The 72,089-nt window shown below is 33.8% G+C and overlaps 6 protein-coding genes, 1 long non-coding RNA gene, 1 other non-coding gene and 2 pseudogenes across 9 annotated transcripts in view; 5 read left to right on the forward strand and 5 right to left on the reverse strand.

The window, feature by feature from the left end:
* Positions 1-7,492: 7,492 nt before the first annotated feature.
* LOC105777379 (probable aquaporin PIP2-5) lies at positions 7,493-9,703 on the forward strand. Its single transcript, XM_012600636.2, has 4 exons — positions 7,493-7,910; positions 8,013-8,308; positions 8,826-8,966; positions 9,220-9,703. The coding sequence occupies exons 1-4, from the start codon at positions 7,619-7,621 to the stop codon at positions 9,337-9,339; spliced, it is 849 nt and encodes a 282-aa protein (XP_012456090.1). The 5' UTR covers positions 7,493-7,618; the 3' UTR covers positions 9,340-9,703.
* A 4,712-nt stretch (positions 9,704-14,415) lies between these two features.
* LOC105775857 (uncharacterized) lies at positions 14,416-15,287 on the reverse strand. Its single transcript, XR_001127747.2, has 2 exons — positions 15,138-15,287; positions 14,416-14,780 (listed from the first exon to the last, which is right to left on the reverse strand). It is a non-coding gene; the product is annotated as an uncharacterized LOC105775857 (long non-coding RNA).
* A 2,081-nt stretch (positions 15,288-17,368) lies between these two features.
* Positions 17,369-21,304, forward strand: LOC105778668 (putative receptor-like protein kinase At3g47110). Its single transcript, XM_052622934.1, has 2 exons — positions 17,369-20,294; positions 20,789-21,304. Exon 1 carries the CDS (start codon positions 17,571-17,573, stop codon positions 19,260-19,262), a length of 1,692 nt encoding a protein of 563 aa, XP_052478894.1. The 5' UTR covers positions 17,369-17,570; the 3' UTR covers positions 19,263-20,294; positions 20,789-21,304.
* LOC128031981 (receptor kinase-like protein Xa21) lies at positions 19,994-23,518 on the forward strand. Its single transcript, XM_052622524.1, has 4 exons — positions 19,994-20,294; positions 20,789-21,171; positions 23,006-23,097; positions 23,446-23,518. The coding sequence occupies exons 1-4, from the start codon at positions 19,994-19,996 to the stop codon at positions 23,516-23,518; spliced, it is 849 nt and encodes a 282-aa protein (XP_052478484.1).
* Positions 23,519-26,427: 2,909 nt separating this feature from the next.
* LOC105785128 (uncharacterized) lies at positions 26,428-29,583 on the reverse strand (the record flags this gene model as incomplete). The annotated part of the gene is made up of 1 exon (XM_012611065.2): positions 26,428-29,583. A coding segment is annotated over exon 1 (3,141 nt), but the record flags the coding sequence as incomplete, so codon positions are not given.
* Positions 29,584-47,296: 17,713 nt separating this feature from the next.
* LOC105797049 (uncharacterized) lies at positions 47,297-48,972 on the reverse strand. The gene is made up of 3 exons (XR_008189826.1): positions 48,756-48,972; positions 48,555-48,662; positions 47,297-47,807 (listed from the first exon to the last, which is right to left on the reverse strand). It is a non-coding gene; the product is annotated as an uncharacterized LOC105797049 (transcript).
* Positions 48,973-55,929: 6,957 nt separating this feature from the next.
* Positions 55,930-56,529, reverse strand: LOC128034010 (uncharacterized). The gene has a single exon (XM_052622525.1). It carries the CDS (start codon positions 56,527-56,529, stop codon positions 55,930-55,932), a length of 600 nt encoding a protein of 199 aa, XP_052478485.1.
* A 363-nt stretch (positions 56,530-56,892) lies between these two features.
* On the forward strand, positions 56,893-57,664 carry LOC105778456 (ubiquitin-conjugating enzyme E2-17 kDa-like; annotated as a pseudogene).
* Positions 57,665-60,809: 3,145 nt separating this feature from the next.
* Positions 60,810-61,469, reverse strand: LOC128034011 (transcription factor JUNGBRUNNEN 1-like; annotated as a pseudogene).
* An 8,481-nt stretch (positions 61,470-69,950) lies between these two features.
* LOC105778455 (ubiquitin-conjugating enzyme E2 8) overlaps positions 69,951-72,089 on the forward strand; it is a 3,268-nt gene continuing 1,129 nt past the window's right edge. The window contains exons 1-5 of one of the 2 annotated variants that reach the window (XM_012602163.2): positions 69,951-70,117; positions 70,414-70,541; positions 70,818-70,922; positions 71,428-71,565; positions 71,816-71,888. In XM_012602163.2, coding sequence (XP_012457617.1) covers positions 70,048-70,117; positions 70,414-70,541; positions 70,818-70,922; positions 71,428-71,565; positions 71,816-71,888 — 514 coding nt within the window. In that variant the 5' untranslated portion in view covers positions 69,951-70,047. The remainder of the gene's footprint in view (positions 70,118-70,413; positions 70,542-70,817; positions 70,923-71,427; positions 71,566-71,815; positions 71,889-72,089) is intronic. The other variant, XM_012602164.2, reaches the window with a different exon arrangement.

Below are 72,089 nucleotides of genomic sequence, written 5' to 3' on the forward strand. Positions count from 1 at the left end.
AAACCAAATCAGAAACATATGCAGTTATTCCTACCCCCATCCGCTACACACCATCTTTGGTCATCTCAACACACTGTTAAGGGCATTCAATACCTATCCAACCCTACACACCATATAGTGTTAGTCCGACACAGTTACGAAAATATAGTCTAGCTGCCAAATCATGTTGCGACAAGCGCTAGGTTCACATTTAAGTCGTGGCTTAGCCACTGAGTCATAATATGTTACTTCCTCCTTTACATAATTCCCAACCCATGCAAATGCAAATAACAAATGCCAACAATATATGTTCAGTCATTCCAATTCAGTTCATAAGTAGGTAATAAAGACCAATCTCATCAACAATAATCACAGTACATATATATTTATATAATTCGGATATTAATTTTAGAGCATTAGATAGTACTCATAGATTCTAATTCAGAACATAACACATTGTGGAGACTAATACATGTGTCAGACGACACTTGTGGCCTCAGAGACAAGTTTTAGAGTCTATTACACTCCACATGTCCTTGTACATGCCCGTTTGCTCACCCGTGTGGATTACACGGCCTTGCACACGCCTGTGTGCTCGACCATGTGGTTCTAAATAGTATACAGTGAGTCATACTACTTGGACACACGCCCGTGTCTTTGGCCCGTGTGATATCTAAAAACGACAATGAGTCACACGACCTGGGCACACGCCTGTGTCCTTTGCCCGTGTGGTCCTCATCGTGAAATCAGTGAGTTACAAGGCCTAGACATACGCTCATGTCTCTGGCCTGTGTGAACTCTGCACTATCATGGCCACACACGACCTAGACACACGCTCGTCTCCCTTGTCTATATGGCTCCTATTTGGTGAATAGTGTGTTACATGACTTGTCACACAGCTGTGTGGCTCACACGGCCTACCACATGACTTGGCACATGGCCGTGTGGCACCGACAGTCATGTTTTCCAACATCCAAAATTCACAAAAACTCAAGTTTTTGGTATGCACCTACAATAGTTTTGGAGTAGGAACATCATAGAAGAATCCTAGAACCTAAAACGACAATCCAATAATCAATTATACAATTATTCTCAAATCATCGCTAAGATTGACATATTGCCAAAATTTATGTCAAAATTTTTGACACAACCCCAACTCAAATTTCCATAGTTACCTTGCACATAATGGAGGAAAACCAGACTAATGTGATGTAGGAGTGTCTCCCTTAAGATCTTCACCTAAAAAGGTAACCAATCAAACACTTAAACTAAGGATTCAAATAAAACGAGCAAAATCCTATTTCGCAGTGACGAAATGACGGAATGAGATAACGGCAGAACTTACACAACAGCCGTACAATTGATGAAACGAGCAACAAAAGAATTCCCGATTAACACAATATCAATTACAGAAGCAAGCAAAAAGATAAAAAAAATATAAGAAGAAGAAAAACAAAGAAAATAGGAAAAGAAACAAAAAGAAAAGAACGATAGACTTAGTTCAAAATAATTTAAGTTAACCACCAACCAGACTTCCAGCATTTAGCAAAAAAAAAAAATCCCTTATCGTAGGTTATCTTTAAAATAAAATGGTAAAACTTCTAAAGACGCAACTCAAACTCTTGACCTTGATCACATAAGCATAACATAGAACCACAAATATAAAAACTTAATTACAACAAAAAATCCACAATCAAATATTAAAATTTTGAGGCGTTACAGTCCATACCGCAGGGGCTTTGCCCCTACAACCGTAGTCCAGTTTTGTGTTTAATGGGAATCTTACCATTGTATTTATTTTTTCAACAAATGATGAGATTCGGGTCTCACAATCTCTAATAATATTAAAATTTAATATAAAAAAATAAAAAGCAGAATCAAACTATGATAGATGATAATTCAAAAATTCCAAAAAAAAACCCAACCCAACTCAACCTAACCAATACCTTTCCTAAATGAAACCATCCCCTGTGATTTTCTATTTTATTTTTATTTGAAGTTGACAAGGTTTTAATCCATATATTCACTAAAACTAAAAGTTGAACGTCTTATGTACCTAACCGTTTGCATGATTAAATAAATTGTAATTTCGTTAAGTATAAATCATGCTCATAAAACAAGGTTGGAATTTTGGGATTAATTAGTTATGTAACCCAATGTTCAATGAATCTTCATCTATTTCCATATAATGTCGAAATAGATCACAAGATTTTAATTTTTTGATAAGCCCAAAACTTAAAATAAATAAAAATAAAAATAAAAGGAGATTGAATCCAAGGTTGCAAAAAATATAAAATACAATTATTTAGAGACAACTTGATTTTTCCATTTTGAATGCATTTAGCCAACACAATCTTATTAAAAATTGCTACAATTAAATTTCAATTTTTTTAATCCGATTTTGCCAGTTAGGATTTAGGCACCGAAAATCAAAATCAAATCTTTTTTTTTAAGAAAAAAGGTGGCATGCAAGATCATGCAAACTTAGGGTTTGGGGTTTCGTTTTATGCCTCAAATAACTTGTGTTTTTTTTTCATGCACGTTAATCAATTAAAATAAGCAAACAAAGAAAGAAATGATTTCATGTTCACACACTGTCTTTGCATTTTTAATGTACATGCACGTTTATAGTTATAATGTAATTCTCTTAAATAAAACAGTGAGAGTCGGACCCTAAATAATATATAATTTTACCATTGGAACCATTTTTTTATATTGAAAATATGGAAATTACTATAGATTCAAATGTGTAAAATTATTTACTATTTTCATGCATGTTACCAAACGGTAAATTCCAAATCACCCAACAAAAACTAGAGGGATGCCATTGCTAATGCTTTGGAAGATTAAAACAAAACCCCAATTATTTATTTATATCTTGTTGGATTATAAAATAGTTAAATTTTTCAAAAATTTACTGTTGGTTTTCTCTTGCATATTCCATTGCCCCCTAGAATCCAAAGGGAAGTAAAAAAAAAAAAAAAACAGCTTGGATTCCCTTTTTTTACTTTAATTTCTAAAATAATATTTATTTATTTATTTTTGACAAAGTTAATTAAAAGACAAGATAAAATGGGTCACCTTCGGTGGGCTTCCACGTGCTTATGGAGGTTGCTTAGCTGGCTAACCGACCAATCACAATCATCCTTTCTTTCAAGTATGGGATCCACAATCTCTTTTGGGATCTTGAGAAATTATAAAGCAATTTTCCTTAAAATTATTATGTGATGCTAAAGACTCAAAATTCCCTATTTTTATTTTATCTTATAAAAGAAAATTCATTTACGTGCTAATGGGGAAAAGAAAAAAAAAGATGGGTTCCTAATTCCTATAATTTTTTTTAATAATTTTATTATAAGTTTTGATCTCATATCTATTTCTTAGACAATATTTAGAACTATTCATAATCCCTCCTCAACCCATAAATACGAGGATAATGTACTTCAGCACACTTGAACCAACGTCATCCTATATTAATAACAATACCCATATTAATCGAGCTGAAATTTAATCGCCAACTTTATATTAAATTAAGAAGGTAGGAAGATATGTTTTAAACAAAATAAGAAAGTTAATAATAAGGGCATTAGCAATTAACTTATGATTAAAGATTCTCTCAAACTCTGCCATCCAATATGGAGGTAGACTGGTAGCCACAACCATCCTTCTTCCCCTTTAATAAAATTTTTAAAGTTTTTACTAGCAAATAGTGAAGGATGATTTTTAAGGTTATTATATCCCAATGTAGTAGGGTTCTTGACATTATCAACTCTAGTATTTAGTACAACAATATTGCTTTTAAATAAAAAAATTGAGTAACTTTAGACCATGGTTTTTTTAAGAGGCTATAATTATATAATTATAAATATTCTCGTCATGATGATTGGAACCAATGCATTTAAATAATTATGATTTTAATTAAATATTATGAAATACGATTAAATTGATAAATGAAATATATTCTTATTTATAGCAAAATAAATTTAAATGACACCTATTTATTGTTTATACATAATGGATAAAACTTTTAAAATGTGGTTAAAATTATTATTTGTTAAAGAAGACAATTTTATACATGATTAATTTTATTTTATTTAAATATAAAATAATCAAAATTTAGTGATGAATAATTTAAAATATATGAAACAAGCATCAGATTCCCACACTCAAAAGATTTTAGAACCAATCATGCATTCATTTTAAGACTTCCTTTGAAGTTGTAATTTAAGTTATTTATTTTAAAAAATTTAAATACATTTATAATTTATAATTTTTTTAAATTTTTTAATTAAATGTTGTTCAATTAATTTATGATATTATTTTATCCAAAGGTTTTATAAATAGTTATCATTTAATACATAAGGAATGAGAACTAAAGTTCCACCGAATAAAGTTAACATAATTACAAGCTTCATCTAAAGTCTATTTTAAAAGTTAATATTTCATACATTAGTAATAAAATATTTTAATTCTACGAGTTTAAATATTGCCACAAGTCTCTTTATTTAATTTTTAATTTTATTATACCCTAAATTAAATATGTCACCTTACTCCTGAAATTTAAAATGATTTTTATTTTAAAATATAAAAATAAATAAATAAAATATTGATTATAATTTTAACCTGGAATTTTTAATTTCATGGACGGATAAATGAATATACTAAGTGGAGCTTGGTCGCCCACAGTAAAGCTGACAACGTTGAAGACGAGGGTTCAGGGAAACCGCTCCAAGGCTATTTTTATAGGGTAATTTACAAATATATATGGTTACATTGATTATCTTATTATTATTATTAAGGTAAATTATAAAAATAGTTATTTTTGTTTGTCTTATATTATATTTTAGTTATTTATATTTAAAATGTTACGTTTTAATCACTTATGTTATCGTTTTGTTATAAAGTAGTCACTCTGCCGTTAAGTTCCGTTATCTCCCTAACGGCAATCCTACGTGTCAGTATAAATGAGTTTTAAATGCAAACTTGAATGTTCAATTGGGATGAGAATAGTTTTTTCAGTCAAAATGGAAAAGAAAACTAAAAGAAAAATGAGATGAATGGTTTTGTTTCCAGTTTAAGGTGTAATTAATTTAAAATTATTCTCGTCCTAGTTGGATATCTAAATTGGTATTTAAAACTCATTTGAACTGCCACGTAGAGTTGTCATTAGGAAGGTAATGAAACTTAACAACAGAGCGACCACTTCATAACAAAACGATAACGTAAGTGACTAAAATATAACAATTTTAAGCATATATGACTAAAATATAATCCGGAGTAAAAAAATAACTATTTTTACAATATACCCTGTTATTAGTTTTCACTATTTCTCAGTTTTCTAAATCATAGAATAGAATAGAATAAAATAAAACAAAAAACAAAAACAGTTATTGACTAGAGACCTTAAAAAGGCTGTACATATAGTCAGGTCGTAAACGGTGCGCACCATGGCTTGTCCTTACCCTTTGCCAATTGGAAAAGCCTTCATTGGCCCTCTAATTGTGGTTCACGTGATTTTCCCCCAAACTTGTTCATTTTTTATAATCTTTTTCTAGTGGAAATATTTATGGTATATGTAAGTTATCATGCATATCTATTTTACGATTTATGAAGGTAAATATTTCGGCATTTATTAGTTATTTTTTGAAAATGTAATATGTAACGTATATTATCATTAAAATATTATATTTTAATTATTTTTCCAAATATTTTCTTCCACCCACTCATTATTTAAATCCCATAGTGGTGTTCATATTTATAGTAATGAGTAATGACAGTTGAAAGAAGAAAAAGATAGAACAAGTTGAAACTTTATTCTTATTTGGATGTTCATGTTATAGTAATGACAAATGGGAAGAAGAAAAATAAAACAAGTTGAAACTTACTCCTTATTTTATTGCCTTCTAAGGTTAAAAAGGAAAAAAAAATTAGGGTTGTTAAAACAAGAAAATGCTAAGTAGAAGAAAGGCCACCCAATGCAACAAAAAGAGAGACATGAAAAAAGGACTGACTGGGTAAAAAGCACAATTAATTTAATTATAAACACATGCTAAATATGTAATAGTGAGTAAGTTATTGTTATGAGTTAATCGAGTTAGAAAATTATAATTTTAATACGACCTCTATATTATGCTCAAATTTGATATTTGATTTTTATATTTTAATTTTGATATAATTTGATACCTCAACGTTTGTAATATCATTAGTTAATCTAAATATATTATTCTAATTAAAATGTTCACGTAAATTTAAAGAATTTTAATATGGTTAAATTTTTATTAAATTCAAGTTCATTATAATATCATTTTTCGTGACATTATTATTAACTGGATACTTCTTTTAAGTTTTAGAACATCATACCATCAAATTTAACAGAAAAATTTTAATGGAGTTAACAATTGGATCTGAATTTTAAATTCAAAAACAGAAAAAATAAAAATATGCAGACTGAATTTTAAATATATAAATAATATAAATAATATAACATCACAATTTCGTACCATCCCCTCCCATTTATATATAACCTTTTGGTAAAGTTAAAAGCAAAGGAATTTTGGTAATAATAAAAGCAAAGGAATCTCTCTCTCTCTCAAGAAAAAAAGCAAAGGGATGAAGAGAAATATTAGTAAAGATTATGAAATTCTGTCTTTTGCCTGAAAAAGAACTGAAGTGATATGAAAATCAAACCTTACACTTGTCTTTACAGAATGCTTACATCCTACTACATGCATTTCCAAGTGCCTCAATATCTACCTCTTGCATTCTGACTTCACTCACTTGCTGCCAATTACTTCCCCAACCCTTATCTTCTCCAACTCCATTTGTTCTTTTTTTCTTTCACATTTTTCTTATTTTATATATTTAGACAACTGTTTCAATCGATATTAGTTTATATATTTAAAATTGATACTAAATTATATCATATTTGAATGAAAAAAATTATGTAATAAATATATATTCATTGGTATGGTACAAATACATTTCTTTTTTTGAGTTAGTGGGTAAGTAGCCTTAAAATGAAGAACTTCAACTTTAGTCCCTTTGAAAGTTATAATTTTATATGTTAATATAAAATAAAATTATATTTTAAAATTTATAATATATAATTTTAATTTAATTTTTAAAAAATTATGAAATTATAAATTAATACAAAGATTAAATTGTATTTTAGTTTGAAAAGTTAGAAATATTAAATATTGAAAAACATTATGAAAATACACAAACCATTTTACGTTCGAAATTAAAAGATTAAATTTTAAATTTAAATGGGACTAAAATTAAAGGGCTTAAGTTTAAAGTTAATAATTGATTGGGATAGGAATTAAAAAGTAAAAATAGTGATCAAGAGGTAGAAAGGTTTAGATAAAGCAATAATAAGAAAAGATTTTTATTATTTTATTTCAGAAGTTTAAGGCATTAGGCATGGAATTTAAAAATAAAATAAATAAAAATACTTGCCCTTTAAAAAAATGAATTTCATATAAAAAATAGGGCTCATGTGTAGCAAGCACCATATATACCCTCCCTTCCTCCTCTTCCTCTGCTCATTTTTTCTCAAAAAAAACCAGACTCTGTATCTTCTCTTCCTCTCTACTATTTCCTTCTTTAAGCTAATTTATTAGTTTCTTGCTAGCTAAGCATGGCAAAGGAAGGAGAGAACAGCACTTTCCATGCCAGGGATTATGTTGACCCTCCACCAGCACCATTGATTGATGCTTCAGAGCTTAAGAAATGGTCATTTTACAGAGCATTGATAGCTGAGTTCATTGCAACTATGCTCTTCCTTTACATCACAGTCTTGACTGTGATTGGTCACAAGAGCCAAGTTGCCACCTCCCCTGACGCTTGTTCTGGTGTTGGCCTTCTTGGTATTGCTTGGGCCTTTGGTGGCATGATCTTCATCCTTGTTTACTGCACTGCTGGTATTTCTGGTATGTTATTCCGTTCATTTTCTTGGATTTTGGAGTTCATAACATACTATGATAACATTTCAATGGTTAATTGATTTAGTTTCTCTTGGCATGGTACGACAGGGGGTCATATTAACCCAGCAGTGACATTTGGGCTGTTTTTGGCTCGTAAGGTCTCATTGATCCGAGCCATTGCATACATGGTGGCTCAGTCGTTGGGAGCCATATGTGGGGTTGGGCTGGTTAAGGCATTCCAATCAGCATACTACAACAGGTATGGAGGTGGAGCCAACACTCTAGCAGATGGTTACAGCACAGGAACTGGTTTGGGTGCAGAAATTATTGGAACCTTTGTGTTGGTTTACACTGTTTTTTCTGCTACTGATCCTAAGAGGAAGGCTAGAGACTCCCATGTCCCTGTAAGTACCTTAACATTTACTCTTCTTAAAGATGGCAATTCATTTGTGGTTTCAACATAAAATCGTTACTATATTTCCACTTTTATTTGACCATCTAAATTAATGATATAATAAGTTTTTAATTACAGAAAAAATATTTGCATTTAGACCCAAAGATAATGAAGATGTGAATCTGATTTTTCTACGCTATTAACACGAGAAGGTAGTTAAAAGAAATAGTGGGATGAGCTGGCCTATCATGGCTGTGATTACCATTAAACCAAAATTTTCACTGTGTATTTTTTTTCCATGACAAAAAGGCAACGCTTTATGTCATACAAATCTTGGTCGTTTCCAGACCAACGTGAAAACCTTGTTAAAAAGCAAAAGTAAAAAACGTCATTCCTGTGCCTTCTTGTTCATCAACAACGTCTCTTTTTAACTAGTTTCCTTATTTAGTAAATTTGAGAGATTTTTAATTGAACATAATATGCATGGGAAAATAGTTAAATTAGTTTGTTAATTATGTTTAAAAAAGGTATTGGCTCCCCTCCCAATTGGATTTGCTGTATTCATGGTTCACTTGGCTACCATCCCAATCACCGGCACTGGCATCAACCCTGCTAGAAGTATTGGAGCTGCTGTTATCTTCAACAGCAAGAAAGCTTGGGATGACCATGTTAGTATACTTCTCTCCAACTTTTAAATCAGTCAAATTGGTTAAATCTTTATATTCAATTATGCATCCCTATATTCTTAAATTTGATGACTTTGCAGCCATCTCGTTAAATCTTGATGGACTAGTTACCAAGTTTATCTACCAAAATAGATTTAATTGCCCTGGTCAATGACTAAAAGTTATATTAACCATTTTTTAATTATTCATTATCTTAATTTACCCTTGACATGCTTTACTTTGATTCTTTTTTCAGTGGATTTTCTGGGTTGGTCCCATGATTGGAGCAGCCATAGCAGCATTCTACCACCAATTCATCTTGAGGGCAGGAGCTGCTAAGGCTCTTGGTTCATTCAGAAGCCAAACCCATGTTTGATTCATTTTCCTTTCCTCGATGCTTTTCTAGAAGAACCCTCCAAAAAAACACATATATAAATTGTGAAAATAATGTGGGAATTTGCTTGTTATGATTTGTGTATGTTTAACCGTCCCTTCAGAGCCCTCCCTTTTTTCTTCAAAGTTTCCCTTCGAGGAAGTTGGAAAATTTTATAGAAATTGGTTTCATGAAAATGTAGATAAACTACTCTTTGAGAAGTGGTGGGGGTGGAAGGGGCTTTTCAAGCACTTTAATTTAGCTTCTTATTTTGTACTAGTTTCAAATCATCGGCCATCTGTTTTACTTTATTATGTCACAACTGGCACTTATTATTCAAGCACTTCAATTTAGCTCTTATTTCTCATTGACAGATTCTTTTTACTATTTTTTAATTAAAAAACTAGTATTTATTAGTACAAATTTTTGGTGAGAAAAATCTTGAACACACGAACAATAACTTCAACAGAAAACAAAAAAAATAGTAGCAGGTTTTAAGGCGTGTATTAAGTCACTATCTTCAAGGTTTTATTCACCCACCTATATTCGATGGGCAAATGAGTTTCAAGGAAATAAACCTCGAGGATACAATAAAGTGATGATTATTTTGTTTGGCATTGATGAAAATAGCCCGTAACAAAAAAATCAATTTCTATAAAATAATTTTGTAGTAATTTTTTATAGAACAATCTAATAATATTAGAAAAGAGAGGAAAGATAGGAAGAATTTTAAAACTTGCTGGTATGATTTCTAAATGAAATCTTACCTCTATTTATAAAATTTTCATGTCTCTTCGTAGAGACATCGTTTAATATGTGTCTTTTCGAATAATAATATGTTTAAAAATGACATAATTATTAATCTAATATCTCTTGGTTAGACATAACTATTCAAATAATATTATTTGAATAGTTATAATTTTATCAATAATCAAAAGAAATAAGTTTTGGTTAATTACACTCTTTCATTTATAGTCACTAGAACACTATAAATATCGTTAATTTTTTTCTTTTTATAACAATAAAATAGTAGTAACATAATAGTGAAATGGTAGTAAAATAGTGAAAAAATAATAAGAAAATAACAACAAAATAATAAAAAATAGCAAGAAAATATATTTTTTTTACATATTCGGGCCGGACCAAGCTTAGATAAAAAAAAGACTTACCTAAAGCTCAATCCGTTTTCTAAACAAGCCTTATTTTTTTGTCCAAACCTATTTTTTAACTTTATACTTTTACTTAAACCCTTTCACTTTTCATGTGAGCCTTTGAGGTGTGCCACCCATAAGCAATTCTGATATTAACAAGGCATTAATATTTCCTAACAAAATTTCCGAGTTTTGTTTTCTCAAATAAAATTAAGAAACAAAAAAAATCATGAGGTTCGTACTTGAAATCAATTTGGGATTAATCTTATTTATATATAAAAGAAAACCTTATTTAGTTTAATTAAGGGATAATGCCATATTTTTAAAATGCTTAATTTGATACCCGTACTTTGAAAATGTCCTAAATGTTTAATATGATATTTAAATTATCAATTTATATCTTATTTGGTATTTGATATTTATCTTTTATAAAAAGTTTAATGTGGTACTTATATTTTGAAAATGTCAAATGTGGTATATGAGCTATCAATTTGTGTATTATTTAGTACATGTATTTTTATAAAATATTCAATGTGATACTTACCTTTTGAAAATGTTCAATGTGGTACTTGAACTATCAACTTGTGTATTATTTATGGTATCTGGAGTTAACACCAATAGTAAATATTAAACCAACCAATAAAAATTTGACATGTGAACTTTTCAAATCATCAATTGCACATGAATAATATAATATTATGTAAAAGGTAAATAAAAAATAATTAAAATCAAGTTATTCAGCCTACCATTTATCAATAAGTCAAGCAAGAGACATAAATTATACATTTTGGAAATTTTAGGGTTTTAAAACTGAAAAACTTTTGAGTGAAAATTGATTTTTAAAATTAAACTTGTTTAGGTTTAGTTATTTGTTTTTAATTTTTTGTTTTATTTATCTTTTAACTTGATTTGGAAAAACAAAATTCATATGCCATAATTCCAGTAGTTGGTTTAGTATTTACTAAGGGTGTTAACTCCAAATACCATAATAATATATAGATTGACAATTCATGTACCACATCAAATATTCCATAATGGACGTTTTATAAAAGTATTAGTACAAAATAAGACATAAATTAATAGTTCAAGTATCGCTTTGTGCATTTTTAAAGTACAAATCTGCATTGAACATTTTATGAAAATACAAGTATTAAATAACACACAAATTAATAATTTAGGTACCACATTAAATATTTTTAAAGTATAAATACCACATCAAACATTTTATAAAAATACAAGTACCAAATATTACTTTCCTTAATTTAATGATTTAGACTTGATTTTACTTAACAAAAAAATTTGATTTTCATTTTAAAGTAGAAAATAAAAATCTAAAAATGGGATGAGTTCAATACATTTATCCCATTAAAAAATTAAATTATAGTACTTTTCCAGTTTAGGTATTTAATTTTTTAATTAAAAGTGATATTTAAACTATAATTTCATTATATTTTTACCCAATCATTTGTAGGATTAAAAAAATCTGAATCAATTATATCGCAACATGCTACACAGAAAAAATTAAAAATAATTGGTTTTATATTAAATTAAATTAAACCAAAACAAACATAATTTGATCACTAAATAATTAGTTTTTGAAAACCCAGTAATAGAAACTAAATAGATTTTGATGACAGTAAATGAATTAGAAAGAAAAAAAGAAGCTAAAACCCAAACTAAAGAAGTAACTAGATGCTGTGTTTTGAAGAGGAAAAATGGTATTTAGCAAGAGAGAAAATGAGAGAAAAAAATGACAGCTAATAGTAGGGAAAAAATGATGATTTTAAGTTGAAAGTGTGGTGTGAGTTTACAAAAATTACACAAAAGCATGATTATAATCATGCTAATGGAAAATCTTGTAGATGAAATGAACTAACCATATGTTTTGAAGAAGAAAAGTGATGTTTGGCAAGAGAGAAAATGAGAAAAAAAAATGACAACCGACAGTGGTGGGGGGGGGGGGGAGGACAATGATTTTAAGTTGAAAGTATGGTGTGGGTTTACAAAAATTACACAAAAGCATGATTATAATCATGGTAATAGAAAATCTTGTAGGTGAAATGAGCCAACTATGTGTTTTGAAAAAGAAAAATGGTCTTTGGCAAGAAAAAAAATGAGAGAAAATTTTTTGTTAAATAGATGATGTCATCTATGACATCGTGCGCTTATGTGACATAACACATGGGTTACTATGTTGACCTACAGTTTGATTAACGGTCAACTCAGGTTGATAATTAAAATTAAACTGATTTCTAAAAAAATCGTAACATTAAAGGTGTCAATAAAAAAATAAGGTCAATGGCATAAAACCAATGCAGATGAAGTCACTAAATAAGAGGATGAAGATGGAGAAGGGATTTTCAATGGAAAACGGGGACAATTCTATTCATGTCATTCTCTCCCTCATAGCTTCATCTTTTCCAATTTAACCATTACACAAAACTATATTATAGGCAGACTTAATACAAGGTAAAATAAAATGTTACTCTAGCTTAATTGTGATTTTAATGATAGGAGGCACAACAACTTTCTTCTTGATGGTTCCAATATCTACATAAGAAAAACAGGTTTGGCATTCAAATATGCTTAGGGGTAATCCAACAAATTCCATTTTACCCATTTGTTATTATTAATTAATCAAGTTCATGTAGACATATATTACAATCTATTACTGGGTTTCTTAATGTTCATAATTTCCTTTTTACCAAATTCACTCCTTTAGGCATCAGCTTAAGGTCCTTTGTAGACATGATTATTTTAACCTTCCATCTTCCTCTATTAGCGATGTTAAACAAGTTGCTAATTATTGCTCACTTGTTACACTTCATGTTCTAACACAGTCATGGATCCATCCAAAGCTTTGACCATTCAAAATCCAAAGTTCCAGCCATGGGTCACCTTGAAATTTACAGTATTTTTGAAGATCCAAATATAAAATAAAACTAAAAGAAACCTAATGACAAAGCTAGAATGACAACAAGTAAATTCTAAATACAAAGAAAAAATAAATCCTATCTAAAAAGGAAAATTTTAATATGAAAACTGTAATTCTTACATTTTAAGTAAATTATGATCTGAATTTATAACGTGAATTATGAAGGAATACTCATGATGAGTAGATCAGATTTTTCTTTTCTTTCTTTCTTTTTTAAAATTATTAAATAACACCACTTTTTTTAAATAAATCATTTTCTTTGTTAATGTTGAATTGTCTCCTATTCTTATTTTAAAAATAGTTAGAGATTGACTTTAACCCACGATGTGAGTAGGGGATGAATTATAGGGATAAGAAAATTATAAGTTCAATTCAAGACTTAATTTTATTGGTTCATATAAATTTTCTATGAAAAGGGTAAGAAATGTCAAAGGTTTGTCTGTCCTTCATAGAAGAATTTGGTGATAAAATAAAATAAAATTTTATTGGTGAAAAGATTGAGGATTAAATAGATAGAATTTGTAAATATAAAGTGTTAAATTTGTTAAATTATTAGGATTAGGACCATATTGATAGACCATGTAAGTATTGAAGTCTAAATATGTTATTATACCAATTAAAAATGTCACGTCATTATTTTCGTTAACAATTTAACGGAGGGTAACCAAAACAGAATCAAATGATAATATTAGTGACTAAATTGAAAGTTGTCATAGTTGGATGGCCAAAACAAAAACACGCTAATAGTTTAGTGACTAATTATATAGTTTACCCATATAAATATGAGATATTTAATAAAATACTATAGACATATTTAAATATGAGATTTATGTAACATATATTTTATTAGTATTAAATGATATTTTATTACTAAAGTTTTTGCCTTGTAATTAAATGACATGTAGAACTATTGAAGGGCCTTATTATTCTAGTTTAACTCACCCAAATTATGGTTTAATGATAAAGCAATGGTTTATTTTAATAACAATAATATTAACATTAACATAAAAATATATATATTTTTATAATTTATTGTTTTTTAGATGTTAAAATGGCTACAATTGCCCAACTTGAATTAGGGGTGTAATAGCCTATTTTTGCTCGGGCCCGTAAAATAAACCAAATAAAATAACAGTCCAAAAATAGTCCAAATACATGGCCCAACGTGGCCCAACCCGTTTTAACCTAAACTACACAAACCCACTAAGCCTAATGCCCATCCTCCAACCCCAGCCCGATGGCCCAAATCCACCGCAACCCTAGCCTTCCTTAGCAGCATTCAGCCTCCAGTGCTGCAGCAGTAGCCTCCCACACGCACGCCTCCACGCCATGCTCCAGCTGGCGCCGTATGCCCGTACCTGTGCGGCAAACAGACAAACAAATAACAGAGGACAAACAAACACAAAAGAAGTAGAAATCGACAGCAATGAAAAAGCACGAAAATGTAAAAAAAGAGAGTAACATATTATTGTTTATTTTTGTAATCTTGGCTATATAAAGCCAATACGAGCACTGTAAACGACCCCCCTTTTTTTTGTTTACACTCACGATCAATACAAAAAAAGAAAAAAGAAAGTTTTCTTTTTTAAAGGTGATTTGAGTTTATATTGGTTTTTTTTCTTTTTCTATCGTTATTTTCTTTTTTTCCTGTTCTTGAATCTTTCTGTTGCTCCTTATTAGACATAAAGAAATGATTAAGCAAAGGAGCAAGTTACCTGACTAGAACTGCCGCGAAATCCTTGTCTGCGTCGCTGCGATCGGAGTTTGGCAAGGGATTTCAAGGCTGAAAATCGGCCGTAGTACAGAGCGGCGTTGAGAGTATTTTTTTAGCTAGGGTTTCTAGAATAAAATGGTTACTGTTTAGGGATTACTCTTAGCCTATAAGCAGAACAATAAACGTCACCGTTTGATACCGATTTAATGGTTTCAAAACGGTGTCATTTGGAGGCTAGACCCGCGCGGTGACCCGACCCGAGGGGAGGATCCGCACATTTTATTTCAATGGTTTATTTGCGCCATAGATCCTTTTGTATTTTGATTTGTTTTAATTTAACTTTTATTATTATTTTGATTTATACGCTATATTTGATTTTGGTTTCAATTGAGTCTGTGTGGAAACGACATCGTTTTGAAGATTCTAATCCATATGCCAAAGAAGATTTGCTGCTTAAATTGCTGTATTGGTCCTTTTGATATTAATTGGCTCTCATTTTGGTCATTTGCGCATTATTTTCAAATTTACCTTAAGATTTTTGTTTTAATTCAAAATTTGTCCATTGTTTTGTCTTTTTATTATTAAATAAACTAGTTTATTATCAATTGTTATTATCTTTAGTTTTTATAATAACTCTAATTTTGTTATGATTTTTATTATTTTATTATATGTTATTATCTTAAGTTTTGTATATTATTATTTAACTTCTACAAATATTTTATTTTGGACATTTATATATATATATATATTCATTTGAATTAAAAAATCACACAATAGCACTTCATGATCCTTTCATATATGTATATATATAATTTATATTAAAATTAATTTATTGTACATATGTATATAATATAATGTTATTAATTTCAAATCATAATTTTTATGCACAAATATTTTATTCCTTTTAAATTTGCTATTATATCTTACTTATTTTAACTTTTATATATTATGACTATATATATTATTATTTACATTAAGACTTTTCTTACTTATAAATCCAAACATATATCAATTTTAAAATTTATTCACCTTTATTTTCTTACAAATTTTTTCTTTAGAATTTACTTAAACATTTTATTCTTAGTTCCACTATTAAATTGTTTGAAATTTTTATATTAATTTTTTAAAAACTTTTGTTTATATATATATATATATTTTTTTTGAATCTGAATTCATTTTTATTTTGTGAATACATTTTATTTCCCTTTTAGATTAATAATTCTTGAATGTTAATGTTGATATTTACATGTGATGTAAAATTATTGTATTTATGCGTATGGTATTTGTTTATTGGTATTCATTTATTATTAGTGTTTATTAACTTATATTGTGGTTTATGAATTATCACCTCGCGCCGTGCATTGTTATTCCATCGCGCTTTATTCACTTAAAAGGTTATGTTTCATATCATTTAAATATCAAAATTATTTCATTCAAAAGTTTTCAAGATAAATCAAATGTTCGGTATTTGGAATCTTCGAAAGAATGGAGCCCTAACGTATTGGGTTTCAATTCTCCTTGTTGAGTCTAAATAATCGAGAATACCCCTTTTAATGAGGACATAAATAAAAAACCCATTCTCGGGAATTCGACAAGTTGTGTCCTAACGCATTGGATATGACATGTTATTTTCTCGAGACGAGGATCTTAAAAATAAAGGCAATGTTCGATACTTAGGAATTTTGTGAAATCGAACCCTAACTTACTGGGTTTTGATTTTCTCATTTGACCCAAATAATCGAATATCTTTCTCAAAATGCATAGGTTTTAAAAATCAAAGGATAAGCTTACTTTTGAGGGTTTGAAATGTTGCACTCTAACTTACTGAGTGTAACAATTTATTTCTTTAAAATAAACGAGCTTTATCTTCCAATTCATTTTGTTCAAAATAAAAGGATCGTATTTTAAAATCTTTTCAAAATTTCGACATTAAGACATTAAACAATCGATTCGGTATCAATTTTGGACGTTACGAGGGTGCTAACCCTTCCTCGTGAAAAGTGGGAGGTAGTGTGAGGGATTTTAGGAGAATTTTTGGGAAAATTTTAAAAATAAGGAATTAAAAGAATTACCTATATCCCTATTACTTATCAGATTTTAGCTTAGAATTCAAAGTAAAAATAATTTTCATTATGCACACATGGAGATTTTGAATACAAGATAAAAGATACCACTGAACTTACAAGCTTACTATCATCATCAATTGAGCAAAAAATAAAAATACAAAAAATATAGGGAGTTGTGAAATATTTTAAACTATAAAATAATATTTATGTAACGACTTTCCTTAAAAAAACATTTTTTTGTAAGGACTTTTTTTTTCGATTAATGAGTGAACGGCTTGACTGTTTAATTTCTTTTGTGCCTCAGATCAGTTCTCCCTTCCCATCGTTGCCAAAAGTTTTAAAAAAAGAGAAAAAAAATTGCATTAGTTATGGAGAAATTTCTCTTGAAAAACCAATGTATTATTAATCAGATTAAGTTCGTGGTTTCCATTGCTGTACTCACAGTCACCTTCCTATCAACGTCCATCCAACTTGCTTCCGCCATTGAAGGGAATGAAACCGACAGGTTAGCTTTGCTTACTTTGAAACAACATCTTGTTGGTGCCAATTCTCCCGGTCCTCTGCTTTCATGGAATGCTTCACTCCATTTTTGCTATTGGTATGGTATACGATGTGATCGGAATCGCCAGAGGGTCATCGGATTGCAACTCGGCACACTCAAAGTAGCCGCTGCCGGCACCATAACTCCCTCAATCGGAAACCTAAGTGCCCTTAGAGTGGTCAACTTATCCGATAACAGTTTGCAAGGAACTATCCCCAGGGAATTTGGGTATTTAAAGCAGCTTCGTTTGCTTGATCTAAGTAACAATGATCTACATGGAAACATCCCTATAGAGCTCAACAACTGCTCAAGCATGCAAAATATAAACTTAATCCTCAATAGCCTTACAGGGAAAATTCCTTTCGGCAGTAGCGATTATCATATGAAGAATCTCACCATGCTCACCCTTGCTGCTAATTATTTAAGCGGGGGAATTCCGTCATCTTTGGCGAATCTTTCTTCGTTGGATTTTCTGGAGCTTTCACGTAATCAATTGGAGGGAAATTTACCCAATGATTTGAGCAGATTATCCAACTTGAAAGTGCTTGTTTTCAGCAGGAATAACCTGTCTGGAACTATTCCTTCTTCGATTTACAATCTTTCATCTTTGACCTATATTGACATGGGTTCAAATCAATTATCAGGGGAGATTGCACCTGAGATAGGCTTTTTGTTTCCAAAACTTGAGATACTTTATATTGGAGGTAATCAATTCACTGGGAAAATTCCAAGATCGTTGGCGAATATCTCGAGCTTGGATCAGCTTGATATAAACTCAAATGGTTTCTGTGGACCGGTTCCTGAGAATCTGGGAAAGCTTCAGAATCTTACACTCTTGGCCATTGATTATAATCATCTTGGAAGTGGGAAAGATGGGGATTTGGATTTCGTTTCTTCTTTAACAAACTGCAGTGGATTGAAGCTTTTGGCAATCCATAATAATAGATTGGGTGGGGTTTTACCAGATTCTGTGGCGAATTTATCGACCCAGATTGAAATTCTTTTTATGGGAGAGAATCGGATTTCTGGAAACATTCAAGGAATTGGGAATCTTTTTAAACTCACTCAGCTTGATTTAGGGGGCAACTTATTAACCGGAAAGATTCCTAGTTCCATAGGAAAGCTTCAAAACCTTGTAACATTTAACCTCTCTATGAATCACTTATCTGGTCCAATCCCGTCTTCCATTGGCAATCTTTCTCAACTGTCTCTTCTTGATTTGAATGGTAACAATTTAGAGGGAAGAGTTCCATTGACACTCAAGAATTGCAAAGACATGTCTAAGCTTTATCTTTCAGGAAATGAACTCCATGGTGATCTATCAAATCAGCTGATCGGTTCTTTTGAAAAGTTGATTACTTTGAATTTGTCCCACAACTCTTTCACTGGTGTATTTCCATCTGATATCGTCAACTCCAAGGATCTTGTGGAATTATACGTTAATAACAACAATTTCATTGGCAGAATTCCTAGCCAAATTGGTGAGATTTCTGGATTGAGATTCCTACACATGCAGTGAAACCACTTTGATGGCAACATCCCTCTATCTTTTGGCTTGTTGAAAGCAATTGAAAGCTTGGATCTCTCTGCAAACAATTTGTCAAACACAATACCAAGTGAACTGCAAAAGCTTCCATTTTTGCTGAGTTTAAACCTCTCTTTCAACCAACTAGAGGGTGAAGTTCCACGGGAAGGGGTTTTCAAAAATACCAGTCAGTTCTCAATTATTGGGAACCAAAATCTTTGTGGGGGAATCCCTGAAATACAGCTTCCAAGATGCTCTGTAAATCAAGAAGCGAAGAACAAAGGAAGTGCTTTGTCAACCCAAGCCCTTCTTATTATGATCCTTAGCATCTTGATTGTCTCGATTTTGGTTGCTCTTATTGTTGTCATTTGCTGGAGAAAACGCTCAAGAAGGGAACCAATCAATCGCCCTGCGACGCCATTGTTGTCTGTTGGCTGCTCGCGAGTCTCTTATCAGGAACTTCTTGAAGCCACCAATGGTTTCTCAGCGTCCAACTTACTCGGTGAAGGCGCTTTTGGCACTGTTTATAAAGGAATCCTCCATCAACACAAAAACCCCATTGTTGTCAGAGTATTGAACCTTCAAAACGTTGAGGCCATCAAGAGTTTCGAAGTGGAATGCGAAGCTTTGAGGAAAATCCGACATCGGAATCTTGTCAAGGTGATAACTTCTTGCTCAAGCATTGACTTCAAAGGCAATGATTTAAGGCTATAGTTTTGGAATTCATGGCTAATGGAAGCTTAGATAAGTGGCTGAAATGTGACTCTTCACGCCATTTGAACTTCGGCCAGACGTTGGACGTTGCTATAGATGTGGGGAATGCGTTGGATCACCTTCATCACCAATGTGAATCAATGATCATTCATCGTGATTTAAAACCGGCTAATGTCCTGCTCAATAATGACATGGTTGCACATGTTAGTGATTTCGGACTAGCAATGATCCTTTCCGATACCACGAGCAAATTGGGTTTTGTGCAAGCAACTTCCTCACTCATCAAGGGAACGATTGGTTATATCGCCCCAGGTAACATTCAATATCTACATATACTATTTTTGTAGAGGGAAGTCGCTTCTTTCAAAAAAAAAAAAAAATCTGAAGTGTCATTTATCAAACAATGAATAAACCAAAGAGTCTAGTTTACAGAGTTGGGATCCGCCTTAATTGGTTGACCTACAAGACTCATGGAAAAAGTATTAGTATAGGGTGTATAATAATTATAAAGCTCACCTGGACATGTTGGGATTCGAACCACAACCTGCGACATAGGCCACTTACCTACAACCATGATACATAGCTCAAGTGGTACCATGGTTGTGGGTAAGTAGCCTATATGTTCTATATTGGTGGTTTGAGTCCGTGCATACCCAAATAAGCTCCATAATTATTATATGCTGTATACTAACATTTCTCCTTTTGAGTCTTGTAGATTTACCAATCGAAGCACTCCCGAAAATGTTGACCCCTTTATAATTTTATTAATCACGTAGGTTCTTTCTTAATGTACTTAAATGTTGCAGAATATGGCATGGGCGGTCCAACATCACCCGAAGGCGATATTTACAGTTATGGAATTCTTCTTTTGGAGATTATTACCGGAAAGATGCCAACGGATGAATTATTTAACAATGGCTCAAGTCTCCAAAATTTCTGTAAGATGGGATTAATGTCATTACAACAGTTGAAGGAAATTGTAGATATTCGATTGCTCAAACAAATTAATGATCCCAACAAGAGTCAGAACATGGAGGTTGATGGCGATGACATTATATGGAAATGTTTCGTTGCTTTCATTAACGTTGGTGTTGCATGCTCGGTTGAAGTTCCGTTTGAGCGAATGAAGATTGAAGATGCCATTAAAGAACTGCAAGCAATTAAGAGACTGTATCAATATCACCATATAGTTTGTTGACACCATTTTTTGGATGAAAAACGGGGTCGACTTGGGTTTTTAAAAAAATAAAACGGGAGTCGCCACCAATCCTTTTTTATGAGGTGTGATTGGATCACCTCGAAAAGTGGTTGTTTTTAATAAACAGTTTGATTTTATTAAAACAATAAGTTTGGTCCACGAAATTCAGAAAAACGGGTTCGGGAGTCGGTTATGCACGAGGAAGGATTAGCACCCTCGATATGCCCAAAATTGGTACCTAGTTGATTAATCAATGTTTTAATGTCGAAAATTGGAAAATTTAAAGAAATTTAAAATACGATCCTTTGTTTTGAAATGACTTGTATAAAATAGGTTGCTCATATCAAAAAAAAAAAAAAACTCTTACGATAAAATTAGAAAAGGATATTCAATTGTCCGAGCCAGATGAGGAAATTGCAACCCGATACGTTAGGGCACAATTCCTCAACATTCCGAACATTGAACATTGCCTTGGTTGTTTTTAAGAAAATCCTCATCTCGAAAAATCAACGTGTCACATCCAATGCGTTAGGACACGACATATTGAATTTCCGATAATGAGCTTTTATTTATTTTTATTTTCATTTAAAAAAAAAGTAACGTCGATTATTTAGATTCAGTAAAGAAAATCAGAACCCAATACGTTAGGGCTCGATTCTCTCGAAGATCCCAAATACCGAGTGTTACTTTTATTTTGAAATTTTTGTTCTTAATAAATTCGAGTAAAATGGATGTAAAATAACAATAATGATGCAATGTAGATAAAATGAAACAAATAAACAATAAACAATAAAAAATAATCATACGGGCCAAAGAACAAATAATATTAAACTAAAGTAAGGAAATAAACAATAATAGACATATATAAAAAGGGAACAAATTTAGCACAATACAAAAGATATATAAATACGTACATATATGTATAAAATTATGAAAATATGGAAAATATATGCATGTATACATTTTGAAATTATTATACATGAAAAATTACGTAAGTATGTATATATGAAAATTAAAACGTATATATAGGACATACATAATATAAAGTATAATATATAATATATATTAGGGAAGTATATAAATACATAAATATGTACATAAATAATAATGAAGGGATAAATGTATGCTTATATATATATATCCTAAAATATGTATGTATATTCAGATAATAAAATGCATGCATATATACATAGATCATAAAATATAGATATGTATATATATATATATATGTATATGTTTTAAAATATGTATGTAATAACAAAATACATTAATACGTATATAGGATACAACATATAGAATATAAATATATAGTGTACAAATATTTGATTGTAATATCAATAATAATATAATAATATTATTATTAATTAATTAAAAATAAAATAGCAAGCTTAAAGGGCTAAATCAAATTAAAAGGAGGGATTGATTTGAATGCGCGAATAACATAGAGGGGCTGGAAGAGAAAATTTCCCTTCTCCTCTAAAACGCACAGCTTTATTGAGGACGAAATCGAGAAAAAATGGAATTTTGTGGCAAAATTGAAAAATAAAAACAAAATAGGACCCAATTGTAAACAGCCTCAAAAGCGTAAGGACCAGGGGCGCAAATAACCCCTTTTATCCAGAAACACGCGGATCCTAGGCGGTTCGGGTCGGGTCGATCCGGGCCGAGTCAAAACGGCGTCGTTTTGGGGCTTAAGGACGCCGGCCAAAATGGCGTCGTTTTAAGGGCCTATAAAAGGCAAATTTCTTTCAAAAAAAATCATTCCTTCCTTTCTTTTCTTCAAAAAATTTCTGAAAATGCTCTCAATTCCTTCTTCTCCGTTCAGGATCCGGCCAGAGGACGGGCCGACCACCGCCGTGCCGGCCGCCGGTCACCGGCGACGGCGCCGCCGTCCACGGTGGCCGGAAAGTTGAAAAGGTGCGCTTTTTTCTTTTTTCTTTTAACTCCTTTTCAATATATGCATAATAGTTTAAAAAAAAAACTAAAGAAATATATGTATGTATATAAACAGTTTCAAAAGGAAGGAAATGAAGAAAGAACAGAAAATAAATAAATAAAAGAGGAATAGATCTTATACCGAAAACAAAGTCCTTGAATCTGTTTTTTTTACTTTTTATTTCTTCGATTGAATCTGTTTTTGTTTTGTTACAAAAGTTCTCGGTCCAAAAAAAAAAAACCCCCTTAAAATTACATATTGTTAGGTTTTTATAACCGATTTTGTCATCATTTCCATTGCTATGATTGTCCTTTCTTTCCTCTTTGCAGACGTTTGAAGCAGGCGGCAGTTGGTGGCTTGCGGCGCTGGTCAGGGGCAGGGTGGGTAGCTGGCGGCATCTAGGGTTTCAGAACAATGAAACCCTAGTTAGATATTTTTTAGGGAAATTGGGCTTGGCTATTGGGCTTCGGGTTTGGGTGTAAATGGGTTTTGGTTTTGCTGGGTTAGGTCTGTTAGGGGCTAAATTTGGGTCGTTGGGCTATTCGGGTTTTGTATTGTAATTGGGCCCGGCTTTTTAAAAATTGGGCTTGTACAGCTGCCCCTCTTTGCTCGTTGTCATGTAACGATAACAGAGCAAAGACTAAGAAAGACCAATTTTTACCCGGTCCCGTTGAGGAAATAAGATTCGCCGTTGCGGCTTCAATCTTCTAGCTGCAATGTCGAGAAAACAAGATTCGTCAGGGAGGTGAGATTTGCTGTTGTATCTTCAATCTTTTAAATTGCAATGTCGGGGAAGCAAGATTTGCTGTTGTAGCTTCAATCTTTTAAATTGCAATGTCGGGGAAGCAAGATTTGCTGTTGTAGCTTCAATCTGTTCCGTTGCATCGCCTGAAGGTAAGATTCGCCGTTGTGGCTTCGATCTTTTAAACTGCAATGTCGGGGAAGCAAGATTCGCTGTTGTAGCTTCAATATGTTCCGTTGCATCGCCTGAAGGTAAGATTCGCTGTTGTGGCTTCGATCTTTTAAACTGCAATGTCGGGGAAGCAAGATTCGCTGTTGTAGCTTCAATCTGTTTCGTTGCATCGCCTAAAGGTAAGATTCGCCGTTGTGCTTCGATCTTTTAAAGCGCAATGTCGGGAAGCAAGATTATTGTTGTAGCTTCAATCATTCCGTTGCATCGCTGAATGTAAGATTCGACGTTGTGGCTTCGATATTTTAAAGCGCAATGTCGGGAAGCAAGATTATTGTTGTAGCTTCAATCATTCGTTGCATCGCTGAAGGTAAGATTCGCCGTTGTGGCTTCGATATTTTAAAGCGCAATGTCGGGAAGCAAGATTATTGTTGTAGCTTCAATCATTCCGTTGCATCGCTGAAGGTAAGATTCGCCGTTGTGGCTTCGATCTTTTAAAGCGCAATGTCGGGAAGCACGATTATTGTTGTAGCTTCAATCATTTCGTTGCATCGCTGAAGGTAAGATTCGCCATTGTGGCTTCGATCTTTTAAAGCGCAATGTCGGGAAGCAAGATTATTGTTGTAGCTTCAATCATTCCGTTGCATCGCTGAAGGTAAGATTGACGTTGTGGCTTCGATATTTTAAAGCGCAATGTCGGGAAGCAAGATTATTGTTGTAGCTTCAATCATTCCGTTGCATCGCTGAAGGTAAGATTCGCCGTTGTGGCTTCGATATTTTAAACTGCAATGTCGGGGAAGCAAGATTATTTGTTGTAGCTTCAATCATTCCGTTGCATCGCCTGAAGGTAAGATTCGCCGTTGTGGCTTCGATCTTTTAAACTGCAATGTCGGGGAAGCAAGATTCGCTGTTGTAGCTTCAATCTGTTCCGTTACATCGCCTGAAGGTAAGATTCGCCGTTGTGGCTTCGATCTTTTAAACTGCAATGTCGGGGAAGCAAGATTCGCTGTTGTAGCTTCAATCTGTTCCGTTGCATCGCCTGAAGGTAAGATTCGCCGTTGTGGCTTCGATCTTTTAAACTGCAATGTATGGTTACTTCGATCTGCTCTGCTATCAACTCAACAAAGCAAGACCTGCCATCTTCATTGATATGTTCTTTGGGGAACATGACCTATATGAACCTATTTATGCCTAGTGATCATGATCGAAATGAATCAAAATATCCTGGCTAAATGTGTATGCATGGATGCAAAATGAAAATGATCTTTCAATGTTTGAGTTGTTATTACTCATTGTTTTATCACTGACGTGTTACAACGTCTTCTTGCTTGGCTGGCATATCCAAAGAAACACTTAATCTGATTGCCCCCACTACGAACGTCAAAGTTCAATCTATTGGATGCAAAATTTGAACCATCTTTCTCCCGCTGTAACCCAAGGGTAGAAAGACCTGGCCTTTTTCTCGATCCTCTGTTATCATAATTCAATGATACAGAATGTGAAACTCTTTGGTCTCCTACACCATTCCCAGGGTGTCATATCAAATGCTCATGCACAATTGCAAAATTTTCTTCTCCAAGAAAACATTTTCTTATCACTCGGTGATCATTACTTGTTTGTTCATTGAAGCTTTGTCACCAACATGGCATCTTGTCATTTTGTTCAATCAATGTTTGGACAACAAAATCTAAAAGGATAGCCCTGACTTAAATTTTCCTTTTTTAAAATTGGCGTGTTCTAAACGACAGTCTTGTTTCAGGTTCCTTCATTATTTAGAAGTTTTTAGAGTAATATGCAAAACTCCTTTTGCTTGAACATTCAGTCTATTAGTTGTTATCTCAAATGTTTGAAAAAGATTATCGTAATGGACAAACAAAATGTTATTGGGAACAAATCTTGAAATGAATAAGTTAATCAAGATAGCAAATTTTGCTAAGATAAAATGAGAAAAGACGATGGACAAAATGGAATTTTATTAGGAGCAAAGCTTGAGATGAATACATTAATCGAGACAACAAATTTTTGCCAAGATTCAAAATGAATAAGATGACAACAGGTGCCCAAGATATCGCAATACGAGTTTCCCTGCATAAGCTTTCTGAAAACCATTCTGAATTTGATATGTGTTTAGGGAATCTGCAGGGTTTTATCGATACCCCAAGATGTCGTCTACCCTTTCCTTATTGATTCAGGTATATCGAGACCACCACATGCCCCAAATCAAAATTTGAGCTGCTCCGGTCACCTCATGTCTTCTCAAAGTTTGAGCCGCCTTTTCAGGTTTTCAACTCAAATCCCCTTTGGTCTCAAGGCGCCTTTTACGGGTTTTCACCTAGGCCTCTCCTCTTTTTTTTTTTGCATGCCCTTTACGGGTTTTCACTTTGGTCCTTCTCCTTCAAGTGAAGTATTTCTTGACTGAATCCGAGTTCACAGGATTTGGCAAGTTTTTACCATCCATCTTGCTCAAGATCAAAGCTCCTCCTGAAAAGGTCTTTTTTACCACATAAGGACCTTCCCAATTTGGCATCCATTTTCCTCTAAAATCCTTTTGTAGAGGAAGAATCTTTTTCAAAACCAAGTCCCCCTCATAAAATTCTCTGGGACGAACTTTTTTGTTATAGGCTCGCATCATTCGTTTCTGATACATCTGACCATGACGAATAGCTTTTAACCTCTTTTCTTCTACCAAGTTTAGCTGGTCATATCGAGATTGAATCCATTCAGCCTCATCCAACTTTAGTTCAGCTAATACTCGGAGAGAAGGAATTTCAACTTCTATGGGTAAAATTGCTTCCATCCCATAGACTAAAGAAAACGGTGTTGCCCCAGTAGAGGTTCTAACAGAAGTACGATATGCCAGGAGAGCAAAAGGTAATTTTCCGTGCCAGTCTTTGTAGGTTTCAGTCATTTTTCCTACAATTTTCTTGTTTTTGTTAGCTGCTTCCACGGCACCATTCATTTTTGGACGGTACGGTGACGAATTGTGGTGTCTGATTTTGAACTGACTACAAACTTCAGCTATTAAGTTGTTGTTTAAGTTTAGCGCATTATCGGTTATGATCCTTTCAGGCATCCCGTATCGACATATGATCTCTTTTTTCAGAAACTTGTTAACTGCTGACCTCGTGACATTTGTATATGAAGCAGCTTCCACCCATTTAGTGAAGTAATCAATAACCACAAAGATAAAACGATGCCCATTAGAAGCCTTTGGAGATATTGGCCCGATGACATCCATTCCCCACATGGAAAACGGCCATGGAGAAACCATAACATGAAGGGGTGAAGGTGGTGCATGCATTTTGTCACCATAAATTTGGCATTTATGACACTTTTTGGCGTAACTAATGCAATCCCTTTCCATGGTGGACCAATAGTACCCAAATCTCATAATTTGTCTGGCCATCGTGAAGCCGTTGGCATGCGTTCCGTAGATACCTTCATGCACTTCTTCCAAAATTTCTTTTGCCTCAACAGCATCCACACACCTCAACAATACTTGATCTTTTCCCTTTTTATACAAAATTTCCCCATCTAGGACATAGTCCATGGCTAATCTCCTTAATGTCTTCTTATCATTTTCTGTCGCGTAGTCAGGGTACTCACGACTCTTCACATATTGCAATATGTCATGGTACCAGGGGTGATCATCCTTTTCCTCTTCATTATCAATGTTGCAACAATGGGCTGGAGCCTCATAGATGCTGATCTGGATGGGCTTCATATATTCTAATTTGTTCACTTTAAACATGGATGCTAAAGTGGCCAAAGCATCTGCCATCTGGTTTTCATCTCGTGGGAGGTAATTAAAGGTGACATTATCAAATTCCTCAATCAACTCCATAACCAATTTTCGATAGCGGACCAACTTCGGGTCTCTTATTTCCCATTCTCCTTTGAGTTGGTAAATTACTAATGCAGAGTCCCCGTATACCTCTAGCACCTTAATTTTCTGCTCTATGGCTGCCCGGATGCCCATAATGCAAGCTTCATACTCAGCCATGTTATTTGTGCAGTCAAAGTCCAATTTGCTAGTTAAAGGATAATAATCTCCACTAGGAGACACGAGTACTGCCCCAATTCCGTTGCCTATAGCATTTGAAGCTCCGTCAAAACTCAACTTCCAATGACCACCTTCTTGGAAATCTTTCTCTACAGTTGCAACATACATCAAATCCTCATTTGGGAAATCGAAGTTCAATGGCTCATAATCATCCAAAGCCCTACTTGCTAGGAATTTCGCTATTGTACTCCCTTTGACCGCCTTCTGGTTCACATAGACTATGTCAAATTCAGATAGAAGAATTTGCCATCGGGCCATTCTTCCATTCAGAGCGGTTGACTCCATCAAGTATTTCAGAGGGTCCAATTTGGAGATTAACCAAGTCGTATGGTACAACATGTACTGTCTCAGTCTCCGAGTTATCCAGATTAGGGCACAACATAATTTCTCGATTGGTGAATATCTTGTTTCACATTCGGTGAACTTCTTATTGAGATAGTAAATTGCTCTTTCCTTTCGTCCTGATTCATCGTGTTGACCAAGCACGCATCCCATGGAATTTTCAAACACTGGCAAATACAGTATGAGCGGTTTGTCTGGGCAGGGTGAAATCAGCACTGGGGCGTTGGATAAGTAATGTTTGACTTTTTCAAAAGTTTTTTGACATTCCTCATCCCATATACCTGGATTATGTTTCTTGAGGAGGCGAAATATGGGGTCGCATTTCTCAGTTAGCTGTGAGATGAACCGGGCAATATAGTTCAGCCTTCCTAGAAAACCTCGAACCTCCTTTTGAGTACGCGGCGGGGGTAATTCTTGTATTGCTCTTACTTTGTCAGGATCAATCTCAATTCCTCTCTCACTGACCACGAACCCAAGCAATTTTCCTGATCTGACCCCAAATGTGCATTTTGATGGATTTAGCTTTAACTGAAATTTTCTCAACCTCATAAATAATTTCTTCAGGACTTGCACATGTTCCTTTTCTGTTTTAGATTTTGCAATCATGTCATCAACATAGACTTCTAACTCCTTATGCATCATATCATGGAACAGTGTTACCATGGCTCTCTGATACGTTGCCCCTGCATTTTTCAACCCAAATGGCATCACCCTATAACAAAAGGTTCCCCATAGGGTTATGAATGTAGTGTTCTTCATATCCTCAGGATGCATCTTAATTTTGTTGTATCCAGAGAAACCATCCATGAAAGAAAATAGTGAATGCCCTGCTGTGTTGTCCACCAAGGCTTCGATGTGCGGCAAGGGAAAATTGTCTTTTGGGCTAGCCTTATTTAAGTCTCTATAATCTACACACATTCGTACCTTCCCATCTTTCTTAGGGACAGGTACAATATTGGCTACCCACTCAGAATATTTGACCACTTGCAGGAATCCAGCGTCGAATTGCTTTTGCACCTCCTCCTTTATTTTCAATACAACATCAGGCCTCATTCTTCGTAGTTTTTGCTGAACCGGCTTACAATCTTCCTTTATAGGAAGATGGTGAACTACAATATCCGTATTCAAGCCAGGCATATCCTGATACGACCATACGAAGACATCTTTGAACTCTCGAAGCAACTCAATGAGGTCTTGTTTTACTTCTTCAGCTATGCATGTGCCAATCTTCACCACCTTTCCTTCTTTTAGGATCACCGTCTCTATCGTCTCTTCATGAGGTAGAATTTGTTTCCCTTCCTGCTCTACCATCCTCAACAAGTTCAGAGATAGGTTGCAATCTATGTTATCTTCAAATCTTGAGATTCCTCTAAACACATATCTCGTTCAAAAGGGTTCTCTAAGTTCATAGTAGAGTCACTCATGTCATCGATATCTTGGAACCTGTTATAAGTACCAAAGAATGTACAGGGAATGTATAAATTTAAGGATTCTTATTTAATATGGCCATGAATGAAAGAATGATTTGGAATATAAGCATTCAAGATGACCATTCATACGAAAGGATGAAAAGAATTTTAAAAGAATATATACTCAAAAAGAAAATACGAAGATATATTTCATTGAAGTCACAATGTTCAAATATAAGCCCTTTTCAGTTCACAAAAGGTTTCCATTTTCTCTAGGCTTAGAGCAATTAGTATGTTTTGAATATTACTCTGAAAAAGCTCTAAAAACCTCAGGCATTTCTTCTGCAGTCTAATTGTTTAAAACACTCCCAGGTTCAAAGGGATAGATGCCTGATGTACTTCCTTCTTCAGATTCTTCTTCAAATATGGCATTAATGTTCAGGTTTCCTAACATTTCCTCTGTGGTCTTCCTTCTTGGAATCCTCAGTCCAGAATACATGGTTCCTCCCGATACGAAGGTCTTAGATATGTGAGGGAAAGCCATAGGTTCCCAATCAACTTCTTCTCCATTCAAACGCGCCTTCCTCCTTTCTTGTCTTTTCTCTAACTCTTTCCTTCTTTGCTTAGCATTTGGTTTAAATCCTAAACCAAAGCGGTCCTGTTTGTCCTTCACCACTGGTACCTCCATTCTTCCTTGAAGGCATCTTCCCAGTCCTCTTCCAGGCACAACTCCTTTCACAATTGTCATTTGTAATCCCATCTTCGTGGCTCTAGACACACTGGGCAATGGGATCCTCTTTCCTTCAATAACAGAGGTCGCATTTACGAATTCTAAGGATCGAAAGGAACATTCGATCGCCTCATCATCTGTTCCCAAATATGGTGCGTCACTGGTTACCGATGTAATGATGTCTTCCTCAGTGTCGATCGTAATTAACCGGCCTTCTGTCACTAATTTCAATTTCTGGTGTAACGATGAAGGCACTGGCCCTGCTGAATGAATCCATGGTCTCCCCAGCAAGCAATTATACAAAGGCTTGATATCCATCACTAAGAAATCCACTTCGTATGTATTCGGGCCAATCAAGAGGGGTATTTCTATTTTTCCCATCACTTTCCTTTCGGTACCATCAAATGCTCTCACTATATTCTGGCATGATTTCATGTGGGAACTATCCACCGGTAACCTACTTAAGGTAGGTAGGGGTAAAACATTCAAGGCTGATCTATTATCAATTAGCACTCCCGCTAACGTATACTCCCCGCAGCGAGCAGTGATATGTAATGCTTTGGTGGCTCCTCTTCCCCCCGGCGGTATTTCATCATCATTAAAGAAAATAAAATTGTCGGCACTGATATTGTTAACCAAACGGTCCAACTTATTCACTGAGATATTGCTAGCGACATAAGTTTCATTTAGCACCTTAATCAACACATTACGATGTACCTCTGAACTTAGAACCAATTCAAGCACCGAGATACGAGCTGGTTGCTTATGTAATTGTTCTACCATCATACTCGCTATGTTTTAAGAATTTTAAAATTCTTTAGCCTCATTTTCGATTCATAGGGTGATTGACACGCTGCTCAATTTTGTCTGCTTTTGCTTTTCCCAATTCAACCGCTAAGGCTTTTCCTTTTCCAGATTCCACTCTTGCGTTTGCCGGATCATAGCGTTTTCCACTTCGTGTATAGAATCCTTCATCCTCTCCTAAAGCATTTACCAAGCTCTCTTCTCCTGGGATTGTTACATTGCAGTCGTAATTCCAAGGAACCCTTTTGCTATCCTTGTAGGGAAAGGATACAGGTTTTTGGATTATGACCTTTGGTGCTATTTGTATTCCAGATTCTCTGCTCATTGGTTTTGCAATAATCACCACCGGGTGATTAGCCTTTTGGGCTTTCCCCGTAGATCCTTCTTCTGCAGCATAAACCTCTCCTTCTTCTAATCCCTTAATCTCTTCGTAAAACTCCAACTCTTTGTTATCCATTAAGTTTTGCACCATGGTTCTGAACTCGGCGCATTCTTGGATGTCATGGCTTTCTTCTGCATGGAACTCACAAAATTTCCTTGCTCCTTCAGGCCTTTCTATTGAACCTTGCTTGATGAGACCTCTTTTCATCATTTGTTTCCAAACCCAATCAAGGGGGGTCTTTATCTCTGCTATGTTGGCTTTGACTCTCCTTCCGTTCTCAATTATCGCGTTCACCTCTTTATTGTCATGATTGGGCAACGGATTCTCTGCTACATTTGGTCCTGATGAGTCACCAATCTTTACGATCCCAAAATTGATAAGTTTTTCAACTAACTTCTTGAATGCAGTGCAGTTTTCAATTGAATGCCCCTTGGTACCCGCGTGATACTCGCATTGGGCGTTTGCGTCATACCACCTAGGGTACGGGGGTTGCATTGGTTTCAGGTAATATGGAGATACCACATGTGCATCGAATAAGTTCTGGTACAATTCCCTATACGTCACTGGGATGGGTGTGAATTGAAGTCTCTCTACATTTGGCCTTGGATTAGATTCCTGTTTCGAAGAACCTTGCTGATTAGCGGTTACTGCCCTGGCTTGTCCGACCGTGATTGTTATAGAATGGTCCTTGTTAAACATGCTTGTATTGTTTATCTCGTGCTCCTTCTTCCTTGGAGCCGACCTTTTAGTACTTTCTCCTGCTTCTATCTTGCCGCATCTTATGGCATTCTCTATCATTTCTCCAGACATCACTATGTCGGAAAAGCTTTTAGTGGCACTGCCCAACATGTGGCTGAGAAATGGAGCCTTTAGAGTATTGATAAAAAGCATAGTTATCTCTTTCTCTAAAAGTGGTGGTTGAACTTGTGCACCACTTCCTCCATCTCTGAGCATATTAGGAAACTCTCATTAGGCTTCTTTTCCATGTTTTGCAATACAATTCGATCGGGCGCTATATCCATCACGTGTCTATACTGCTTTATAAAGGCCTGCGCCAAATCTTTCCAGGAGTGGATTTCGGTTCGGCTCAATTGATTGTACCATCTAGTCATTGACCCGATCAAAGCATCAAAGCAGTGAACCAACATTGCTCATTGTTGATATACCCGGTCATCCTTCGGCAAAACATAGTGATATGAGCTCCGGGACAACTTGTCCCGTCATATTTTTCAAACTCCGGCATCTTAAATTTGGGAGGGAGGACCAAATCTGGTACCAAGCTTAGATCTTTAGCGTCCATCCCATGATAATTCTCGCTACTTTCCATGGCTTTGAATTTCTCTTCGAGCCATTTACATCTTTCCTCCAATCGGCTCGACAGTTCTTCCTTTGTTTTCTCTTTTCCCATCATTTTGTCAAAATCAGGTACTATGGGATTAGTAGGGGCTTCTCCGAGATGAGAACCTATTCCAGTTTGGAAATTTACTGGCATTGAGACACCAGTTTGAAATTGCTGAGGCTTGATAGTAACAGATGATCTGCGTGGTTGCACATCAGCTTGGGTTTGCGCATGAGGAGGAGTGAAACCTGGGGGATATAGAGGGCTATCATTATTTTCTTCTTCTGTATTAATCACGGGGTCTTTTCCTTTGTCGTTTCCCCCTTTGAACAACTGCGTTAATTCAGCTATCATGCTCTTTTGAGACTCTACCATTTCGTTCTTCATCTCTTGTTGAATCTTCTCTAACCGCTCTTGCATTTGTTCTTGCATCTCCTTTTGGAGCTGTTCGAGTCTTTCGAGTCTTTGATCCATTTCTTTGGTTCTTCGGTGAGTACCGTAATGATATCTAGTTGACAGATCTTCGTTGATTTCCAGGGTAACTGTCATTAATTAGAGCTCTTTATTATTATTATTATTATTTTTGAAACTTTAATGCATATGATAAAAATGCAATGCAGATGAATGAATGCAAAGAAAATGCATTGATTCTAATTCAATTTCATCAGAAAAACTTGACTAGAAAACAAATTTCTTTACATAAAGTGGATTACATATACGGCTTTACCTTTATGCTCAAAGCCTTAATCCTCTTAAGGAGCCAAGCTAACTCTCGACCCCGACTTGACTCCGACTCATATTTCAAACTCAGTATATCAGCCTGAACCGCTAAGGTTTGCAGATGGTCAGCCACTTCCCGTACTTGAGTCACAGCTTCACCCATAACGTAATCTCTATCTCTAATCTGACTTTGAAGATGATGGAGCTGCTCTTGGTACTGTTCATTATGTCCTTCAAGAAGTTCTACTCGTAATTTAGAATTTCGCAATGCGTCTTCAAGTTCTTCTATCTTTTTCTTCAATTCTTCAATTTTTCTCAAACTTACTCTCAGCTCGATCATAGAGTTACGACTACGGCACAAGTGAAACGACCTTTCCAACTCAGCTATCTGGGCTTTTAATCTTGCTTCTTTATTTCGGCATTCTAACAAATTTTTCTCCAAAGCGCTTTCTTGAGCTCGGGCGTTTTGAAATTTCTTTTCCCACTGAACAGCTTTGGCCTTTTCTTCCTTGATCTCTTGTCGCCATTGCTCTGATGTTTTACCTAAACCCGCAGTTTTCAGTGACGAACGTAGCCTTTTATAATCTATTTTTAGACTATCTAAATCCTCTTCAGCCTTGTTCTTCCCTTTCCTCAACTTTTCAGCTTCCAACTTGTGGATATCAACATCTAGTCCTAAACGCATCTTTTCCTCTTCTAGCTGCTCTATCTTCTTTTCCCATTCCAAACTTCGTTTTTCAAAGTCCTGCTTGATGATCTCTAATTCTGACGGAACTACTTGCAAATGCTCCTCTATGGATCGAACGCAATCTTCTCTTGGCCCGGGGATATTATCATTAATCCTCTTACTTCGCCATCCATGATACTCGGGTGTCGTCATTGCTCCCACAGTAAATCGTTTCATCCTATGAGTTTGCCTCCAAGCATTGGTCATCTCTCGAATCTTCTTCTTGTAACCATCATCTTTATACGAAAACTCGCACTGAGCTAGTCCTTGGGTGGCAGGCACGAACTGTCTTGACCCATATTGTTTCAGTACCATCAATGGCGCATAGCCAACAGCTCCCCAAACCCCAAGTAAAGGGACCCAGTCGAAATTCCCACATCGATACAAGATCTCATCGGGCACCATCCAAGGAGCTTTCCATTCAACATCCTCATCTTTGAGATTTTGAAGAATCGCTATCCATCTTTCCACGGTAATGTTGTCGCGTCTCGGTATGGCTGCTAATTCTTTCAATGGAGAATAATTCTTGGAGAATACTCGGTAAGAAACTTTATCCACTTTCCAGAAGTGACTGTGGAACCATACTAACAAGAGCTGTGCAGATCCAATAAATCTTCCCTCCCCCGCGCTTCGGCACACACTTAAAGATCTAAATGTCTCGGCCAAAATTGCTGGAACAGGTGTGACCCTTTTGTCCAGTCGATCAAACAAATCAGTAACTGCCTCGTCTATATACCCTAATGCTCTAGGGAAAGTCATCAGCCCATAAATGCTCAAAGCAAAAACATCAACTTTTTTCTTTGTATCAGGGTGAGCTAAAATCAAATCACGCAGACTTCTCCAGGGAATACACTTGTTTTCCCCTTTTTGTTTGACCCGTGCTAAGACCCATTGCTCACTCATTCCCAAGATTTTCACTAACTTCTTCACAAAAGTCAGGACATTGACGGCTTTAGAGTAGACTTTATTTGCCTGAAACCTTGGGCAACGCAGTAAGGCTGTATATTCCTCTATGGTAGGCACCAAGTCTGTCTCCCCAAAAGTAAAGCAGCTATAAGCGGGATTCCAAAATTGGGCCAGAGCTCGAAACAAATGCTCGTCCACCTTAATATCAAGCAAATAAGGCAAGTCACCATAATTGGAGTAAAACAAGTGTTTGACTTCATCATCCCACTGGGCCCATATTTCTTTCAACTCCTGGAAATTATTCTGAGTTACATTGATATAAGTGAAGTCCGATAACTCTGACGTGTACCCTTCCATCAAGCTGTCTCCTTTCTCGAGTTGCATTTTTTCTGACCATATTCAAACAACCGCATTATCTTCCACTTTATCAAGAAATTCACTTTCCATGATTAGCTTTCTATCTAGTAACCGAATGTGAATCAACGCCTTTTATAACGAAATGCCATGTATGCCATGCAATCAAACAAAACACAATAAGTTAGTATAAAAAAATCAAATACAAGCAATAAATAATAAAGCACCTATTTAGGTGTCTACTAGGGGTTTGAAGTGGTTCTACCTAGGGTGGGTTCCTAAGGTCTTCTATATGCGGTTTGGCTTTAGAGATAAGGTACCCGAACCAGCAGATTCCTCGATCTTCACCTTATAAGCTCATACAGACCGAGTTCGGTTCAGGGGAATACATTTCCCTATGGCTGCACGGAGATGAAAATCTCACGAAGACATAGGTACGGATGTATCCCGAAAGCGATCCACTATCCTGGACGGAGGTGAAAACCTCACGAAGGACTAGCTTCTCACTCCCACTTAAAGGGTATGACCAACGGTCATGCAATGCAATGCAAAAGATACCAAAATTTAAACAAACAGAGCCATTATAAACCACAATGATGAACATTATAATGAAGAATGAAATGCAATGAAAGGATCGTAAATTTAAACCAAATTTTCAATTTTCGACAAAAAGTCAAAAAGTAATCAACTCGTGGCTTGACTCACTTGTTTTGAAAAAAGTCCCCAGTGGAGTCGCCAAGCTGTTGACACCATTTTTTGGATGAAAAACGGGGTCGACTTGGGTTTTTTAAAAAATAAAACGGGAGTCGCCACCAATCCTTTTTTATGAGGTGTGATTGGATCACCTCGAAAAGTGGTTGTTTTTAATAAACAATTTGATTTTATTAAAACAACAAGTTTGGTCCACGAAATTGAAAAAGCGGGTTCGGAATTCGGTTACATACGAGGAAGGATTAGCACCCTCGTCGCCCAAAATTGGTACCTAGTTGATTAATCAATGTTTTAATGTCGAAAATTGGAAAATTTAAAGAAATTTAAAATACGATCCTTTGTTTTGAAATGACTTGTATAAAATAGGTTGCTCATATCAAAAAAAAAACTCTTACGATAAAATTAGAAAATGATATTCAATTGTCCGAGTCAGATGAGGAAATTGCAACCCGATACGTTAGGGCACAATTCCTCAACATTCCGAACATTGAACATTGCCTTGGTTGTTTTTAAGAAAATCCTCATCTCGAAAAATCAACGTGTCACATCCAATGCGTTAGGACACGACATATTGAATTTCCGATAATGAGCTTTTATTTATTTTTATTTTCATTTTTAAAAAAAAAAGTAACCTTGATTATTTAGATTCAGTAAAGAAAATCAGAACCCAATACGTTAGGGCTCGATTCTCTCGAAGATCCCAAATACCGAGTGTTACTTTTATTTTGAAATTTTTGTTCTTAATAAATTCGAGTAAAATGGATGTAAAATAACAATAATGATGCAATGTAGATAAAATGAAACAAATAAACAATAAACAATAAAAAATAATCATACGGGCCAAATAACAAATAATATTAAACTAAAGTAAGGAAATAAACAATAATAGACATATATAAAAAGGGAACAAAATTAGCACAATACAAAAGATATATAAATACGTACATATATGTATAAAATTATGAAAATATGGAAAATATATGCATGTATACATTTTTGAAATTATTATACATGAAAAATTACGTAAGTATGTATATATGAAAATTAAAACGTATATATAGGACATACATAATATAAAGTATAATATATAATATATATTAGGAAGTATATAAATACATAAATATGTACATAAATAATAATGAAGGGATAAATGTATGCTTATATATATATATCCTAAAATATGTATGTATATTCAGATAATAAAATGCATGCATATATACATAGATCATAAAATATAGATATGTATATATATATATATATGTATATGTTTTAAAATATGTATGTAATAACAAAATACATTAATACGTATATAGGATACAACATATAGAATATAAATATATAGTGTACAAATATTTGATTGTAATATCAATAATAATATAATAATAATATTATTAATTAATTAAAAATAAAATAGCAAGCTTAAAGGGCTAAATCAAATTAAAAGGCAGAAATTTGGGGCAGATTCGAAATAAATAAAAAAAGAGGGATTGATTTGAATGCGCGAATAACATAGAGGGGCTGGAAGAGAAAATTTCCCTTCTCCTCTAAAACACACAGCTTTATTGAGGACGAAATCGAGAAAAAATGGAATTTTGTGGCAAAATTGAAAAATAAAAACAAAATAGGATCCAATTGTAAACAGCCTCAAAAGCGTAAGGACCAGGGGCGCAAATAACCCCTTTTATCCAGAAACACGCGGATCCTAGGCGGTTCGGGTCGGGTCGATCCGGGCCGAATCAAAATGGCGTCGTTTTAAGGGCCTATAAAAGGCAAATTTCTTTCAAAAAAAATCATTCCTTCCTTTCTTTTCTCCAAAAAATTTCTGAAAATTCTCTGAATTCCTTCTTCTCCGTTCAGGATCCGGCCAGAGGACGGGCCGACCACCGCCGTGCCGGCCGCCGGTCACCGGCGACAGCGCCGCCGTCCACGGTGGCCGGAAAGTTGAAAAGGTGCGCTTTTTTCTTTTTTCTTTTAACTCCTTTTCAATATATGCATAATAGTTTAAAAAAAAAACTAAAGAAATATATGTATGTATATAAACAGTTTCAAAAGGAAGGAAAATGAAGAAAGAACAGAAAATAAATAAATAAAAGAGGAATAGATCTTATACCGAAAACAAAGTCCTTGAATCTATTTTTTTTTACTTTTTATTTCTTCGATTGAATCTGTTTTTATTTTGTTACAAAAGTTCTCGGTCCAAAAAAAAAACCCCCCTTAAAATTACATATTGTTGGGTTTTTATAACCGATTTTGTCATCATTTCCATTGCTATGATTGTCCTTTCTTTCCTCTTCTGAGCGTTTGAAGCGGTGGCGATAGGTGCTGTGTGAGAGTTGGTGGCTTCTTGTTGGTCGTAAGGTGGTGGGTAGCTGGCGGCATCTAGGGTTTCAGAACAATGAAACCCTAGTTAGATATTTTTTAGGGAAATTGGGCTTGGCTATTGGGCTTCGGGTTTGGGTGTAAATGGGTTTTGGTTTTGCTGGGTTAGTTCTGTTAGGGGCTAAATTTGGGTCGTTGGGCTATTCGGGTTTTGTATTGTAATTGGGCCCGACTTTTTAAAAATTGGGCTTGTACATAGTTAACCAATCGAATTGCTAGGGTTCACAGCTAGAATAAATGGTGGACTTTTCAAGAAAAAAATTGCTTGTAAATTGTAATGGATACCTATATGTTTGTACTATTCAAAATTTGTACATCTTTCAACTTGTGCGAAGACATTACGAGCCATATTTAGTAAAAGTTACTTGTAAACCAAACATAGAGAGACGGTGATTTCTTATGCTAGAATTAGGTGACCTGCGGTGCATGTGTGTTTTATATAATTTAATTATTTTAAAAGAATTATAAAATATAATATTTTTTATATTCCTCTTGAATAAATATAAGTAAATTAAAAAAAAGATAAATACCAAAATTATACATCAACTTTAGCCCAATGTACAATTATATACATAAACTTTAATTTTATTCAATTATATACACAAAACTTTAATTTTAATTCAATTTTCCCTTATCACTAACACTGTTATCTACGTGACACTATTTTATGTTAAACCTTGTGAAAAACGATGACATGACATTTTACTATAAAAATAAATAAATTTAAAGTACTTCCACGTAAATGAAAAACACAAAAGATGCTTGCTTGGAAAATGAAAGGATTGTATGAAATAGAGATGCCACATCACCTTGAATCCCTTACCAATTATTTAATGCCATTTCAACATTTTTATCAATATTATTGACACATTATTTTGGTAATTTTTTAAACGTGAACCTTGGACTTTAAGCCGAAGACCCTAAACCATGGACCTTGAACCCTAGACTTTGGACCCTAAACCCTGAGCCCTGAACCTTAAACTTTGAACCCTAAACCCTGAAACACTGGACCTTGGACCATAGACAATGGTCTAGGTTTTAAGGCTTGGGGTTTAGGGTCTAGGTTCCAAGGTTTAGGATTCAAGGTCCGAGATACAAGGTTTAAGGTCCATGGTCCATAGTCCAAGGTTTAAGGTCCAAGGTTCATGTTAAAAAAATTATCAAAATGATGTGTCAATGACATGGAAAAAAAATTACAAAAATGACATTAAATAATTGGTAAGGGACATAGGATGACTTTGCGTCTATGTTTCATACAATCCTTTCCCTACCTTGAAAAAAAGGGTTTTCAACATGTTTTAGAGATAAATTCTTTTTAGAAATATAAACATAAATTTATATTAGTTATCTAAAAGAAAAGAAAGAGGGTATTTTTAGATCAATAAAAGACAAAAGCGATATATTTTTTTAGATTGAGAAATAGAAGTGATCAAAAACATCACAAGAAAATGTATGTTATTGTTCTTTCAATACTAAAGCAACCTCGACTGATTTTTTTTCATAATTCGATTAGGATTTCAAATTTTATTATTATTATTATCAATTCTTTCATCGACATATGCATATATAATTTTGCATGTTGTTTTATGGGTATCTTGTGGGAGTAATTCTTCCTATAATTTTTTTTAAAAAATGTATGAAACACATTTTTTAGATACCAAATCATACATAACAAAAAAGAGAAAGTGTTCAAACCAAAAATAGTAAAGCAAATAAAACATAAACGAATTAGTAAAGCTTAAACTAGAACTTAGCAAAAAAAGTACAAATTAGAAAGCCGTGGATTCTAAAGTCAAAAGGCTCTATTGTAGAGAGTATTCTTGTAAGTCTTCAGATTGTGTGGCAACATTAGCAAGAAGACCCTTGAGAGTGTTATGTTTGTTGGAACATTTTCAAAATATTTATAACGTTTCAATAGTTATAACTGAAAAGTTACAAGTTGTCCAAAAATAATGTCACTTGGTAATTAAGCAAGAGTTGTCTTGTCACCAAAAGTTATATCACTTGATTAATAAAAAAAGGGTAATAATTATTCAATTTGATACCTATTGAATAATTATGTTTGTGTTTAAAGATATGACTATCCGTTTGGGTATTATGTCCCTATGAAGAGACATGAGACCTCTTAGAAATAGGAGAGAAATTTCATTTGCTAGACACAACTAGAAACATAGAAAAAAGTTTCTTTTTGATCTCTCACCATTTTATATTCTTAGATTGTTCTATAAAGAATTATCACAGAATTTCTATTTAGAAATTGATATCCTTGTTATGCTCCGCTCAATGCTCAGTGGACTGTTTTCGTCAGTGCAAAATGTAGTTAGTCCTTAGGCTTCATTGTATCCTTGAGGTTTATTTCTCAGTAACTCTTTTGCACACCATATACAGGTGGGGGTGAATAGAACCTTAAAGAAAGTGGCACTGATATACGCCTTGAAGCCTTCGTTAATTTCTCATAAGTTTAGTTTTATCCCTACGCACTAACACTAGTTTGGGTGAGGTGTGATTCTTGATTTGATAGACTACATCAACTACAAAACATCTAAATGTTAGAAATAGCTAGGTAATATTTCCAATGAAACTTACGACAGGTAGTAATGAAAAGTTTATGAACGAGTTTGCTTCTACTCTCTGCAACTCACAAATATTTGTTGTAGAGTGCTTCTTTAAGGGTCAAAATGGCCATCATTGTAGTATTCATAGAGTTGAAAACTTTTGTTTTGGTTGTAAAAGATGAGAAACAAAAAAAGACATTGCCAATATTTCCTTTTGAAAGGTAAAATTTTATTAAGTAAAGAAAAGACTAGTATAACAACAAAAAACATAGCAATAAGGGCATATAATGACATAAACCAAAATATAACACAACCAAGAATTCACTCTGCCAAAAATAATAAGAAATATGGAAATAAACACTCATTCAACCACAAACATCATGTTGACACCATTTTTTGATAAAACGAGGTCGACTTGGATTTTAAAAACAAAAACGAAAATAGGAGTCGCCACCAATCCTTTTTGTTTAGGTGTGATCGGGTCACCTCGTAATAGTCGTTTTAATAAAATATCAATTTATCAAAACAATGATTTTTGTCTACGATGATTTAAGAAATCGGGTCCGGGAGTTGGTTACGTATGAGGAAGGATTAGCACCCTCGTAACGCCCAAAATTTGGTACCTAGCTGATTAATTAGTGTCTTAGTGTCGAAGATTGAAAACTTTGAAGAGTTTTTAAAAAATACGATCCTAAAAAAAAACTCGAATAACATGGGTTGGAATTTAAGAGGATATTTGGCTATTTGGTCGAACGAGAAATCGAAGCCCAGCACGTTAGGGCACGCTTTCTCGAATTTCCAAATGTAAAATATTACCTTTATTATTTTTTAGAAAAAATCCTCATATCGAGAAAATAACATGTCACATCCAATGCGTTAGGATACGACATATCGAATTCCCGATACGAGAATACATGCCGAAAAATTTATTTATTCAAAAGATATTCGATTATTTCGGTTTTAGAAAAGACTATATTTCGTAAGTTAGAACACGATTTTTTATTAATTTCTGAGATTATTTAAAAATTTATGCTTTTTAAAAGGGATTCGTGTATTTAGATTTGTCGAGAAAATCGAAACCCCGTAAGTTAGGGTACGACTTTTCAAATCTCAAAACGCGAAGTTTATTTTTTTCTTTTTACAAAAAAAATTAATATTGGGTAAAATGTACCACAATTTGTGATAAAATGTGAAATGAATTTTAATCCCGATATGCATAGCAAACAATAATAAATGAATAGCAATATGAAGAATAAAATACGGAAATAAGCAAAAAAACAAAACAAAAACAAACGAGACAAATGGTAAGGACAATAAATAAAAAGGGTTTAAAACTTGATATTATAAAATAAACACTATATGATACAATCTAAGAAGGATATTAATAATAAAGCTAATAGTAATAATAATAATTTAAATTTTAAAATTAAACAAGGATAAAAAATGATATAATAAAATAAGCATATTTACAATATTTAGGTATATAAAAATAGTAATGGAAATAATAATGCAAAATTCTTTGATTTAATAATATAGCAAAAGAACAACAAGTAAAAAAGGAAATAGTAATAGTAATAATACTAATAATAATAAATAATGATTATAAGTAGATGAGAAATAAGGAAATAATAATAATAATAATAATAATAATAATAAAAATAATGATTATAAGTAGATGAGAAATATGGAAATAATAATAATAATAATCATAATAATAAATAATAGTAATAATATTAACAATAATTCATAATAATGTTAATAGGAACAAAATAACAATAATACTAATAATGCTGGTAATAATAAGGATAATAATAGTAATAAAAATAAAAGGTCAATTTAGAAATAAAATGGAATTTAGGGCAAAACACAAATAAATAGATAAATACAATAAAAAGTAAAAGAAAAAAATAAAATGAAATAAAATAAAAAGAATGCAAAAATATTTAAAGAAAATGACATAAGGACTAAAATGAAATTAAAATAAAACTCCATGGGAAAATTTAAAAAGCAAAAACGACAACATTAAAATAGGGCTAAAGCGCGGAAGGATCAAGGGCGCAAATAAACCATTTCATGAAAACGCGCGCGGATCCCTTGTCTGGAGCGGGTTGGATCGTGGGTCAGAGACCAAAACGATGTCGTTTTAATCTCTGAACCTAAACCCCAAAATGGCGCCGTTTAATGAGTCTTTAAAAACCCTAAAAAGAACCCTAATTTCATTTTAGCAGTCTCAAAAATAAAAAAAGGACAGTGCCTCCATCTCTTTCAACTCTCTCTCCCTCAAAAAATAAATGCCCCCAAGGGCCGACCATGGGGCCACCGCAGCTACCGAGCGCCGGCGCCGTCGCGGTTACCAGAGTTCATCGGGGAAAGGCCATTTTGGCTCATCGGGGAAAGGCCATTTTGGCCGTTTCTCCTCCCTTAGTCCGTTTATTGAGATGAAAAATCCAAAAAAGCAAAGAAAAATAAAAGCCTTCCCTTTTAAAGCCCGATTCCGTCGACGGAGCCACGGGGCAAATCAGGTACGTTTCTCTTTTCTTTTTCTTGTTTATTTTCGTAGATAAAAAATAAAGTAAAAATAAAAAACAAAATAACGGATTGAAATTAAAAATAAAAACAGTAGTCACTTTAAAGTTTTTTTTCTGCTTTTATTATTTTTCAATGTTCGAAAAAAAAGAGGAAGACCCATTACAGTACTCGTATTCGACTTATATAACCGATTTTAAAATCCTTAAACATCTATTTTTTGTCGTTTGCGATTGTTTCTTGCTATTTATTTTCCTTGCAAGTAACAGTGCGCGTGGAGGAGGCTACGGTGACAGTAGCGGTAGGCTAGCATGGCAGAGGCCTAGGGGTAGGAGCGGCGGCTAGATAGGGTTTTTGCTTTTTGTTTTGGCTGAAAATTTTTAGTTTGTTGGGCCATTAGGTTTGGGCTTTAGGTTGTTGGGTTTGATTTGGGCTTTGGACTTTAAATTTTATTTTTGGTTGTTGTTTAAGGGCCCGGGCAGAATTGGTTATTGCAGCTGCCCCTCTTTGCTCGTTGTCGTGTAACGAGAATGGAGCAAAGACATCAAAAGTGACCAATTTTGCCCGGTGTCGAGTCTTGACATGTTGGTACTGCTCCAATCCACCGCGTCTTGTTGCTTCGATTCACTCCACTGCAATTTCAGAGAGGACGAGATTTGTGGTTTTTGTCTGCTCCACTGCAACGTTAAGGAGATAAGACTTGTTGCTTTAACTTGATTTGCTGCATCTTTAAGAAAATAAAGTCTGATGCGATCTGCTCTACTGCAACTTCAGAGAGATAAGATCCGTGGTTTTAATCCGCTCCACTGCAACTTCAGGGAGATAGGATTAGTAGCTTCAATCTGCTCCGCTGCAACTTCAGGGAGATAAGATTGGTATCTTTAACCTGCTCCACTACAACTTCAGGGAGATAAGGTTTGGATGCGATCTGCTCTACTGTAACTTTAGAGAGATAAGATCAGTGGTTTTAATTCGCCCCACTGCAACTTCAGAGAGATAGGATTGACTTCTTTGATCGCTTCATTGTCAAGTCAGGAAGGCAAGATCGCTATCTTGATCTGCTTCATTGTCAAGTCAGGAAGGCAAATTTGGTGTCTTCGATCCGCTTCATTGTCGAGACAGAAGGCAAGATCTGCTATCTTCAGTCTGCTCACTGTCAGTACAGGAAGGCAAGGCTGGTGTCTTCGATCTGCTTCACTGTCAGTACAAGGAGGTAAGATCTGCTATCTTGATCTACTCATTGTCGATCTGGAAGGCAAGATCTGCTATCTTCGATCTGCTCATTGTCGATCAGGAAGGAAAGGCTGGTATCTTCGATCTACTTCGTTGTCAGTACAGGAAGGCAAGATCTGCTATTTTCAATAATCTGTTCTCTGGGGAACATGACCTGTATAATCTATTGCATGGACCTATTTACGCCTAGTGTTTAGGACATCATGATTCAAATGACTTACATGCTCCTAACTAGATGTGTACGTATGATATTTACATGAATGTAGAATGTCATTTTTCGAGAATGATCCATTTTTAATGTTTGGGTTGTCATTGCTTGTTGTTCAATAAGGTTTTATTGCCGTCAGAATGCTATCTTGTTCGGCTGGTAACACTCATCTCTTACTCAATCGGATTGCCCCCACTGTAATCTTCAAAGTTCAATCCACTGTAATTTTGGGACATAAAATTTGAACCGTCTTCCTCCTACTGTAATTTAGGAGTATAAGGTCTGACCCTTTCTCAATCCTCTCCCACTGCAATTCAGGGATACAGGATCTGAATCTCTTTGGTCTCCTACACCATTCTCAGGATGTCGTACCAAATGTTTATGCACAATTGTAGAACTTTCTCTTCCGAGAAACCTCTTCTTATTACTTGGTGAACATCGTTTGTTTGTTCATTGAAGCTCTGGCATCCTGTCATTTTGTTCAATCAATGTTTTCACGACAAAATCTTCAACAATTCACAAAATTAAGACATGGGTTTTGAAGCATTCGAAGCAATGATCTCAAAAACGTAAAAATTATCAAAAATCGAACAAAGAACTAACCTTAGTCAAGCTTTAAACATGATCGAATATTGCTAGGCTTCTTTTCTTTTTCTTTTGTTTGAATTCGGTTAGGAGAAGATGATAATAATCTTATTTTTTATGTTTTATTTAACATATATTAGTTATATTAATTAGTTTACCTATTTAACCTTAATAATAAACTAACATATATATAACAAGGTTATACTTGTCCTTTTCCACCCACTATCTTCTTTTTGGCCTAATTGCATATTCAAACCTCCAATTTATAAAGACAACAACAATTAGGTGCTTTTAGATTTAATCCCCTAAATTTTTATTTTACGCGATTAAGCCATTTTCTTTAATCGGTCACTCAAACGACAAAATTAAAACACGAAAATTTCACACAATCAAATTCACACATAATAAACACACAAAATAATATTAAAATATTTTTCCAACTCAGATTTGTGGTCCTAAAACCACTATGTCTGATTAGGGTCGAAATCGGGCTGTTACAGATATAATCAACCCACCCACCCATCCTTACACTTCAAATAGTACTGAATGCGGCACTAGACAGTAGTTGTAGCTGGGCTGCTAGTAAGTTAGGCTTGAAGCCTTTCAGTACACTTCATCCAATCAATATCAATTCCTAACCCAATGCAATGAATCATACAGACATATCATTGTATCATGTATAATCAGTATAGTGTATATAGCATGCTCGACATACAAACATACATATCTATCCCATATAGGCATATAACAGTCTTTCAATCATTTCAGTCAATTAGGGGTCTAGGTAAACTTACCGACCCTACAGTAGGTTCACAGTCGACTTGGGCGACCCGTGCAACCTTAACAGTCAAACAGTGAAAATGGGCCCACAGGCCCATGTTGCATGCCCATGTAGGCCCACACGGCCCAAAATGGCCTTGGTCGTGTGGATCACATGGCCTGACCCAATATTCCCACACGCCCATGTGGTTCATCTGTGTGGGGCCCACACGTTCGTATGGCCCATACGGCCCAATTCGACTCGGCCCAATAATCGCACATGGCCAGCCTCATTGATCACACGCTTATGTTCGATCACACGGCCTACCACACGAGCATATTTTGGGGAAGTAAAAAAAAGATAAACAGAATATTTGATAACCACCCCAGTCCTTTAATTCTCTCCCACCAAACTTCCCCACTAAATCCACTCCTCAAATTTTTAGTCCATCTCAAACTCTCCTGGACGCACGGACGAGCAAAAATAATGCCCACGCCAAAATTCGAACACAAGACCTCCTTCACACCAACACTCCACTTATCCACCAAACCAGCAAACCCATTCTATTAATTATTTTGCCAACTTTTACCTAAAAGCTTACTGGCCAATAAAAATACCAAAATTTATCGAAGTCCTGGCTTGAACTTGGGACCTACCAAACACACCCAAAACACATAACCACTAAAGCACACAGATATTTGTATCACACATTCACAATACCCAAAATTAAAATTTTAGGGCGTTACAATAAGAAAACAAATGTCTAAGATGGCGGATTTTACGACTGCTGAAACATCTTCATCATATTTTGAAGCTGTAGCTAGAGTGCATCATACTTTCTGCTCTGCTCTGCTTCCCTCGCTACTGCCTCCGCTTTAAGTTGTAGCTAGAGTTCTTCATATTTTCTTTGAACCTCAGCTTCTCTCGATGCTGCCTCCGCTTTAAGTTGAGCAATTTGCTCAACTGTGCTCGCTTGCATCTGAGCCATCTGGTTTCTTAACCTCTGAACTTCAACTTGAGAGGAACAACATTTCTGTGCTGGACCTCCCTGCACTCAAGAACCCAGAAAATAATACTAATATTCATATTATTATGGTCCTACATAAAGACAAGTGCAATGAAACACAGCAGCATGTCCTGTAGCAAAAATTAGCCGGAAGGTAATGGGCCTAAGAAAAAGGCAATGAAAAGAAACTTATATTCATGTGTAACTTCATTTTTTATTTATTAATAGCACAAGTTTATCCTCAATAAAATCAAAATTAAATTTGACTAAAAGAGAAAGCAGCCAATTCTTTAGAAAGAGAGAGATACATATATAGAAATACTTTTTGCTGAAATAGTTCCCAAGGGGGAACATATCATTATACATTCATCATTTAGTTAAGAAATGCTAGCTAAAAATGTTTTATATTTAGATTTATAACCTAACGAGCAAGTACATAATTGTATAATTTAGAATATTGACAAAGACAAAGGGAAAGACAAAGCGACTTCTTGTTTGCACTCCTATAGCGTATTAAGGTTAACAGGGTGTCATACATAGGAGGCAAAATTCTGTCAGAGAACGGTCCTAAATTGAGAAACCTGCTAACATTGAAAGAGATGCGTTCACGAATACAACTATTTCTTTCCTTTTCATTACCTTTTTTTTGGGGTAGGTGGGTGGGTGTAGAAAGTGAGGGACAGAGTGGCTATTAAACAGAATATAGTAGGAGCCAAAAGCATTAAGGATAGTTGCAAAGACAATCCAAACAATCACTGAATTCTACAGTAACAGTTAAAATCTTCTCACCGTCGGACTGCCACCTCTTGAGCAAACTCATCTTCAAGAGTATCATTCAAATGCTCAGATCTAAGAATTTTGACGGCAACATCTTGCCCAAGGTAGATACCACGATACCTTCCCAAGAAGATCAGAAGAAGCTAAAGAAATAAAAAGGGGAAACAGAGAATAGAGTAGATCAGAAATAGCCAGTTCATGAGCACAACATACAGATCTCCACAAGACCCACAAGCTATTTTTTCTCCTATCTTCAGAAGTCTTCCATCTATCTCCCAGTCGCCAGATTTTTCTTGTGCTTCTGATGCATCTTCTATAGCTGGAGGCGAATGTGAAGATCCAGGAAAAGATCCCTAAATTTTCAGCAATAATAAGACAAATTATCTTTTTGGCATTCATTAGTTAATTAAAAGGAGGGGGGTGCAAAAAAAAGTATTAAGCAACATATTATGTCAGAACACCAAAATCCAACAGGAAGAGAATAGTAAAGAGCTGAAGAAAATAGTAACCAAAAAAGGCCTGAAGAAAACTAAAACATCAACTACAAATCATAGGGGTTAAAAACTATGGTTACAATCTGCCCAATTATATATAAAGTGTAAATTTACATACAGATGAATCATCAAATGCTCAAATCTGTTACTGGCTATGTCAAGAGCTTCACACAACTGAGAAGTGAAAAACTCCTCATTTGTTCTTTTATGAGCCAGTTAAATAGAAGCACAGCACCAAATCTTTCAAAAACTCAATGTTGAGTCATAATGACTACCATGTGTAAAAAGTAAAATCTAGAATCGAGTAACACAAACAACCATTTTTCCCAGTATATATATAAATTAAATAAATAAAACATTTTTCCTAGTATCAAGTGTTGTTAAGGCACTCGCCTACCAACTAAGGCATGGCGAGAAATCAACATTTTGTCTTCTACGTTCTCAGGTGAAGCTATTTTATTGGGCGACTTTTAACTTTTCTTTTTTATATATATATTTTTATTTTAAAACTCAAATACTATAATTTCTTTTTATTTTATTAATTATAAACCTACTATAGGTCAACTTTATTAGTTAAAACTTTGTTAGATCATCAAAACTCAAAACTTCAATCAACCTCCAATGTTGCTCTTGAAACCAAATACAAACACTACCAAGCAAAAGCACATATTTTTTTTCTCTATCTATTCTATTATTTCTTCTTCTTTTAATTATTTTCTCGTTTTTTTAATTGTAATTTTTTCTAGTAATTTTTGTAATATGCATTTGTAGCAAAGATTGATATGTATTTTTCCTTTTACCATTATTCTATTGGCGAAGAGGTGAGAATAATGTAATTCTTTGATTCTTTTCTTTAACTAACAGACCAGCAATAATGTAATATATATGTATATATATATATATATGTGTATGTGTGCATATATATGTATGCGCCCTATTCTACTTGGGTGAGCACTTTTCTTTTAAAATCTTGTGCCTTGGGCTATATAGAGGCCCAAGCATACTATCATCATGCTCAACACATATATAAATCAAACAGTCAGTTCGTATAATTAGGGGTCTAAGTGATGCTTACCGACCCTACAGTACGTTTACAGTCAACTTGGGTGACCCGTGCAACCTTAGCAATCAATTCAGTGAAAATGGGCTCACACGCCCATGTGGGCCCACACACTCGTGTGGCCTACTTGGCCCAAATTGGCCTTGGTCGCGTAGTCCATTTTTAATATAACCCGTGCTAGCTAAATATTCATATATGTTTTCACTATTTACTTATGTGTTCCTTCCAAGCTGTCTACTTGAGTCACTGTTACTAAATTATTTATATCTTGAGTTACAGAATTCCAAATTAAGATCCGCTTGATGTATTTGAAACTAGACTCAAATACCTTTCTACCATAAAATTTTCAGTATTTTTTGTTCAGCTAATAAGTACAGTAAAATCTTCAAACTTACCCTTGTTCTGCTGTCTGACAACTTCTACCTTTCTTTGCTAAAAATTAATTATCTCTTAGTACAAAACTTGGATGATGTTTCCATTTGTTTCTATTGCAAATAGAACCATTAATAATTTAAACATGTAAATTTTAACCCATAATTAGTTTTCTCCAATTTTTGATGATTTTCCAAAGTCAGAACAGGGGAACCCGAATTCATTCTGACCTTGTCTCACAAAGTTTATTATATCTCATGATTTACAATTCTATTACTTACACCGTTTCTTATATGAGAAACTAGACTCAATAAGTTTTAATTCCATATTTTTTTCATCCTCTAATTCTATCTTCACAATTTATGGAGATTTTTCAAATTTAGCCTACTGCTGCTGTCCAAACAGCAAGCAATTTCGCCGAATCTTATTTTATTATTTTCATCAATATCTATACAAGTAAAGAAAAATAAAGAAACGATGTGTTTTGAAAAATTTTAATACATAGTTGCAGCATTTTTGGTCCAAACGCCGCTAATGCTCGATCTATAGTGGTCTTTTTCAACAAGTGCCACTAATTCTCGATCTATTGCGGTGTTTTTTAAAAAAGCGCGCTAATGCCACTATCAACTTTTTTGTGGCGTTTTCCGAAAAGCGCCACTAACGCTTGATCTATAGCAGTGTTTTTCTACAAGCGCCGCTAATTCTCAATCTATTGCGACGTTTTTTAAAAAGCGCCGCTAATTCTACTAAAGCTCAAGACATCGTTTTGCCCAATTTTTTTGCGGCATTTTCTGAAAAGTGCCACTAGTGCTTGATCGATAGTAGCGTTTTTCAAAAAGCACCGCTAACGCTCAACCTATAGCGACGTTTGTTTCAGAAACGCCACTAATGCTTGACCTTTTGCGGCGTTTTTGTCATAAACGACGCTATAGCTCTAACCTTTTGCGACGTTTTCATACTAGTGCCACTAATGTACAACTTTTGCGGAGTTTTTGGTTCAAGTGCCGCTATAAACGCCGCTAAAAACCTGTTTTGCTGTAGAGAATCTACTCAATCTTAGGGGATCCAATCCAATGCTCAATGACCCATTGGAAGAGAACATTGCCAACATGTACAAGACAGAAGGAGCCAATACGAGAAAGTTGCTCGGAACTAGACGCAAAAGTATGCTATGGTAATATAAAATGTTATATTTACAAAAATGAAGTTTATGTTATAATTGTGTGGGTCAAGCAGGATAAAGACAACCCAATTTTGACTTTTTTTAAAAAAAATTTAAAACTCAAAACTGAAATAAAATAAAACAAATTACAAATTTAAACACATTTTCAGTGCTTCCTTGGATGAAGCTAAAGGCGATCTAGCTAGGACTTTCTTTTCTCTTTTATTTAAATAAAAAAATATTTTTTTGGGGTTTTAGGGTCCTGCTTATAAAACGAGCTTAAGGGTCTCAAGAAATCTCCTCCTAGCTATGGCAGCGTAGGTTTGATTTTTACACTCTCGATGTTTATTTGTTGTTTTTTTTTTCCTCAAAATCCTTTTTCATTTGTTTTCATATGAAACTCCTTTTTGGGGGTCTTATTGATTGCCGTACATATCCATTTGTTGTTAAGTTGGTAGGTAGTCATTCCAATTATGGTTTTGCATGTAAGAACTCATCATCGTACCATTATTTCTATTAAATGTGGTGAGATTCTTTAAAAGTGCAACATGTTATATTTTGTCAAGGCAAATGGGAAAAAGGGTTGGTTGGTATACGTGTACGATCGGTCGTAGATTGGGTATTCCATCTAACATTTGTTTTACCTCATTTTTATTAATGATGGAATATGTAAGATTCAAATGTAGAAAATGGAATAAAAAATAATAAAAATGCAGTTGCAGCAATACAAGAAAGAGTTTAAAGCTTTAACAGAGAAGAAAGCTGCAGAGAATAGTTTTTATTTGTATATATATATTTAAGTTATTCAGATATTCACCCTTTAAATAGCCGAGTTACAACGTAGGTTGTTTCCAAAAATATCAATTCGAGAATCGAATACTAACAATTCCCTTCAAAATAGGATATGCTCTAAGCGTGAAAGCATTTATTGGATTTCAAATAAACAAGAAATCAAACTAACGTTCCTTAAGCAAATAACTAACACTCCTCCTTGGTTAAGGAGGCGCAAACTCCAATTCTCGCCTTAGATACTCGAACATGTTGGTGGAAGTGACTTTGTAAATAAGTCGCTAGTTGTTCTTCGGACTTGCGATAAACCAAAGTAACTTCACCATTCATTGTACTTCCTCAAGAAGTAAAGTTTGATGTTGAAATGCTTGGTCTTCCCATGGAACCTTTGGATTATTTGAGATTGCAATAGGCGCTTGATTGTTAACAAAAATCTCAGTATCGTTTTTCTGCTCCATATGCAAGTCACACATTATCTTTTTCAGCCATAACACTTGATTAGCTACTGCAGTTGCTGCAATGAACTCTGCTTCTGCAGTGGATTGAGCTACAATCTCTTGTTTTTTTGAAGACCATAAGAAAATTCCAGAACCTAGGCTGAAACAATATCCTGACGTACTTTTCATATCATCAAAAGATCCAGCCCAGTCACTATCCGAGAACCCATACAACTTAAAGTTTTGGCACATCTCAAACTTGACACCGTAATCAACAGTACCTTTGATATACCTCAATATTCTTTTTGCTGCTCTCAAATGCATTTCACTAGCACAATGCATAAAATGAGATAAAATACTTACAGCAAACATGATGTCGGGCCTTATTGCAGTGAGATACATTAGACATCCAATCAAGCTTCTATAGTATCCTTCATCAACTTTATCGGCTCCATCTTCTTTCATCAGCTTCTCCTTTTGATTCATTGGTGTGCTCATGGCTTTACATTCATCCATCTGAAATTTCTTCAAAATTTCTTTTGCATATTTTTCCTGACATATCAGCACCTTGTTCTTACATTGCTTGATCTCCATTCCAAGGAAAAAAGTCATAAGACCAAGATCTGTCATTTCAAACACTTGCATCATTTCTTGTTTAAATTTCTCAACCAGCCTTGTATTATTTCCTGTCACCAAAAGATCATCAACATATAGTGACACAATGAGAGTATCTACTTCTTTATGTTTCACATAAAAGTGGATTCTAAAAGCTTTAACAAAGCCAAGACTTAACAAATGAGCATCGATCTTGCTGTACCAAGCTCTTGGAGCTTGTTTTAGGCCATAGAGAGCCTTTTTGAGTAGGTAAACTTTTTCTTCTTCGCCTTGCTTCACAAATCCCTCAGGTTGCTCCACGTATATTTCTTCTTGTAATTCGCCATTCAAAAATGCTGATTTGACATCTAATTGGAACACTTTCCAGCCTTTTTGTGCCGATATTGCAAGCAACAATCTGATCGTATCTAATCTTGCAACAGGAGCACACGTATCAGAATAATCAACACCATAAATTTGAGTATACCCTTTAACGACGAGCCTTGCTTTGTATTTGTTGACGGAGTTGTCGGCATTAAGCTTTGTTCGGAACACCCATTTGACTCCAATAACTTTTCTCCCTTCAGGCTTTTCTACCAGCTCCCATGTCTCATTTTTGTTAATCATTGTCATCTCTTCCTCCATTGCTTTCCTCTATTTTGGATCTTTTAATGCATCATCATGGCTGGCTGGTTCGCAAACTGCCACATTGCATCTTTGATAGATATCTGAAAGTAGCCTTGTACCTCTAACTGGAGGATCATCTTCTAACTCATTCATCCATTCGTCGGTTGTTTCGAAAGCACCTTTCGGTTCTTGAGACATCTCTTTTTTCTGTGAAATCATCCAATCCCACTGCTCGTCCTCGTTGAAATGTACATCTCGGCTAATTGTCAATTTTCCGGTTTGAGGATGATAAACCTTGTAGGCTTTTGAAACTGAACTATATCCCACGAAGATGCCAGGAATTGCCTTCTTATCAAGTTTGTCACGTTTAACCTTTGGAACATGAACAAAACATATGCAGCCAAATACTTTAAGAAAGCTAAGTGAAGGTTTATAACCGTACCAAGCTTCAAATGGAGTCTTGTCTTCCAAAGCTTTAGTTGGAAGTCGGTTCTGTAAAAAAACTGCCGTGTTGGTTGCCTCTGCCCAAAATGTCTTTGGCAACTCCCTTTCATGCAACATACATCTAGCCATCTCCATTACGGACCTGTTCCTTCTCTCGCTGACCCTATTTTGTTCCGGAGTGTATGAAGCAGTAAGCTGATGTTTAATGCCAGCTTCTTCGCAAAATAAATTGAATTCTGCCAAAGTATACTCCTTCCCGTTATCGGATCTCAACACCTGAATTTTGCAGCCACTTTGATTTTCTACCATTTTCTTGAACTTCCAAAACACACCAGCCACTTCTGATTTGAATTTCAAGAAAAAAATCCAGCACATTCTTGTAAAATCATCAATGAAAATAATACAATAAATGCTACCTTGTAAAGATGGTGTTCTTTGTGGTCCGGCAACATCAGTATGAATTAGTTGCAAATTTTGAGAACCTTTCCAAGTTGATTTCAGAAACGGCAGCCTATTTTGTTTACCGAATTGACAGGCGGCACAATTTGGAAGATGATCATCAAGTTCTGGCATTCCTTTTATCATGTCTTTCTTCTTCATTTTCAGCATTCTTTGAAGATGACAGTGACCAAGCCTTTTGTGCCAAATTTCCGTAGTGCAAACTTTGTTGACGTAGGCTATTTGCTCCTCCTCTGTTGGATCAAATGAGAAACTTTTACCCCTTATTTTAACCCGTAAAATCTCTTTTCCAGCAACATCATAAATGCAGCAATAGGAATTTTCAAAGGATACTTTAAATCCTTTTTCTATAAGCTGGCCAACACTCAACAAATTTTTATCAATTTCAGGAACATAAAGTACATCTGAGATTGATTTGTACCTGAACTTGTTGTAAATGCCAGGTTCCCGACCCTTTTGCGGAAATATAGCCACCATTTCCAATTCTGACCTTCATGACTCTCGACTTCAAATCCTTGAAGAGAGTTTTGTCCGGAGTCATATGGTTTGTACAACCACTGTCAATCAACCAGCTTTCTGAAGAACTTTTAGTTGAAAAACATGCTGCGACAAATATCTGATCTTCCTCATCTTGATCAGCCACATGGACTTCTTCAAGCTTCAACTTATTGCTTCTGCAAACCACGGCTTCATGTCCAAGTTGATTGCATTTGGTACATTTAGCATCTGGTCTCCACCAACATCCGAGCGGTGGATGGCCTTTCTTTTTTGATCTTGACAAGGCGGATAGTCTTTCTTTGATTTTCTACCCTTACCTCGAGTGTGAGTGTTCAAGAATTTCTCTGCAGATGTTACTTGTGTTTTCTCTCGGTATTCTTCTTGTGCTTTCCTCCTTCACGGTGCCTAGCTAGCAAAGCTCCTTCTACTATTTGTTCTTGCCTCATGAGTCTTATTGTTCTTGAGCTTGCAAAGAATTCATCAATTCATAAACGGGTTTAGACATATCTTTTGTATTTTCCAAGGTGGTTATTGAAGCTTCATATCTTTCAGGCACTGTTACAAGAATTTTTTCAACAATTCTAGAATCTGGAAATTTAGTGCCAAGTAACCTTACCTTGTTGGCAATTTCATACAATCTGTCTTGGTACTCTTTGATTGTTTCTGACTCTTTCATCCTTTGCAATTCAAACTCCGTATTAAATTTAGCTTTGTATTCCTCGATCCGATCATTTCCTTCATATTCTTCTTTGAGATAGTCCCACACTTCTTTTGCTGATCGGAGTGTGAGAACTTTTGTGAAAACATTTGTTGAAATAGCAGCAAACAGAGTTGATTTTGCCTCAGCTTTTCGGGTCTTCTTTTCCTTGTGAGTTTTGATTTGGACCATGGTAGGATTGTTCGGCAGCGGAGGTATTTCGTAATCCTCTTCCACGGCCTCCCAAAGATCCAAAGCCTCAAGGTAAGTCTCCATCTTTACTGCCCACAGATGATAATTCTGACCATCAAAAATAGGAGGAGCAATTTGAGAAAAGCTGGTTTCGGTCTCCATTTCACACACAGATCCCTTAAGAAAATAGCTCAGATACCAATTGTAAGATTCAAATGAAGAAAATGGAATAAAAATAATAAAATGCGATTCTTGACAATACAAGAAAGAGTTTAAAGCTTCAACAGAGAAGAAAGCTGCAGAGAATAGTTTTATTTGTATATATATATTTAAGTTATTCAAGATTCACCCTTTAAATAGTTGAGTTACAACGTAGGTTGTTTCAAAAATATCAATTCTGAGAATCAGAATACTAACAATTCCCTTCAAAATAGGGATATGCTCTAACTGTGAAACAAATTTACTGGATTTCAAATAAACAAGAAATCAAACTTACGTTCCTTAAGCAAATAACTAACAGAATAACGTCCTATTGATGGAGACATGTTTCATTGGCAAGCAACTCTCTTGGATCTTTGAGACAATCCATATGCTGGTGGAGTGTTTGAAGTTGACATTCATTTCCCTCCCCAATATCCATTTGAACCACCCGAGGTGCAAATAATAGGGTGAAGTTAATTCATGATTTTCTAACCTTATAGCATGCTTGTTTAGCTGCTAATTAATGACCACCGACTTTACCTTTTACTTTTGTTTACCTAACCTCTTTTTTACTTCTTTTATTTTCTCTTTTGATTTTTTTCCTCTTCCATTTAGGTTGTGCTCAGGACAAAGATCTTTCATCCTAATATTGATGGGAATGGTAGCATTGGCCTTGATATTTTGAAGGATCGGTGGAGCACCAACCTCACCATTTCCCAGGTTATTTGCTCATAGTCCTAACTGCCTTGAAGAAAAATGCATACTTTAATTTGAACATATGTTATTATTTAGGTCATCTATCAACCATGTACCCTTTAAAATGAAATAAACAACAAGCCCTTTAAGTATTGCATCATGGGTCATTGTTATTTTGAATCAGGTCACCATGGTTTAGAATTTTTTTTTATATATTAGAGGTGGAGATATTTTCTTATATTTGTTTGGATTCTAGGTTTTGCACTCAATTTGCTCACTCTTAAAGAATCCAAATCCCGATGCCCCATTGGTGCCGGAGATTGCCCACATGTACAAGACCAATCGTAGCGAGTACGATACAACTACACGAAGCTGGACCGAGAAGTATGCTAAGGGTTAATGTGCTGCTACGCATGCAATAGGAATGCTTCATTCTATCTGGCTTTTATTTTTAAATTATTGTATTAATAAACGAAACAATGTTGCCATCTAAATGGACAATGAAATTAGTCTATGTTGAAAAGAGCCTCTTGTCTGCAATCGTTCATTCTGTCATTTTCAATATGCAAAATGAAAATTCAGCTGCTATAACTTTGGCTTCAATGTGTAAGCTATGACATGTATCACGGCCAAATCGCTTTGGATTTAGGTTAATTTTGGGTTTATGTCATTTAAGTTTAAAGCCCAAGTTTTTCATGCCAATTTGTTATAGGTTTGATTTATTTTGTGTTCAAGTCATTTGAGTTACTTGTTTGGTTTATTTTGGGTTTGAGTTGTTTTGGACTCAAATCTTCTTGGACTCTATTCAATTTCAAGTTTGAGGGTCAATTTGACTTGAATTCATTATTGTTTTTTATGATAAATAAAATTTTGTTAGGTGTTGGTAGATTGGATTGGGTTTTTAGGTTATGGTTAAAATTGATTAGTCTAATTCAAATTTTGGTTTATGTTTGGGTTTGTTGCCCAAGTCTAGATATGGGCTTAGAGCTGAATTTTCGATGAATAGTATGTGCATAATTTATTGTAGGATAAATTAAAAAAGTAAAGGTTACGATTAATTATCTTTAGTTGTTTTTTTTTTCTAAGAGGAACCAATTTGTTTAATATCAAAATTGAGAATGACCAAAATGTATTTTTACTTTTATTTTAATTAATACATTTTATTATGAATTATATATATAAATTTGTAGTAATAAAAAAATCACAAAACCATAAAATTTATTACTTCACATATAAGGAAATAAAAGAAATAGATAATGATGTTACCTAAAATTGAAAGAATAAAATCTCCGAGGTCAATTTTATTTATTAAACAATCCTAGTCTAAGGATAAATTTTGAAGATGAAGATAAAGTTGGGATCATCTAAGGGCTTTTTTTACTATGACTTATCATGTTTTCGTCTTCACTTTTTATTTAAGCTAAAGGGATTCAAGTTGGTTGTTAGTCTCTCTTTTCTTTTTAATAAAATTTTATCAATCTTACTTCTTCTTTTTAAGTGTTCTGTTTTTCTTATTATATACTATAATTAAAATAACAGCTCATATTAAAATTTTTATATAAAAATAAATTTAAAAATATAATACATCGAATACATTAAAATATTAAAATAAATATTTCCTAACAAATGAAAAAATTTTAAAAAAACTTCAATAGCATTAATATAGATGCAACTTAACAAGCAAATACCTCTAATATAGTAGCAAAAACAATAATAATAAAAGAATTATATAATATTCAAACAATAACAACAAATAATAGCAATATAATAGTAAAATGATAGCATAACAATGAAAAAACAATAGTAAAATAGTAAAAAAAAAAAAAGAGCAACAATTTTTTTGCAAATTCGTGTCAGACCAAGCTGGGCTTAAGCTAAAAAAACTTACCTAAGACCTAAGCCATTTATAAAATGGGCATTATTTTTTTTGTCTAAACTCATTTTTTAAATTTATATTTTTACCCAAATCCTCCTACTTTTTGGACAGACTTTCATGCTAATCCAAGTCTAATCATCAATATAGATATTTATATGTATATTTAGTGGGAAAAAAGAAAATAAGTTGTCTCTCTAAAATTTAAACTTGAAAACATGTATAAGCTATATTTGTATATAATAAAATTTTAATTTGACCCCCAAAATTATGAAATTTTAATTTAATCCTTTAAAATTATAAAGATATAGACTATTAAAATTAAAATTTAATTTCGCCGTCTAAAAAATTTTCGGCCCATGGTTAATCTATCAAATATATTTCCCAAACAAAGAAAAAGAAAAAAATGTATAGACATTTAATTTTTTAACAACCATTTTGTTCTCAGACAAAGCAAATGAGATCTTAATTGTGTGATTTTTTCATTATAATATTGATATCTAAATATTAAATAAAAGGTTTAACTTTTATTTAAAATAAATTTTAATGAATGCATCTCTGTTTATTATATATAGGAAATGTTAGAACCATTTCTTTATATATATATATATATGTTTAACAAAACACCATTGCATTTGAACTGATATTTAAAAAAAAAAAACATAAGTGCGATATAATAAAAAAGGTACATGGTTGAGTGTTCAAACTTGGAAAGGGGCTAAATAGAAAGTTGAAGGGGGGCAAATTTTTCAAAAGTTAAAAGGTTAAATGATAAATATACATTTTTATAATTGCGGTTGGGGTTGGGGTTGGGGCCCTTGTCACTCCTTAGTTGTGCCATTGCGTGAAGGTCCATTTGAAATGTACACCCAATTAACAAGTCGAGATTTCTAAAATTTTAGTAGTTTTACTTTCAACATTTACAGCATGTTTGGTTGGGTGTATTGGCATAGCCAATACACTCCTAATCGATGGGCCCCACTTAATCCTCCTTTAATCATTTGTTTGGTTCAGTGTATTGCTATTACGGGTCTAATACATTACTGACCTAATCCCCAAAATCCACCGATTTCTAATCCTTCCCTTTTGCTCAGTTTAGGTGCTGCTTCAGTTTACCCTCCCTGTTTTACCCTCCCGATCGGCTTCTCCTTTCCGTCTTCTGTTCCTTCCTTCTAGCCTCAACCTTTTCTGCTGATTTTCTCCCTCTGTCTCTCAATCTTTTCTTTTCTTTTTCTTTACAACATTACGCTTGGCCTTCTCAACCTTTTCTTATCTTTTTCTCTCTGTCACTCTTTCGCTTGCTCTTAGTTGGTGGGTTTCCAAGTTACTGCAACTGAAAGGTAAAGGTTTCTAACATCTATGGCTCTCAAACTGCTTTAATGTTTCTAACTCTCTTTCTCTCTCTGTAATGAGTTTCATTGGCTGCCTTGTTAGTGTCTTTTGTTTTTTCTGCATGTAAGCAGATTCGAATCACTGCCTTGTTAGTGCATTGACTTCTTCATCGATTATTGCACTGTTCACTTAATCGGTTTCCCCTTTTCTCATTACATGTTAGTTTTCCATAGGTATTTTGTTTGCATTACATGTTCGATTGAAATGTTAGTTTTCCCCGATTGCATGTTTCTATTGCTGTTTCTTTTCCTTTGTTATGTAATGCAAAGAGTTTTAAGGCTTATGTCAGGCAAGAATGTATTGATACATTGTGCACAATGTCTTTTTTCTGAAATAAAATTGTGTCTTGTATCAATAAAATTGTGTCATGCATCATCCAATCGGTTTTACTGCCTTTCCCTGCACTCCCCTGTAATAAACCAAGGATTTCTTTAGACCAATGCAATTGTGAAATGCACCTACCGAATATATAGGCTTGTCGATCCCAGTAGCTTTCCAAAATCCCGACCCTGTTACCCTGTTTAGCCTTATGCTGTTCCTATATTTTCTTCATCTTCTACAAAAGAAGTACCACTCTTTCTCTGTACCAGTGCTCAGTTTGCTAACTTGTGCACCATAATTAGTTAGCAATTAATAAAAAAATATTACATAAAGGAACTGTGAAATCATACTTGGAAGATCCCAAGGATCATGTTTGTAGATATCAACATGTTTGATTATGTCAATACTAAAGAGTTTCTTCTCCACTTTCCTTCTAAGATAAAACCCCACAAGTTCTTGGTCAGTAGAATGGAATCGAAAACCAGGGAGCAAAACATCTTCATCTTCAGATATCATCTTCTCCAGCACCTCCATTTCTATGCTCCTTACTATTTCTTTTACCACTTTTATATACATTAATGTAACAGGCCTTATATTGTTTTAAGATGTGTGTGACCATGGTTTTCTAGTCAAAGTCAGCCTGTTTGACTGGAAAAATGAGATTGCTTGCTTCATATTTGAAGACTTTATAGGTGATAAAGATTTTGTTGGTTTGTTCTGGAAATTGTTTTGATAGTCTGCTGGAAAATGTTATTGATTTGTTAGTGAGTAGAAGATGAAATTGGAAATTGTTGCATTTGTTTTGATTTTGTTCTTGAATTGTTCTGGCAGTTGTTTTGATAGTCTGCTGGAAATTGTTCTTGATTTGTTAGTCAGTAGAAGATGAAATTGGAAATTGTTGCATTTGTTTTGATATTGTTTTTGATTTGTTTTGGAAATTGTTTTGATAGTCTGCTGGAAATTGTTCTTGATTTGTTAGTCAGTAGAATATGAAACTGGAACTTGATTTGTTCTTGATTTGTTAGTCAGTAGAATATGAAAATGGAAATCAAATGCTGTAAACGAGTTACTTGCAGGACCACTCTGTTTATAATAATTTAATTTTATTAAATGTCAACCAAGTTGTGATTGAGTGATAATGTATAAAATGAGAATTTTAAAACCGAGCTGTAACAGGCATATAGATTGGGATAAGAGTATGATTTCAAGAGCATGTGTTTTGAACATAAACCATAATAATACAAAGGAAAAAGTCAGCCATTAAAATAAGCAAGTAATTAATTTCATCAAAGAGCCAATATATATCTATATATATATATATATAAATAGTCAAAACACATTAAAGTTTCAACTTGAATCCGCAAATCATGCATTCCAATTGTTTTCCGTCATTTTTTCTTCTTCCTTTAATTTCATGAAGAATGGAATTGACTTTTGAAACCTAATTAATTCAACAAATTGGAAATTAAAAATCAAAGATAATTCATTAACACAATGATAATACAAGGTTATTGTTAAGTATGACTCCTATTTTCAGTCAAATTTGAGAAATAATCTTTTAGTTAAACTCTGTTTATTTATTTCAGTCAAACACTGATTAGTTTAGATTATTTTATTATTATTTGACATATGAATTTAGCCTATAAATAGGCTCTTGTACAACCTTAGAAAATACACCCATTAGAGATTAGAACTCATAACACATTTAGAGAATTTTGTGTTTACGTTTTGAGGGTTCTTTGTTTTCGGGTTTTTGGGGTTTAGTTTTATCTCCATCTTTTGTACTCTTCGTTCTTTTGCCATTATAGTAAAATTATCTTTGCCCGTGGTTTTTTATTCTCTTTGGAGGGGTTTTTCCACGTTAAATTTGTGTGTTCATCTTCTCAATTTCTTCTGCTATTTTTACTTGTTTGTTACTTAATCGGGTCGATCCCTAACAAGTGCTATCAGAGCTAGTTCAATTTTCATAGATCAGCCCATTCAGATATGACAACAACAAGATTTGAAATTGAGAAGTTCAATGGTGAGACAAATTTCAATCTGTGGCAAGTTCGGATGATGTCAATTCTAGTTAAATCCGGTTTAAAAAAGGTTGTTACCGGGAAAAAGCCTGAGAATCTAAATAAAACAGAATGGGAAGAGCTTGATGAAAAGGCCTTGTCTGTAATCCAGTTGTGCCTCGCGAATACGGTATTGCAGGAGGTATTGATGGAGAAGACCTCATCCGCCTTGTGGAAAAAGTTAGAAACTCTTTATGCGACTAAGTCTTTGGCTAACCGTTTAGTGTTGAAACAACGTCTATTTACGTTTCGCATGAACAAAGGTGAGCTTCTTAGAGATCACATCAGTCAATTCATTACTCTTTTAAATGATTTAAAGAACGTTGAGGTTCATATTGATGATGAAGATCAAGCTATGCTATTATTGTGCTCTTTACCCCCTTCATACAAGTCTTTTAGGGAGACCCTGATTTATGGCAGAGACAAACTCTCATTCGAAGATGTAAATGGTCATTTGTTGAGTAGAGACAAACTTGACAATGAGCTTCATTTGGATAACAAGGCAGATAGCCAAGCTTTCGTTTTGATAGCATCAAAGAAAAGAGACAAAAGGTGTCGCTATTGTAAAAAGTTAGGTCACGTCAAAGCAGATTGTTATAAACTGCGAAATAAAAGAGCTGCTGAGAGTAACGAGAAAGATGTAGCTGGTGCTAATTTGGCCGATGAAAGCGGTGATGATTTCTTGTTAGTGTCAATGAGCGATAACTCCAAGCTCACGTCCAAGTGGATCCTAGATTCGGGATGTTCTTTCCACATGTGTCTCAATAGAAAATGGTTCTCTACATACAGTTCGGTTGAAGGTGGAGTTGTGCGCATGGGAAACGATTCATCTAGTAAGGTAGTTGGTATTGGAACTGTTAAAATCAGGACACACGATGGGACAATTAGGACACTTTCAGATGTCAGGTATGTACCTGATTTACAAAAGAACCTCATCTTCTTGAGTATTTTAGACTTGAAAGAATGCAAAATCAACATCGAGTCGAGCGGTATTAAAGTATCTCGTGGAGCTCTCATTTTGTTTAAAGGTAAAAGAACTAGCAGTCTTTATATTCTGGAAGGTTCTACAGTGACCGGTGAAATCGGACGTCCCTCGTCCGTTACAGAGTCGAAGTCAACTTGTTTGGAGTGGAGGCAACTTGGTCATAGGAGGGAAAAATGTATGACCGTTTCATTGAAGAGAGGTTCTCTTTTGGATGCAGGTTTTGAAAAGTTAGGGCACTGTGTTCGTGAAAATCAGACCTGGGTTAGTTTTGATTTGGCAGTGTACAAGTCGAAGGCTAGAAGTCTTCCAGTTTCTAAGCACTGATTCGACTCAGTTAATTCCCTGCATAGTTCAAGATAGGCTCGTGGCGGGCTTTGGCAAAGATGGCGTTGTGGAAATATGAGTCAAGGTGGAGATTTGTTAAGTATGACTCCTATTTTCAGTCAAATTTGAGAAATAATCTTTTAGTTAAACTCTATTTTTTTATTTCAGTCAAACACTGATTAGTTTAGATTATTTTATTATTATTTGACATATGAATTTAGCCTATAAATAGGCTCTTGTACAGCCTTAGAAAATACACCCATTAGAGATTAGAACTCATAACACATTTAGAGAATTTTGTGTTTACGTTTTGAGGGTTCTTTGTTTTCGGGTTTTTGGGGTTTAGTTTTATCTCCATCTTTTGTACTCTTCGTTCTTTTGCCATTATAGTAAAATTATCTTTACCCGTGATTTTTTATCCTCTTTGGAGAGGTTTTTCCACGTTAAATTTGTGTGTTCATCTTCTCAATTTCTTCTGCTATTTTTACTTGTTTGTTGCTTAATCGGGTCGATCCCTAACAGTTATCAATACACTACGGATTCTAACTCTGATTACCTAAAATAGAATAATAAAAATACTCTATGAATTTTATCCTTCTATATATATTTTTAAAATTCAAACAAAATTTTAACCTTTAATTTCTATTAAATAAGTTTTAAAAATTTAATTTGAATCGAGATAAATTTTCATATTTAATTTATAAATTTATATTTAGGGTTAGTATGTAGTATATAAAATACCTTTATAAAACACTTGTCGACCCCTACCTCTGATTGTCCATTAGCAGTGTATCAAATAATTTTCCTCATATTTGTGGATTGCCAGTGAATGAAATGGTGAATTTATATATTAAAAAACTCTTATTTGGTGGAACTAAATATTACTCCATAAGCTCTTATCATAAATAAATATTTGATCAATTTATTTATTTTTATTTGGTGGACCTAAATTATTTTCCATATCCAATTCATAAAGAATAATTCACATAGATTGGGATAAGAGTATGATTTCAAGAGCATGTGTTTTGAACATAAACCATAATAATTCAAAGGAAAAAGTCACCATAATAATTCTTTATTTTATTATTAAACCAAATCCTCATTCTTTATTTTATTTGTTTTAAAATTAGAAAACCTTAATTAAACTAATCATAAATAAATAAACTAATCAATGTTAAAACTTTGAACATGCTTTAATAAACTAATCAATATATTTATACTGAAATGAAATTTAAATTTAAAATGTTATAAAAGTTTTAAAACTTCAATTTCATTATTAAACCAAATCCTCATTCTTTATTTTATTTGTTTTAAAATTAGGTCACCTTAATTAAACTAATCATCAAGAAATAAACTAATCAATGTTCAAACTTTGAACATGCTTTATAATTTTAAATTATAATTAGTTTAGTTATAATCTAACAAATACCAACAATTAATTTTAGGTCAATTATACATGCTTTATAATTTCTTTATTGTTTGGGTGATTGATAAAGAAATGAAATTAAAGTTGCAACGATATCATTTAATAGATACTTTTTTGCTTCGTGTGTTCTAAATTTGTATTATTTATTTTTATTTGATAATGTGTAATTGCAACTTCAATTCTTTGATAGTGTCTTCTAATTTTAATATGTTGTAGTAATGGCTCGTCTGCCTTTAATTGCACAAAGTGTGAGGCGTAAAAGAATTGGTATTGCATTGACAATATGGTTGGAAATCTGTAGAATTGCGATTTGGTTCTTATTTAGAATGGGTGCCAGCCTTAGCCTACATACTTATAGACCAAGGATTAGGTCATATACCTTAGATTTTTTTGCAAAACGGGATTATGTGAAAAGGCTTGTATATGCTAGTGACGAGACCTGTATTGAACAAGTTAGGATGAATAGAACTGCCTTTTTTTAACTATGTGAGATGTTAGAATCGATAGGGGGATTGAAGTCGTCAAGAAACATGCTAGTTGATGAGCAAGTAGCAATGTTTTTACATATCATCTCCCATCACCTGAAAAATCGAGTTATCAAGCATCACTTTAGAAGGTTCGGGGAAACTGTTAGCAGAGCATTTCATAGTGTTTTAAATGCTGTCATACGCTACAAGATGTGTTATTTAAAAAGCCAGAGCCAATTACAGCCGATTCTTCTGACACAAGGTAGAAATGGTTTAAGGTATTGGACTGAGTTTTATATATAGCTTGTACAACATTTAGTTGATTTAGATTTAAATTAGTATTCTATCTCAAGGTTTTATATCATGTGATATAGAATTGCTTAGGTGCTCTTGATGGAACCCACATCAAGATTAGGGTTCCAACAGTTGATAAACCTAGATATCGAACGCGAAAAGGTGACATAGCAACAAATATGCTAGGTGTTTGTACACCTGAGATGCAATTTGTTTATGTTCTTCCTGGTTGGGAAGGTTCAGTTGCCGATGGACGGGTTCTTCGAGATGCCATTAGTAGAAGACATGGACTAAAAGTTCCTCATGGTAAAGTGGATAGTTAGAGGACTTTGATATTGTTCATTAAGATCAAACTTTTTATGCTGAATTAATCATTTTAAAAAATATATTATTTTATAGGTTATTATTATCTAGTTGATGCTGGATACACAAATTGTGAGGGATTTCTTGCACCTTTTAGAGGACAACGATATCATTTGAACGAGTGACGTCAGGGTTATCAGCCAAGTTCTCCGCAAGAGTTTTTTAATATGAAACATGCCTAACATGTAATGTTATTGAAAGATGCTTTGGGTTATTAAAACTTAGATGGGGAATACTTAGGAGTCCATCGTTCTATCCTGTAAGGGTGCACAATAGAATTATTATTGCATGTTGTTTGCTCCATAATTTTATTCGAACCCATATGAGTATTGATCCCATTGAAGTGAAGGTGGGAGAAGGATTACCTAGTAATGTGGTGGATGACGATGAACCGAATATCACAAATATGCATCCATCGAATGCTTGGGCTACTTGGAGGATGGAACTAGCCAACCAAATGTTCGATGAATGGCAAGCATCTAGAAATTAGTTTGTGAAACTTTTGTGAAACTTTTGTATTGATTTTTGTATTGTACTAAACTTGTTGAATTATAATTTAATTTCTTCTCATTCAGCATGTGTTATAATCTTAAATTTTTTGCGGTATGGAGCTTTTGATTCATGATATTGAACTTAATTATAATTTTATAAAGTGTTCACCTTTTGATTCATGATATTAAAATAGTAATTAATATAATTTGTTTCTTTTTGTTCTTAAGATAATTATGTTAGGTGTTCCAGAATCAAATGCTTCTTCTCAAGCTTCTCGATGAACCAAAAGAAAATAGGTTCCAGAAGAAGATGCAACATTGGTTTCCTGCATGGTGGACCTGCACAATGTTAGAACATTTAATGCTGATACCGGGTTCAAAGCCGGTTATTTAAACGAGTTGGAAAGAATGCTACAAAAGGTTTTACCAAATGCAATGTTGAAGGCGAAACCTAATATTGAATCGAGGATTAGGTTACTAAAAAGAGAGTGGTCAATCGTCTATGACATGCTTAATGGCCAAAACAATAGCGGTTTTGGTTGGGACGAGCATAGGCAGCTCGTTGTTGCTGAAGATGCGGTTTGAGACTCCTATTTAAAGGTAAGATTATTTCAAGTCTTTATTATCTTATTTTTACCAAACTTATAACTAATATGATTTCCTCATTTTTTTAGAGTCACAAAGAAGCTGCTCAATTCAGACATCGTTCTTTTCCTTACTACGACCAGCTTACTACCATATACGCAAGAGATCGAGCAACTGGGAAAGATGCTCAAACAGCTGCTGATGTTCTTGAAGAAATAAATACTAAGGGTGTACCTACTATAGGTATGGATGAAGAAAGAAACTCATTCTATGACTGTGAAGCTGACGTCTCTTTGGATGACATGGATGTTTCTGTTGCGGAGCCGCAACGAGATAGAGACCAAGGGGGTTCCTCATCTTCAAACAAGAGAATGAAGAAATCTGATGCTCGTGATAATATGTCTTCTTCATTTGATGAGGCTGCCACTTTATTGGCCGAAAACATCAAGGCCGTTGGCGATCAAATCAGTAGGAGTATTGTCTCCGATGTGGTAGTCCAACAGAAGTCAGAAGAATTCTAGATCATCCAAGGGAAAGCTACAAATTTATATTCAACCTTATGGGAAATTGAAGGTTTAACCGACGATGAGCGGTATCGAGCTTTGAGTAAAATTCTAGATCATCCAACTCAAATGCTCATTTTCTTTAGTTTACCTTCTGTTACGCGATTGGAATGGGTCAGAAGATTTCTTTCTGACCATTAAAAATCAATGTTCAAACTTTTTGATGTTGTAAAACTATATAACATATGGATTATGATGTAGAATTTCATTTTCATCTAACCTTTTCTTAATATAAGTTAATTATGTTTATGCAGAATATAATTCTCAAGTTATATTTTGATTTTAGTAAATTAATATAAGAACATTTTATTATTAAATTTTATTTAATATTAATTATTTTAAATTATATAAATTCATATAAGAAAATTTATTATCACGAATTTTATGAAATTATATATTATTATTAAATTATATTTAATAATAATTATTTTAAATTATACAAATTCATATAAGAAAATTTATTAGTTATAATTATTTTAAATTTTATTAAATCATATATTTTAATTAAAATATATTTAATATTAATTATTTCAAATTATATTTTATAGTGTCATATATTATGATTTGAGTAAATTCATATAAGAATTTTGATTATTAAGAATTTTATTAAATTATATATTTTAATTAAAATATATTTAATATTAATTATTTCAAATTATATTTTATAGTGTCATATATTATGATTTGAGTAAATTCATATAAGAATTTTGATTATTAAGAATTTTATTAAATTATATATTTTAATTAAAATATATTTAATAATAATTATGTTAAATTATCTTTTATAGTATCATATATTATGATTTGAGTAAATTCATATAAGAATATTAATTATTAAGAATTTTATTAAATTATATATTTTAATTATAATATATTTAATAATAATTATGTTAAATTATATTTTATAGTATCATATATTATGATTTGAGTAAATTCATATAAGAATATTGATTAGTAAGAATTTTATTAAATTATATATTTTAATTATAATATATTTAATAATAATTATGTTTAAATATGATTAAATTATTTATTATTGATATTAATAATCTTATTAAAATTTAAATAACAATAACAATAATCATTTACCCAAACAAATTTATGCTAAGGGTATTCTAGTCATTTTAGTTTTTTTTCATTATGCTATTACACCTCTATTCCATTCAACCAAACACAGGAATACTATTACGCCTCTATTCCATTACATTCAACTAAACAATTGATTTGCTATTACGCCTCTATTCCAATACAGCGAACCAAACGTACTGTTAGAATTTACAAATATTTTATTTTATCATCGTTTCAAAAGCTTTATAATTTTATAAATAGGGAAAAAATAATATACTCAAGAAAGGGCAAGTAAACTTATTTTATTTTGTCAACAAAGCAAAAATATATTATTAAAAGCATGAGAACTTAATTTCAAGCATTCCATTTCTTAATTATAAAAAAATATATATATTATGGTCCTGTGGGGTCCACCAAAACAATAATTTAGAACTTAATCTGGCAAAAAAAAAAGGGGGGGGGGGTTAGGAAGTCAACACTTTTGTTCTGGAACCTCAATTTAAAAACAAATACAGTGCAACACCTTGATTGAAGCTAAAGGTGATCAATCTAGCTTGGGATTTTAGGTGTGATGGCTTCAAAGCGGATCTTGAAGGAGCTCAAGGATCTCCAAAAAGATCCTCCTAACTTTTGCAGCTTAGGTTCCATTCCTTCTCTCCTCTTTACCTATTTCCTTTTGTTACAGTTACAGCTGATAGAAAGTCATTGGAATTAATAATGCTATAGATGTAAATGAAGTTGATTGCAAATGGTTAGCATGTTTCGCAAAAAGAGTATTTCTGGGTATTAGCTTGGGTGGATGTAAGAATTCATCATTGCACCATTATTTCTGTTAAATATGTGCTAAAATTGTTTAGGACTGCAACATGATATATTTTCTCATTGCACTACCATCTAACACTTGTTTTACCTTTTTTATTATTGATGGCATGATAAGCTCCTGAGAATGAAGACATGTTTATTTGGCAAGCAACTATGCCGGGTCCTCTTAACAGTCCATATGAAGGGGGAAAGTTTGAACTCAGAATTCATCTCCCTCCGGACTATCCATTTAATCCACCCAAGGTGCTTCATAATGTTGATGTTAATATATACTGAGGATAGAATAGCATCAAATTTATTTTCGAAGAGAAATTTATAGTAACCAGAGGAGTATGGACCGTCAATGCTGAGCTAGACTGTGCTAAATCTTGAAGTTACATAGTAAATAATAGGACAACGTTATTTCATGATTTTCCAACCTTATAACAAATTAATGACCCCCCAACTTGTAGTTTTGTTCACCTAACCTCTCTTTTTCTTCTTTTATCTTCTCTTTTGATTCGTTTTCCTTCCATTTAGGTTGCTTTCAGGAGCAAGATCTTTCACCCTAATATTAACAAGAATGGTAGCATTGGCATTGATATTTTGAAGGATAAGTGGACCCCCGCCCTCACCATATCCAAGGTTATAATTTGCTCAAACCTCCTAACTGCATCCAAGTAAATGTATATTTCAGTTTGAAAATTACATTTCCCTGTTATGCTATTTCTCTACCATTCTTTGTCAAAAACTAGATTATGAGATGCCCATGGGTGAAAGAAAATAAATTATATAAAATCAATCCCAACCCACACCTAAAACTAAATGAATCTCTAATCATTTTCAGATTAATTTAAAAGTTGTATAGTTTGAGTTATTTAATTTTTTTTTTAAAAATATAAAATTATTGGAAGGCATTAATGCTTTTATAATAAAATTTATTATTTTTAAATTGAATTGGTATTTAATTAATTAGAGCTATTCTATTAAAATGAATTTTACATCAAGCCATTGGTCAAATAGGTTTCATAATGGATCATTAATGTCATTTTGAATCTAGTCACTGTCACCCCGGTTAAACTTTATCTTTGTTTGGTTAACTGGTATTTAGATGAGGAGAAGTGTAGTTATATTTGTTTTGACTCTATAGGTGCTGCTGTCAATCTACTCAATCTTAGGGGATCCAATGCTTGATGACCCATATGAAGAGAACATTGCCAACATGTACAAGACGGATAGGAGCCAATACGAGAAAGTTGCTCGGAACTGGACGCAGAAGTATGCTATGGTAAGCTAAAATGTTATATTTACAAAAATGAAATTTATGTTATAATTGTGTGGGTCAAGCAGGATAAAGACAACCCAATTTTGACTTTTTTTTAAAAAAAATTTAAAACTCAAAACTGAAATAAAATTAAAAAAATTACAAATTTAAACACATTTTCAGTGCTTCCTTGGATGAATCTAAAGGTGATCTAGCTAGGATTTTCTTTTCTCTTTTATTTAAATAAAAAAAATTGTTTGTTTTGGGGTTTTAGGGTCCTGTTTATGAAACAATCTGGGAGGAGCTTAAGGGTCTCGAGAGATTTCCTCCTAGCTATGGCAGTGCAGGTTTGATTTTTACACTCTCGTTGTTTATTTGTTGTGGTTTTTTTCTCAAAATCCTTTTCCATTTATTTTTATATGAAACTCCTTCTGGGGGGTTCTTATTGATTGCCATACATATCCATTTGTTGTTAAGTTGGTAGGTAGTCATTCCAATTATGGTTTGCATGTAAGAACTCATCATCGTACCATTATTTCTATTTGCAT

The sequence above is a fragment of the Gossypium raimondii genome, chromosome 10 (assembly GCF_025698545.1).
Source record: "Gossypium raimondii isolate GPD5lz chromosome 10, ASM2569854v1, whole genome shotgun sequence".
NCBI classification, from domain to species: domain Eukaryota; kingdom Viridiplantae; phylum Streptophyta; class Magnoliopsida; order Malvales; family Malvaceae; genus Gossypium; species Gossypium raimondii.

Excerpts from the sequence above, each read along its gene's own strand:
- LOC128034010 (XM_052622525.1), bottom strand. The coding sequence starts at position 56,529 with ATGGAGACCGAAACCAGCTTTTCTCAAATTGCTCCTCCTATTTTTGAT.
- LOC128031981 (XM_052622524.1), top strand. The coding sequence starts at position 19,994 with ATGGCTAATGGAAGCTTAGATAAGTGGCTGAAATGTGACTCTTCACGC. Across the intron at positions 20,295-20,788 it reads GATTGGTTATATCGCCCCAG|AATATGGCATGGGCGGTCCA; the intron begins GTAACATTCAAT and ends TAAATGTTGCAG. Across the intron at positions 21,172-23,005 it reads TGTATCAATATCACCATATA|GATCCGGCCAGAGGACGGGC; the intron begins GTTTGTTGACAC and ends TTCTCCGTTCAG.
- LOC105778668 (XM_052622934.1), top strand. The coding sequence starts at position 17,571 with ATGGAGAAATTTCTCTTGAAAAACCAATGTATTATTAATCAGATTAAG.
- LOC105777379 (XM_012600636.2), top strand. The coding sequence starts at position 7,619 with ATGGCAAAGGAAGGAGAGAACAGCACTTTCCATGCCAGGGATTATGTT. Across the intron at positions 8,309-8,825 it reads CTAGAGACTCCCATGTCCCT|GTATTGGCTCCCCTCCCAAT; the intron begins GTAAGTACCTTA and ends TGTTTAAAAAAG. Across the intron at positions 8,967-9,219 it reads AGAAAGCTTGGGATGACCAT|TGGATTTTCTGGGTTGGTCC; the intron begins GTTAGTATACTT and ends TTCTTTTTTCAG.